General features: G+C 40.5%; 5 protein-coding genes across 5 annotated transcripts in view; 4 read left to right on the top strand and 1 right to left on the bottom strand.

Moving 5' to 3' along the window:
* tmem181 (transmembrane protein 181) overlaps positions 1–6,620 on the top strand; it is an 11,506-nt gene extending 4,886 nt beyond the window's left edge. The window contains exons 4-17 of the mRNA XM_084738191.1: positions 856–946; positions 1,092–1,210; positions 1,463–1,579; positions 1,718–1,798; positions 2,631–2,730; positions 2,934–3,064; positions 3,152–3,243; positions 3,329–3,386; positions 4,043–4,145; positions 4,243–4,294; positions 4,402–4,484; positions 4,869–4,958; positions 5,042–5,108; positions 5,450–6,620. Coding sequence (XP_084594317.1) covers positions 856–946; positions 1,092–1,210; positions 1,463–1,579; positions 1,718–1,798; positions 2,631–2,730; positions 2,934–3,064; positions 3,152–3,243; positions 3,329–3,386; positions 4,043–4,145; positions 4,243–4,294; positions 4,402–4,484; positions 4,869–4,958; positions 5,042–5,108; positions 5,450–5,534 — 1,269 coding nt within the window. The 3' untranslated portion in view covers positions 5,535–6,620. The remainder of the gene's footprint in view (positions 1–855; positions 947–1,091; positions 1,211–1,462; positions 1,580–1,717; positions 1,799–2,630; positions 2,731–2,933; positions 3,065–3,151; positions 3,244–3,328; positions 3,387–4,042; positions 4,146–4,242; positions 4,295–4,401; positions 4,485–4,868; positions 4,959–5,041; positions 5,109–5,449) is intronic.
* A 14,658-nt stretch (positions 6,621–21,278) lies between these two features.
* apobb.1 (apolipoprotein Bb, tandem duplicate 1) lies at positions 21,279–38,185 on the top strand. Its single transcript, XM_084736822.1, has 29 exons — positions 21,279–21,348; positions 22,362–22,388; positions 22,536–22,648; positions 22,736–22,881; positions 22,988–23,135; positions 23,239–23,391; positions 23,691–23,815; positions 23,933–24,018; positions 24,105–24,549; positions 24,672–24,786; positions 25,484–25,630; positions 25,717–25,928; positions 26,062–26,257; positions 26,350–26,529; positions 26,710–26,913; positions 27,006–27,173; positions 27,288–27,493; positions 27,803–27,985; positions 28,078–28,208; positions 28,318–28,528; positions 28,612–28,784; positions 29,179–29,339; positions 29,429–29,538; positions 29,631–30,004; positions 30,212–36,244; positions 36,334–36,445; positions 36,537–36,560; positions 36,656–36,839; positions 36,937–38,185. Exons 1-29 carry the CDS (start codon positions 21,294–21,296, stop codon positions 37,930–37,932), a joined length of 11,418 nt encoding a protein of 3,805 aa, XP_084592948.1. The 5' UTR covers positions 21,279–21,293; the 3' UTR covers positions 37,933–38,185.
* A 3,265-nt stretch (positions 38,186–41,450) lies between these two features.
* Positions 41,451–43,458, top strand: LOC146314462 (zinc-binding protein A33-like). The gene is made up of 2 exons (XM_084736821.1): positions 41,451–41,821; positions 41,909–43,458. The coding sequence occupies exon 2, from the start codon at positions 41,926–41,928 to the stop codon at positions 43,318–43,320; it is 1,395 nt and encodes a 464-aa protein (XP_084592947.1). The 5' UTR covers positions 41,451–41,821; positions 41,909–41,925; the 3' UTR covers positions 43,321–43,458.
* Positions 43,459–45,642: 2,184 nt separating this feature from the next.
* Positions 45,643–63,205, top strand: LOC146314461 (apolipoprotein B-100-like). Its single transcript, XM_084736823.1, has 28 exons — positions 45,643–45,712; positions 47,197–47,226; positions 47,509–47,621; positions 47,747–47,892; positions 47,992–48,139; positions 48,274–48,426; positions 48,812–48,936; positions 49,038–49,123; positions 49,235–49,679; positions 49,802–49,916; positions 49,999–50,145; positions 50,294–50,505; positions 50,631–50,826; positions 50,932–51,111; positions 51,226–51,429; positions 51,531–51,698; positions 51,812–52,017; positions 52,797–52,979; positions 53,072–53,202; positions 53,303–53,513; positions 53,602–53,774; positions 54,042–54,205; positions 54,304–54,413; positions 54,503–54,876; positions 55,002–61,031; positions 61,125–61,236; positions 61,437–61,623; positions 61,721–63,205. The coding sequence occupies exons 1-28, from the start codon at positions 45,658–45,660 to the stop codon at positions 62,702–62,704; spliced, it is 11,388 nt and encodes a 3,795-aa protein (XP_084592949.1). The 5' UTR covers positions 45,643–45,657; the 3' UTR covers positions 62,705–63,205.
* A 5,734-nt stretch (positions 63,206–68,939) lies between these two features.
* On the bottom strand, positions 68,940–69,950 carry LOC146314460 (uncharacterized). Its single transcript, XM_084738089.1, has one exon. It carries the CDS (start codon positions 69,585–69,587, stop codon positions 68,940–68,942), a length of 648 nt encoding a protein of 215 aa, XP_084594215.1. The 5' UTR covers positions 69,588–69,950.
* Between the last annotated feature and the right edge of the window lie 1,416 nt (positions 69,951–71,366).

Below are 71,366 nucleotides of genomic sequence, written 5' to 3'. Positions count from 1 at the left end.
TATTTTCTAGATGTAAGTAGCAAGAATTTGGTGATTATATGTATCACAATACAGCATTACAGTTCAGTTATTGTTATAGTCATGTCAAGACACTGCCATGTGCATCAAATCTGAGTACATAAAAGTTAGCTTTTTTATGAGATAAAATGAAACCGTGGTATCTGCATTTGTATTTATCCCTGTAACATTAAGCCTCATAGCACTACTTTTTGTGCAATCTGAGCAAAGGAAAGATATGTGCTTACTTCTTCCTGTCTGTTTGCATTTTTACGTTAGAGTGGAGTCAGATAGATTACAACACTGCTGCAAATTTTTGCCTGTAAGCTACTGTAATTAAAAATTTATAGTATTTTTCACAACACAATATTACAATACTCAAGAATATCAATATTTTTCTTGCACTCATGGATGTAAAGCAAAATACCTAAGTACAGACTCCAACAAATTTCATATAATCATTTTTGTCTAGTTAAAATGAAATGCAAAAATAACCATTCCCACTAAAAATCAGAATTTTTTATTTTTTTGCATATCATTCTAAATGTAGTGAACCAACGGTATACAATTAGAAAGAAGTTCTACTATTTAAAGGGGAAATTTTTCCAAAAAGTTGCAGATAGTGCAACACATATTGATGCATGTATAGGAGAGGGTCATCTTGCAATACATTGCAGACACACATTTTGTTTATATCACATTGTTCTTTACACTGTGATTCTCACCTGTCCTTTTCCACTCTTGATTTCATGTTTCGTCATGTTAAGACAATGTCTTGTGTGTTTCAGTAACTGTCTTTGATAAGTATCCCAGTTATTGAATAGCAAATTCATTATGTCATTCATTGTATGTTTTCAGACTGGGCCCTTCAATCTAGTTTCTCCTCCCCTCACCACCTACAACCAGCGGCTATGGCTCACCTGTGTGATGCAGGCTGAACACAGAAACAGTAAGATCCCAGAATGAGACACAAACAGCAACCATTACCATGACAGTTGAATGTTGAAGGCATCAGACAGCTTACTCCTTCATTATATTGTAAACATATTTGGCTTTGGTTAATAACAACTTGTTTTTACTGCTGTCTGTGTCAGTGGACGTCTTCCAGCAGCCTTTCGAGATCAATGTCGAGCTGAAGGGGGTGATGCAGGACGCCAGCGTGATGCACATAAACGAAGTGCAAACAAAGTCACGAATACTACACTGCGGGGCTGTAAGTGTCAGTCAGCAACACAGTATGCTTTCATCATCATTAATCATTTAGTCAGGCAGCAGCGTGAGTTTATGAAATGTCATTTATGATTTAAAAAAAAATGAGGTTACAGTGAAGCAGTGAGTGCAGGATTGAATTTGATCATCATGTTAGATAGATGGTGACGTCCTCGGAGCAGTTTATTTATTGTAGTACAGTTGGATTGTTGACAGAACCAGTCGTGAAATAAGTTTTTTTTGTCTTTCCTTGCAGAAATGTGATGAGATCATTGTACTTCATTTGGCCTATCTGAACTACACCCAGTACCAGGTGAAGGTCAGCTTCAAAGGCCTTGAAAATATTTCATCTGAACTCAAAGTCAAGTTTGTGGTAAGTACACAGGTGATATTTGTCTTTTTGTTGCTGCTTTATAATTCTTTTTCATTCTCAAATAGTTTGAGCTTGCAGACCCTTTAACTCTTTTTGTTTCCCTCCTTTTTTGTTTTTGTTTTTTTTATTCCTCCTCAGTGGAAAACGTACAACCCCACCTTCTCACAAGTGGAGATCTGGTTCCGTTTTGTCTTTGTGGTGTTGACCTTTATGGTAACGGTAAGAGCACAGCACATTCATTCTTAATCTCTTCCACTCCACCTCTCCCTATCATAGACCCATGTTTGTCATTTTTATGAGGTAGGCAGGTGATCTATAGAAGGAGATAACAGGTCAACAGGATATGTTGCATAGAAGAGATATACATCGTTTGAAAGTTGGGAAGAAGATAATTTGTGAAACAACCCAGCACTGTGTATCAAGTTTTCTAGTCATAAATATGGAATAAACATTGTTTTCTTCAGATGCCTATTCGTGTTTTAAACGTTAGAGTGTAGAAGGGCTTAGGACATCACGATTTAGGTATATGATGGTCATTCCCATGTCTTAAGTTGTTGCAGCAATTTTTGGGTTGATTTGATTTATTACACAGATTCGGTGGAAAAATTAACCATTTTGTAACACTCAAGAATTGATAAAAAATGGCTACAAAACCTCCAAAATACCACATTACAGCTCCAAGATCTTGAGGAACACCATATAAAAAATCATGCTGTGATTTGGTATCAAAAACTTTTAACATTTTGGAGATTTCTGTAAGAATTACATTTTTGACATTATTTAGCCTCATTCCCAAGAGACTTAGCATGACATGATTAGTAACAACGGATTCCTTTGGCCTTTTAATTTCATATCATAACCAGTATCTTCACTTTAGCTACAGCCTTTAACAAACAGTGATGTTGACCGAGGACGAGGGCGTCCAGGCAGAGATTAATCTCTATGAATTTCACATGACCAGTAATCCAGAGACAGAAGTGACAGTGAACAAAAGATAACTGGAGACTTTAACATGACTTTTACCCAATGCAAGTTTTTTTTTATGTTCCAGTGTATGTTTGCACACTCACTGAGGAAGTTTTCTATGAGGGATTGGGGCATAGAGCAGAAGTGGATGTCCATCCTGCTCCCTTTGCTGCTACTCTACAACGGTGAGCTTCAGTATTGAATTTTAACCCTAATTTACCCATCAGGTTATAGCCATTATGAACCATTACAGATGCACCTTTTATATTCAGAGCTGAAGGACTGTGGTTTCATGTGTCCACTGCAAATGTTAGGTGTTCTCTGATATTTTAAAGAACTTGTAGGTCTGGTTTGTTGCTCATTGTGTTTTGTTGCTTTTGCATTTCAGATCCGTTTTTCCCGCTGTCATTCCTGGTGAACAGCTGGTTTCCGGGGACATTAGACGCTTTCTTTCAGGCTCTGTTCCTGTGTGCTCTGCTGCTCTTCTGGCTCTGTGTTTATCATGGCATCAGAGTTCAGGTGGGTCCACTTCTGTACCTGCACTTTAATGCATCTCTCTCATGATTATAAATCTCATTTCATGGTTTTTTAATGTTGTTCCCACAGGGCGAGAGGAAATGTCTGACGTTCTATCTGCCAAAGCTGATCATCGTAGGTCTTCTGTGGCTCTCAGCGGTCACACTGGGCATATGGCAAACGTAAGTCTGACCTCACTGACTAGCAGCCATATTCAAACTGTGAATTACCACAGGGCTTAACTACTCTCTTTTTCTGAACTTTCAGGGTCAATGAGCTCCAAGACCCGACTTATCTGTATAAAGTGGACATAGCGAACTTTCAGGTGAGACCTTTAGTGGAACTTTAAACAATAGCTTTGAAGCATTGCATCAGAAATGGTTGAAAGAAATGCAAATATTTAGAAAAACTTCCTCAATTCTGCACAAAAGTTCTTACACCCGCTTGAGGTGGTTTTGGCCCTTTTAATGGGAGATGGAAATAATTCTTCCCGAATAAGTTCTGACGTAGTGAATATTAAGCTTGTGATTGGTCAACTGTTTCCACTCCGACAGTCTCCTTATTGCTCCCATGGCTCAATAATACATCCATGATCACTCCACATCTGATGCAACCTTATGCACAATAATACATGAAAGAAACAGAAACACCACTAAGTTTTCTACATTGTTTTTCACTGTTATTCAAACCGGTTCTTCGTGGGTCGCTAAAAGTCTAAAATCCGATCATTTGAATTTTAGGCCTTAAAATGTCTTTCATTTACTTACATTATTTAAAATTCATTTGCTTTGAAGTAATTCAATTTTCCTTCATATCATTCATACTTGTTTTCCATTATGGATGTGAAATATGTCTTGCTTGAATGCCTAAGATGCATTCATAATGGTCTTAAATATAACTTGCCAAAACCTGCACAAACCCTGGTTTATGTCTTCATTTGCTCAGCAGCAGTTTAATAAAGTCACATGTTTTTTTCTCCAGGGCATGAAGGTCTTCTTCCTGATTGTAGTCGTCCTCTACATCCTCTACCTGATCTTCCTGGTTGTCAGAGCTTGTTCTGAGCTCAAGAACATGCCTTACTCAGGTACCACAGCTTACTGCACCACACCTCTCTGGATTTGATCCAAGTTAATTAATTTTATTATGATAAAATTAACGAGCTGTGTGTTTTCTACCACTAGATCTCCGGCTCAGGTTTCTGACAGCGCTGACGTTTGTGGTCCTAGTTATAAGGTATGTTTTAAGGAGAATACAAAAACCTGAAATGACACTGTGATTTTTTTTAAAGCCCTCTATAGTTAATGTGGTTTAATCTGATCCTGTTGTTTTTTCTCCTCCAGCATGGTCATCCTCTACCTGAGGTTTGGTGCCAAGGCTCTCAAAGACAGTTTTGTTGCTGAACTGTCAACTCATTACCAAAACTATATCCTTTCAAATCATATTTTGCATAGACTATGATTTCATTTAAAGGGATTGTCCGAATTATTTGAAGTTGGGTTGTATGAGGTATTTATCCATAGTCAGTGTCTTACTTACAGGAGGTGGCAGTTTGGAGAAGCAGTTGGAGTGTTGGTGTCGGAGGCTAAGCAATGTCCTGTTGTAGACAGAGTCAGCAGCAAAATATTTAGTATAGCCACATGAAAAAGGTCCATTTTTAAAAATTAATTTAAGTTTAATGTAAGTGCATGCTGTACCTTGCCATCAGACAGCCATTTCCCATGGGAAAATGCCTGTATTGGTGAGGTAAAGGATATACCATGTGAGATGTCAGACTAAGAGAGAAATTATTCCTGAACTCCAGACTTACCAGCCGAATTTTTGTCATTCTATGGCCTACTCAACTTTTACTTGTACACATTAGCATTTGTGTATTCCCCCTCCAAGAATGCCCTTTATGGTAGGTAATACAACACAATCAATTCACTGCAGTAGATAATGAACTAGTGCATCAACCTAACTGGTTTTTGTTTAATTTCTCAGACTCCCAGTTGAAGGATAATCCTGCTTTCTCCATGCTTAATGACTCGGATGATGAAGTAATATATGGGTAAGCCTTTGTTAAATTAAATTAAAATGCTCACCATGGCATGACTCTGAACAACAAACTTCATCATCAGAAAACAATATATCTCACGGGCTGAGGGTTAATTTATTAGGGTAGAGGTCAGCAACCTGTGGCTGATCCCATACTATAAGTGAATGTACATTCAGAAAAAACAATAAGGTTTATAATTTTCAACATTAAATATCTTGTCATTTTACTGTATTCAATTAAATACAAATCAAATCATTGAATTCTATTTGTATTTATATTTTCTGCAACATCCCAACTTTTTGCAGTTGCAGTTCTACATGAACTAACTGATGCTTTCTTTGTCTTTTTTAAAGGAGTGATTATGAAGACATGCCTCTACAAAACGGACGCGCCATCAAAGCAACCGCCAAGTACCAGGATGAGAGTGACAGTGACTGAGTGGGATCTCTGTGGAAACTATGAGAATACAATCCAACTACCGTGTGTGTTTGTAAATAAGGAGTACCTGCATTGGGAAATTATATACTGTAAGTGTACATAACTATATTTTTAAAAAAAAAGATAAGTTCCATGTCGACTGAATGTACTGTACTTTTACTGGGAGTTGAGGCGTGGAGCCACTTTTTTTTCTTCATGTTTGCTTTCAGCCTCATTGAAAACAAAGGATGTAAAACTGATGTATAACAATTTTTAACAATTTGTAAACTTCCTCACAACCAGCATCTCTTCACCACCAGATAGTTAAGAATAATCGGGAAAAGTGCTAATATTAACTTTGGATACTTTTGTGTGTATAATCGGTGTATTTTTTTAATTCTTTGTTGAACCACTGTTGTCTCTCTTTACTTGCACTGTGTTGTTTTTGTCATTCCTTTACGCTCTCTGACAGTCTGGGATGAATGAGAACGCCTACAGTATATCTGGCCAAAGCTGAGTGACATAATACTGGTGGTGGAAAGTTACATATTTTTCCTTTTACCTGTGGTGCTGTTTATCCTTCTAGATTGTCGTAGAGTTTGAGAGATATTGGCTGTAGAGATGTCTGCCAAGAGCAGAGCTGGCAGAAGTACACACATTATTTACTCAAGTATAAGTACAGATACTTGTATTTAAAAAAAGACTGGCTAAAGTAGAATCACCGATTTAACTTTTTACTCAAGTAAAAGTGAAAAAAATGCAGGCTCTTAAGTATAAAAGTAAAAAGTAGCCCGCTGAACGACATTTCTACTGGCTGTTTTTGTGCAAAGCTAACTGAATATCCTGTCGTATTAATATAATTCGAAGACTTTTAAACCATTCTCATTTAAAATAAAAACAAAAAAACAATATATTGAAAATAATGCACATTAACTTTGCTCCAGCCTGCAAATCTGAAACATTATGATCAACACACAAACATACTTTAAGACTAATTAAGCCTCTTTTTGTTAGATATTCCCTCATCTCCGCAGAACTGTCAAAATCTTTTGCTCGGCATCAGCAGAAGGTGGTTTTCAAAGTTCTTTGAATCAAGGCATGCCCTTTGGGTCCAAAAATCAACCATGCGGTGCTAAAAAGCTTCTCGTAGGCAACTGATGCCTTTTCCCCCCGTGGTTTGAATCCTCCCCTTTGTTTGTTTCATCCAGTCTGTCGTGCGTGACATGCGCTGATGGAGACACCGAGGAATCGCCTTCTCTATGTCTTACTGTCCCATCAGTTTAGGTGGAAATCTGTCTTTATGTTGAGAACATGACATGATTCAAAATAAAAATGATGAATAATTCTCCTCAAATGCATTAAGACTAACGTTACAAGCCTGATAATTGTGTTCAAATGTAGCGCGTGAAAGTAAAGAGTCAGAAAAATACAAAAGTACAGAAACCTGAAAAATCTAGTGCACTAACTAAATATTTCTATTAAGTTACGTCCCACCTCTGGTAAAAAAGACATTGCTGTTGAGTTTTTCAAATGTAATTTTTCGGTGCTTTGAGCAACACAAACGGTTTGGCATCTATTTCAACTGTATTCTAGAGAAGGCAGACCTCTCTACAGCCGAGAGCACACCAAAAAAAAATCTTATGCATAAAAGCACTACAGGGAAGAGGAAGAACACATTTTTTTTAATTTGAGGTGAACTGTCCCTTTAAGCGCACTCTAACAGTACATTAATAGCACTGATGTGTTGGATGAACAGATAATTCAAGTGCCATAGCAGTGTTGGCTGTTGTCAAGTTCGCTTTGTCCTCAGACATGTTTAAAAAGCCAGAGAGAGAGAGAGAGAGAGAGAGAGAGAGAGAGAGCCTTAACTGGAGTCGGTACCACTGATCTCTTACACATTCTTCCCTCAAAAAGAAGCTTCATTCTGTAATTGCACTTCTTTAATAACTGTATTTATTTTGCCAAACAGTGATGACATTTGATTCTGTATTATCTGACTGTGTAGATGGATGGATTTTGATGAACTGCATGGATTTTTCACAACTCTGTGTAAATGGACTACTGATCATCTGTCATGTTAAACATTTCTTATCCCAGCACATACAGTATATCGCTGGCCAAATATATTTTTGCCTTACGTAGAACATATTTTAAGTGATCGTTTTTCCTCCTCTAACTTTCCTTACATTGCCTGCAATGAGACTTGCTGCCCTTTCCTTTGTTTTATAAAAGTGGAGCGTATGGACAAAACAAAACAGCCAAACAAATGTGTTTCTGTTCTTTACAAATATCTCAACATGTATTATAATCAAAGATGGTGCCTTGTCTTTACATCACTCTGTTTTCTTCTCAAAAGGCAGCGGTCTCAAATGTGTAAATGCTCCGTTTTTGATTCTTTCAGAGTGAATGTAGCTCATGATGGGTTAAGTTGGTGAAATGAGGTCGTTGTGGGTCCGGATATGTTGGAAGCTCTTGCAATTTTTTGTTGCTTTATGAGATAAAAGCTGTACATGTAGCACTCTGTCATGTCACATGTAAATAAAGCAAAGGATATACAGCATGCTACTGTTTTTGTCATTCACTGTTTTTATATATGAAATGTTTATTCAGATACAGCCAACACAGACATGCTGGTTTTAAAAAAAATACAGAAAATCCATATTTTTCAAACATTTCAGGTAAAACCCCCAATTCCAAAAAAGTTGGGGCATTTTGTTAAAACATAAAAACTTTGACCTATTTTTTTTTTTCTTTTAAAAAAAGGGAGGGTTGAAGACACCTGCCAAAATGGGTCAACCACACAGTGGGCTGTCACTTCCAGTGTCTCCCCCTAAACCAGTGTTTCCCAACCCTGGTCCTCAGGGCACACTGCTCCAACACACCTGATTCAAGTGATCAGCTCATCATCAAGCCTCTGCAGAAGCCTGATAACAGCCTGATCATTTGAATCAGGTGCGTTGGAACAGGGAAACAGCTAAAACATGCAGGGCTGCGTGCCTTGAGGACCAGGGTTGGGAAACACTGCCCTAAACTACCTGAAGACAAAGCAAACACAAAAACCAAATAACTAACGCTCCCAGTAACCCCCTGCCTAAACTAACACAACAAACTAAAACAGTATACATGGAGGTGGCAATCTGCTTGGGGAGAAAAGAAGAGGAAGAAAAAGATCTCCTCACCACATGTGCTGTTGTCCATGTGTCCCTCCTCCTCTCTCTACCTGAGTGCTGATTACACTCAGGTGTGCAACAGGCAGAGGAAGGAGGGAGACCAGACTGACAGCGAGAGAGACAGAGAGAGAGAGAGAGAGAGAGAGGACAGGGTACCACACGTAACACCATCAAAACTTCAACAGTTAGTTTCCTCAGTTTCCAAACGCTTACCGTTAAAAGAAAAAGTGATGTGTCACAGAAGTAAACACGCCCGTTTATCAGTTTGAACATTAACTTTACCTTAACGTTACCACTGGTGTGGTGTAATGTAGATATACTGTGTGGAGGAGGACAACTACTGAGTTATTCTGCAGGAACATAAAGATCCACTAGAGGAAGCTGACAGCCCTCCACTCAGCTGATATGGTGGCGCTACTGGTGTGTTTGTTTTTTTTGTGTTTTTTTACAGAGGTAGGTCTGTTTAAATGCCTGAACTCAGCTGATGGGTGGGCTTCATGTCATCAGACAGCTCTGTTTATTTGTGCTAGGGGTGTTCATGGGCACATCTCTATCCAGCCAATTACTAAAGAGTATTCTGTTGAGGGTGGTGGTGTCATATTGCGTCAGATGCCACAAAAACACAAATCACAGATATTAACAGATAAGGTAATCTCAAAATAAAAAAAATGATGCATGTTTCTTTGCAAAATGTTGGATGTGATTCATTGTAAACACAACATAAATGGGTTTGATACTGTTACTCAAATAAACAAAATGGCCTGTCCTTTTATTTTTAACTGTTTAAAAATCGTCTTGCCACCTTTCAACATTTAATTTTAATCCTCTGGTTTATGAGCCTGCGTCTCCTTTGTGCTTCCTCACTTGTTGACGTTTTATCTCTACCTTCTGTATTGCCAAGAGATCAGGCAAACACACCTGCAAAATATGTTGTTTTTCCTGCAAGAGGTTGTTTTCTGTTGAGATTGAATCAATGTATTTGTTGACACCCGAAAGCGTCCTGTGTCATTCGGTTTTCAGCCTAGACCTTGGAATGGCTAATAAAGCTCCGCCACAGGATCCCAGCCTGCGTCACGGCTCGTTGGAGGATAAAAGGTCAGAAATGTAGAGAGAGACCAGCTTATACCTGGCCTTAAAAGTAATTAAAACAATTTTAAAATCGATCCCAAGACAAACGGGCAACCGGTGCAAGGATGCTACTTGCTGTAGGCGATAGACTGAGACAGGTAAACAAGGAGTCACAGTTCAGATCTTCAGATGTGCCTGAGATAAAAGACTTGGCTGTATTTCTCAAATGATAAAAAATATGACCGAACAACTTGCTTTATATGGAGAGACACACGTCCTGATGAAAAACTACACTGAGATCTCTGGCTGAGGGCTCAGCAGAAGTTGCTAGTTTGCCAAGTTTTGCTATGACTTGACTGCTGTTTGCAGAGGGGACAAGTACTCTGATATCTGATTTTGTGAGGGTTATTTTGGGGAAAGTTATTTGACATCCAGCATGTTTGAAATAAACATCAAACCTGAAGAGCGCATTAATTAGAGGACAGATCTCAGCCATTGTAACCCCTTTGTAATCACCAACGTTTTCATAAATAAATTATTTAATTACAAAAATTTTCCCAGAAACTGTAACAGGTACCAATTACATTTATTTTGCAATTTAATTCATGTAACTACTCATTACCTAACACTGCTAGTAGGTAAGCCTTGTTTTTAACCAGGCAGTTGTTAATGACTCGCGGCCCCAACAGGTCACCTTTGACCTTTTGCTGTTATGAGAAGACTCTCCACCCATTAATTGATTTTGTGTCAGCACCTCAAAAAGAAGTAAAATGCGCCCCTTTTACTGATTATAGGAATTTAATATTTTACCAGTGATTTGAAATTTATGAAAAAACATTCAGATAATCATGAGACAACGAATGATCCTTTGTTTATTGTTATTATTGTACACACCGTCCTGATGTGAACAGATTAGGATTAGATTAATTTCTAAACTTAAGTCTTAACACGTTGCAAAATGTCTTCATAAAAACCTGCTGACCCTCTGTTCTTCCTTGATGGCACACATGTACATTTGATCTTGTGTACGATTAGTGACAAGGAGTCAGAGCGGCTGTGAAAGCAGCACACACTCCTCAGATATTGATCTGTCTGTCTTTACACTACACACAGTGAGGGGCAATGCTCCCCTCTATAGTCTTCTGTCAATATTTAGGGAACACATGGCACCGAAATCAAGGTTTAAATTGATTGAGCTACAACAACATGCCCCTTTGCATTATTTTGTGTTTATTCAATTAACTTTATTTTTCACAGGATACTTCAGCATCTATTTTACTTTCCACAGGGTCCAGAGTACGTAAACTCTAAACAGCATAAGACACAAACGATAAACCGTTTAAAAAACATGTCAGTAGAAAGCTGCAGTATGTACACATGCAGATTCTTCAGTCACGTGTGATGTTTTCCACTCTTGAGTTTATCACCTGGTTTGTTCACCTGTAGATGTGTTTAGTTGATCCCAGATAACACCGCAATGAGCAGCACTGCATTTATGGTGCTGTAATATATATAATATTTAAAATTATGTGTATTCTTGATCAATTAACTGACACATTTTGATGTATTTAGCATAAAAATAATGCTACTGATTTTTTTTTTTTTTTTTTTGATCAAATACCACTGCTTCTGATAAAGTTTTTTAAAACATTTAGAATTTATTTTGTTGTCAAGCAGGGAAATTAAAAAAGAAGGAAGGGACATCAACAGGGCTGGGTATCATTTAAAAAATTACGATATCAGTACCAATACCAATACCCTACTGTGATACTGATATCAGTGGAGTGCTTCAACACTTTTTTGAAGGATCCTCTTTAAGAAGAATGCTTGTAGTGATTGGCTGTGCCTGAATGCAGGTGTCGTTATACTGAACCATCTGAGAAATCGTCCTCATAAACTGTTTGGAAAAGGGCAAGCACTTTCAAAAGACACGTGGCAGGTGATTGGATGAACCATCTGTCTATCACGTCTAACACGGGCTAACTTCAACCAATCATGTGCCAAAGCCGTCCAGGTGAAGTGTGAAAGCATCTTTTCCATCGAGAAAAGCCTTCAGGTCTGTTCTCTGCTCTTCTGTCAATGAAGAAAAACTCTGATATGACTGATGCTATCACAGCATCTACACCAGCCTCTTCAGGAGTTGCCATTGTTTGCTCGAGACAAGTTGCTTCCATGGACGTTTCTCGCTGCTGTCACACCTAAAACCACGCCTGTAGCTGCCAGTAGTCGCTCCTAGGACGCCGATTGGCTGCACTGCTTTTGGTGTGGACACAAATGGAAAAAGCTGAAACCTGGCGAGATGGATTCTCATGTGATCTTGTGAATCCTGCTGCCTCGCTGCCTCTGTAATCTCTGTGTCTTTGATAACCACCAAGAGTGACATCTCACTGCCCAGTCAGTCTGAAATATCTCTGAAACCGAGCGCTATCCAGTTTAGTCTCCCAGTTGTGTCCTCGTCTGATTTGTTTCAGAGAAATAAGGCATTATTTTCTGATTTTTTTCACAGCGGTTATGTTCAAAGCACAAATAAAACCCCTAAGCCCCCACACAGTCATTCAACCCTATGCTAATCACTGCACCATCTGATTTGATCTGAATACAGTCTAACTGTATCTAGTTTTGTGTAAACTCAAGTGGTCATTTTCTTTAGACTATGGCTCACCAAGTAAATCAGGTCTCCTAACGTTAGTCAAAGCATGAGATGTTTACACATTGAATTAACATCATATAAAAGAAAACATTTAACATGCTGCTATTAAATTATATATATATCTGATGCAGGGATTTTCTACCCAGAAGTTATTGTAAATAAACATTGTGATTCGTTATATAAGTTTACATACCTAATCTGACAGATGTGTGAGTACTATATTGAATGTATACTAATCATACTGAAATTATTGAAGTGGGCCGATTAAAATATAATTCATGTATTTCGTGTCACATTCGGGGGCCGCACAAAGTGTCTCTGAGGGGTCGCACTTTGAGAACCCCTAGTCCTGTGTTAAGACCCATGAACACGTGTGTTTTTAGTTGTGTCTAACAGCCTGGCAGAAATTGCTTAAATGTAGCTTTGATGTGACCCCTGATTATTGTGCATCATTAACAGGATGCGATTTCCGTCTCTGCTTTAACCTTCCACTTCAAATTTTGACCCTGTCAGCTCTGTTTCCTGAGAAATTGTGTATTTTTTCCGTTTTGTGGCCTGAGAAAATCCAGCAGATTTCACACAGATTCGATCCATTCTGTGCTTTGCAGGCATTTCAGTTGGAAAGCAGGTAAATAAGTATCAGTCATAATCTTGTTTGTTTAGGACAATTACAGCAGCAACTCAAAATCATGTGCTTTTTTTTTTTTGGGATGTGCTGCAATCGAAAGGACATGATTAGGCTGCAGACGGCATGTGGACATGCTGATACGCTGATAAGCTGCATGTGTTGTAAAATCTACAGCTCGCTTATCATATTTGCACTACTTCACTATTTATTGTGCGGTGCTGATAGCGGCACTGCTGAACAGACTTTCCTAGAAGTTTCTAGATGTTGATTGTATATGAATTACTGTTTGACTTGAATGCACTGATACTGTAATGAGATGTTTTGCATGTGTATTTAGTATAAGTATTTATTTATTCATATGTGATTAACATTTAATAAAATGATTACTGACACTTAAATGCAATGCAGGTTTTGTTTTATGGGCTGGTCAGAAAATGACTCTTGTTGTCTCAGTGAAATTGTCTTTGCAACTTTTAAACCTTCATTATTTTAGCCATCACGTGCAAAATGATCACATCTATCATTAAAACTCTCAGACATTCATGTATATCCCATACATGTATGACATTTGGCAGCATATATGTTTACATTTTATGACTACAGTCTTTCTCATTTTGGTTCATTTTTCGAAACAGTCTTAACTCAACTCTAAGTGTAAATGTCCCAACTGTTTCCTGGGACATCACAACTCTGTTGCAATGTCTGCAGATGGAAATGACTCACTTAAAACATTGTGCAACTATGTATTGTTTTACTGTGTATATTGTAGACAACTGTACCTACTCTACTGGACATCTGTCAAAACACATGGAATTTGCTTGAATAAATGAAAATTTCAAATCTGTTGTGAAAAACAAACTATGTGGTCAGAGATTCTAACTTATTGTTTTGAAAAACTAAAAAAAAACTGTAATGCTAATTGGTTAGTGTTAGTAAAAAATTATAAACATGGTAAACATTACACCTGCCAAAGATCAGCATGTTAGCATTGTCATTGTCAGCCTCTTTGCATGCTAATGTTAGCATTTCACTCAGGACCCAGATGCACTGTGCCATGAGAGATGATTTTCTTTTTTAAAAACAAAATAATATTGAAATTTCCACCCACCCATGAGACTATGATAATGAATTGACTGTAAGATGATCTGGTTAAACTGTGACCAGAGTGGTGCTGTGAGACTTGTGAAGTGTCATATGTGTTGTGATGTGTGCACACTGTACATCATAGTATATTGTTCTTTAATTCAAAATGTATTTTAAAATTGTAATCCTGCTAATAATCCCAGTTTTTACTACGCGAATGTATCTATAATCCGATCCCATCTTTTTTTTTTTTTTATCTGTAACTGTAATGGAATACAGTTATCTTCTTTTGTATCCATATTATGTAATCCTATTACATGTAATCCATTACTCCCCAAGTCTGACTGTGAATCAACTCATTAGTCACTCATGTATCAACAACCTACACAGTTACTGTGGCAGCATAGAGTCAGTCAGGTCCTCAGAAGTAGAGCAAAGGTTGAATCTAACACAGTTTTGCCAAAGTCCAGTCACAATGTGTGTGTGTGTGTGTGTGTATAAAAGCATATGTGTGTGTATGTCCACTGGGAGGAGCCCAAATGTACAGCGTATATGATGTACTGTACAGATACAGTACACTGTATGTTCTGTACAGATTACAGTGTGTGTGTCCTGCAGTCAACGTGCAAGGACTTAATAGAGGTGATAGGAAAGGGACTTTCAACTAGGAAGGTGGTCACAAAAATGTGTGTGTGTGTGTGTGTGTGCGTACATGTGCGTGCGTGTGCATGTGTGTGTGTGCGTAGATGTGTGTGCGTGCGCATATATGCATGTGTGTGTGTGTGTGTGTTGTCCGTGTGTGTGCTTGAGTGCCTGTAGGCACACGGGTGTTGTACGGATGTTCTATGATTTCAAGCAGCTTTTCTACACTTCTGAACTGTATAATTCTCTATAAAGACTCTATAAATAATTTATTCACTGAACTCCCTTCATGAAAATGTTATGTTTATGTTTGTTTCTATAAACAATTCAATCAGTAATGGTACTGATGCAACACACCCCTGAGAAGATAACAACTCATCCATCATCTTTTATCATCTTTTTATGATAATGTCTCATGTTCAATATTTTAGTTTATTTTTGTTTTTATTTTTTTTGGGATGCATAAGTACAGGTACATATGAGAAAAAAATAATAAAATAACACAACATAATAACAAAACTTTACAATGGAATGCTATATAATGTTATATATATACATACTATAATAAAGTTTTTCCAATGCAATGTTCCTGTCACAATTTATGGTTGTGAATTTTTAATGTACTGACCTTTCAGTAATTTGGACTTAATGCTGACCTTAATTATCTCAGTCAAGGAGGCTTAATAAATGTGTCTGTATGTGATCAACTGAAAAACTAATGGGCGGATTAGAATTAACTTTACTACAAATAATCATACATTTACAATAAAGATACTGTCGCTATGAAGTTTTGTGACTGTATAGGCTTTTTTCTTGGTAGATAATGACTCCTAACCTATGATTCATATACAGGTCTCTGTTGTCATATTTTCTGCGTCATAATGCACACACATGTAAAATGTGCAGAATGTGTCTTGGCTGGAAAAGATGTTGTCTGGATGGCATCATATGTTGCTCCAAAACATGCATGTACCTTTCAGCATTAATGGGGCCTTCACTGATGTGACAGTTACCCATAATGCTATGGGCACTAACCGACCCCTATATCGTCACAGATGCTGGCTTTTGTTAGCGCTGGTAACAATCTGGGCCCCGTTTCCCAGAGCCTTCGTAACTCTGGGAAACAGTGTGTAACCTTAAGAGAGACCTTAAAATACAACTTTCGACGCACGTAGCGCTACGAAGGCTCTGGGAAACGGGCTCCAGGATGGTCCTTTTCCTCTTTAGCCTGGAAGAAACAACATCCATGATTTCCAAAAGTAATTTAAAGTGTGGACTCATCAGACCACAGGACACTTTTCCACTTTCAGTCAATCTCAGATGAGCCTGTGGCCTGGAGAAGTCTCTCTCACTTTAGTCTTAAATTACATTTGTAGATTCAGCGATTAACTGTGTTTAAAAACAACAGTTTTCTGAAGTGTTCCCCAGAAAATATGACCATAACCTTTATACACTCATGTCAGTTTTTTTCCTTAAATTGTCTTTGTATTGTTTCCAACTGAATAGTGGTTGGAAAAAAAAATGCACATCATTGCATTTTTTAACACAGTGTCCCAACCTTTTTGGAACTGAAGTTGTACCTGAGCAACTTGAAATACTTAAGTTCTCTAACTCTTCAAATAATGCTACCCTTGAATAAAAAAAAATAAAAATTAAAACAAAGTAATACAGAAATGTGAGGATTCCTGCACAATCTTTTATCCTACATGCATATATTCTCTTTGCTGTGCGTTACATGATAAACCTAATCAGTTTTCACAGAACTTCTCTATCAGTGAGGTTTTTATCAGGTTTGGTCTAAGGTGCTATCTGTCAGCTCCAGATTAGGCTCCAGAACAATATAGCTGTGAGCGACCATGTTGGTTTATGACACAGCGATACTCTGTGCATTACTTCATTGTGTCTGGACTTTCAGCCAGTGTTTGCTCAATCAGACTGACTGACCGGTCAGTAAACTGTAGGAGACTGTACTGCAAACTGTATCATCTAGGTAATAGTGCTGCCGATTAATGGATTTTTTGGACTAAAAAGAAGCATTTTAACCAATGCATGTGCAGTATACACCAATACAAATACTAATAGAAAATTTTGAAGATAATGAAGAAAAATCATTTTGGTTTTTGGAAAAATCTGTAGCATTTTGTTCTTTTTACAGTGTGCCAGGATCATATGGCTGGATGCACATGGCAGACCTAAAGGCAGGGAGGGGCTAGAATGAATACATAAGCTCACAAATTATATGTTAATATGAGCTGTGGCCAATCACATCAGCTCCTCTCGTCCCTTTTGAAACCAAAGGCCTGCCCACCACAACAAGCTAAAAATTAGCAGCTAAATGTACAGAAATCCAAATAAGATCCTAAGATCCAACAATAATTCCACCTAAAGCAAATTTTTCTATCAAAGTTGAAGTGCTTTCTCTGCACAAACAGAAAGGCTGGTCTTCATGTGTTCTAAGTTTTATTTAATGGAAACTGATTTCTGACTGACTTCTTGAAGACGTTTTGTCTCCAAGTGTCCATCCAAGAAGCTTCTTCAGTTCTGACTGACTGGTTTGGGAGTTCAGGTATTAAACCTAGGCTTAAATTAATTAAACCTAGGTTTAATACCTAAACAAACCTTGCTACGAATTAGAAAAATTAGTTAAAAAATATTTTTTAGGGGGGCTTTTATGCCTTTAGTCTTCGGACTAAATAGGACGTCTGAAGATACAACAGTAAAGAGTGAGAGAGTGCAGCAAATGGACTGCGGGGGGGGGGGGGAGTTGAACCCAGAGTCACTGCAGAGGATCCACAGTCTCAGTACATGGAACGAACACTCCACTGACTCAACCACCAGGCCACCGGCATTGATTTCATTTTACGTTTTCAATTCACAGCTGCAGCAATTGGCAAGAAAAAATTAGTTGATTCCATTAAATTCCTGTATGGTGTGTGATTTGTTTGTGGTTTGCAGTGATAAAACTGTTTCATGCACTTTTCATGCGTGATCCTTGTCTGATTGAATCATTCTGACAAACCTAAAATGGCAGAATTTGAACCTTACAAGTTGGCAAAGCAAATTTTTGCAGATTTGGTGAACAACTCAGCTCAACAATCCATACTGAGGGATTGGGAAACGTGATTAAGGAGTCTGCAGATAACCACTGATTACACAGAGCAAAGCCTACAGTCGATAACATCTGCACTGCTGTACCCCTTTCAAACTGTCAGGTGGTAACGTTATCGTGCAGCTTGATCATGCACCGTCAGGAAGTTATATGCTCTGTACATTTAACACAATGCAGTTTAACAATGGGAAATAAATAAATGATAAAGGTGAACAGTACTTACAGTACAAAATAGAATCAGTGTTCTCAGTGGATCAAACAGTTGACCTTTAAGCTCAGTAATTGATTAGGCAAGAGTACCTACAGCTGCCCTGCTGGGGGACTTGCACATGTCTGTCTCCTGTCAGGTGGGTCACCGAGTTCATAATCACTCTGATGGGCCTCATCAGGTGGGCGACGGCAGCAGGATGTGCCATTCTTTCATTTCTTTTGACTAAAAACTGCCAGATGCAACCAGCGGAGATATGCAAGGTTCTGCGATTAACATGAACATGACACCCACATACGTTGTTCTGAGCTGAAACAAGATTTCAAGATGAAACTGTTGTTGATCACTTGCGTCCATAACGGCCAGTTAAGAAGAGTGTGGACAAAATATGTTTTGCGAGGTCACAGTGACCTTGATCTTTGAACTTTGACCACCAAAAGCTAATCAGCTCATCCTTGAGTCCAAGTGAACATTTGTGTCAAGCTTGAAAAAATCCCCTCAAGGCGTTCTTGAGATATTGTGTCACACGAATGGAATGACCTGAAAACATGCCGCCAGTGGAAACAGCTGTCTCCAGCATTGAGCTGTTAAAAAAAAAAAATCAAGATTTTTCTAAAATTCTGAGTCACAGAGGTCCTTCAGCATACAATCATGAATGTGCACAAAAAAAATTAGGCTGATTGATCCAGTAGTATGTGAGATTAGCTGCGGACAAGCTGTAGGACTGTACACATGCAGGCGATCGCCTGGAGGGTATAAGTATCATAACATTTAAAAATTAAATTTACAAAGTAGCATAAGACAAAGAAGCCATACCAGCTTGTCTGCATTAAGCACAAATATGTGTTAGCTTTCCCATCATCTTTCATTTATCTGCTTCCTCTCCGCATCAACTTTATTTTTCTTGGACATTTTGTGAGGCTGCTACCATTAACGCTACCTGCTGCAACAGCTCAGCATGAGTCCCACTGCTGGAAACGGCTGATACTGAGACACTGTCCAGCATACTTCTGACATCTAGCAGCAAGATGTCTTCATTGTGCAGATTGTGTTCACAGTACCTCCCGTAACCAAGCATAGAACTGTGTTTAGCAGTGCAAGCTCTCACAGGCCACATAAAATGAGGTGCTGGGCCAGTTTCGGCCTGCAGGCCTTGAGTTTGACACATGTGCATCAGATTTTTGGGGATCAATGAGAGCTTGCAGATGCATTGCTCAACTGCAACGAGGGCTGGTGAATGACCCTCAAGCTGCACTGTATATCTTTACAATTGTCATTCAGCAAAGACTGCTGCTTTTAAAATAAAATGATCTAAATGAATCTAAGTATATGAAAATTAGACATGAGGGATTCAAGCGTCAGCTAAATGTCTCACAAAGTGTCCAGAGGCTTGGGCTCCCTTTGGACTCTATCTGTGTACATGTCTGTCAGTGCAAACACTGTCAGTATCTGACAAACTTTTAAAAGGTGCTGATGGGGATATATTGCAACAGGCCATTACACAATGTTCAAATGTAGTTATGTGATCAATGTAGAAAAGAACAAAATATATATATTTTTAAGCACTGCTTGTTCTTTCAAACTCTGCATAGGAGCTTAAACTCCTATGGAACTTAAAATACTACCAATAAAATCTAATGAAAGAGAAGAGTTCAGTCTAGCTAAGGTTATCACTGTTTATTTATTTATTGCATATGCCGTACCTAGCAGAGACTGGACCGCAGTCCCAAATTAAACAGCAAATCAAACTCTGCATGAACCTTTGAATCTTTACAGATCAAAGTTCGTCATCTAACTCATATTGAAGTTTGTAATGTTTTTCTGCTGTTTTCATTTGGGCTTGTGGCAGTGGAAGCAGAACAACAAGCATCTAAGTATTTTACTAATCCTGTAAGTACTGTAACTACAATTATTTTAACTGTAAAGACTAACCACATACCCATTTAAAACACTGAGGATAGACCTGATACATGTAGTATTGTGGTTTTTTTTTAAACTGTACTTAAATGTATTGTTAAATTAATGTAAAGCTGACCACACCTGTAACCAACAATTGTGTAACAGATGAAATGCTGCTTAAAGGTGTTGGTTTCTTTTTGGTCAGTGTCATTACCGGACAAAGCAGCTGATATGTTTATCATCTTTTCATCTTGGGGACTTTGTGTTTTTGAGCACGCCTTGATCACTCAGTGTTCACTAATGACTGTCTATCAGTGACCTAATTCACACTGGAGCTGTTAGCTTGTAAAACCTTGTTGATTGAGTTTGCATTTTTACAGCAGTTCAAGAATATTAACTTCTGCCTGATTACAGTATGGACCTTTAAAACCTTGGGATCTGAATTTAGTCCATATATTATCCATTAAGCCATAAGTCAAGACAGACTCCTTTAATTTAACCTTTAGTCATATGAATCATCACAAAAACACATAAAAACAATAATTATTGGATAAATAAATGAATTATTTAAAGTAACTACAAGGATCTTTCATATTGTGTTGATTTTGAACAAAAGCGGTAGTGTTTCCTAACCGGCTAACATGAGACTCACTTTAATTTTGGCTGGGAAAAATTAAAACTGAGGCTCACTTCATCTGATTTTGCAAAGAACCGGTGGCAGACATTAAAAATAACTGTACAGAAACATTCAATCTCACAGTGGATGGTCTTGTTTGCTGTCATATAAAAGCATCAGTATTAAATTAAAACTGTTTCAGTTAAAAAATCGTTGTAGTAGCTTTAACCAGCTGCAAGTGTTTGCTGTTTTATTGACAAATAGACAACATCAAGAAGTGGGCCTCAAGACTGATTGACCACACAACTGCTCTTCATGGATATCTCAGTTATATTACAAGCAGTGAAGTATTATAAAACCACCAGTATCTGATAAGGCGATGAGCTAATGAGCCTTAATTGAAAAGTCTTACGTGCATTTAATAATTCATCATCAGTGCATCTTTAGTGCGGCTAAAAGAACACATTTTGAAGATTTATTAGAATTGATCAGTTTTGTAAGCTTGTGGGCCATGAGTATCCCTTTAAACCTTTTGCCTTTGTCCCTCCACACAGGAGGCTGGAGTGGACTTTGAGCGTTCGAAGCACTGTCTGTGCCTCCCGGTCCTCCCCCCGGCTGAGGGTATAAAAGCCCCGAGCTGAGGCTGAGAAATCAGTCTCGTCTGAGTACTCGCCAACTACAAGGGAGAGAGCTTCAACGAACCCATCATGGGGGACTCAAAGCTCTGCCTTCTGCTGCTCCTCAGCACATCTGCCTTGGCTTGTGAGTAGTTCTTAGAAGATATTCTTTGTGTAACAGTATTGTTTTGTTTTTTTGTTTTTTTTTTAGTTATTTTTCCAATTTGGCTGTAAAATTATCTGATCAAATATATCCTAAATCCTTGAAAAGTATCTTACAATGTGCTTTAAAAATGACATGCAAGAATTCCTCCTAAAAGTGAAATGAGTCCCATCTATGTGTGGAGACATGCTATAAAAATAATAATAATTTTGTCCTAGGACCAGTGTTATATTATATATAAATATTCAGATTCTTTCCTGAAGTAAAAATACAAATACCACACTGTGAAAAAAATACACTCAAGTAAAAGTCCTGCAATTTAAACCTTACTCAACTAAAAGTACACAATTATTCCTCTCAGCAAAATGTACTTTAAGTATGAAAAGTTGAAGTAGTCACAGGGCAGTAATATCACTATTTACCACTATATATGATGTCTTGGATTAATATGAATGCTGCATTATTGTGCATTATGTTGCATTTTTACTGCTGTAGATGTTATTTTAACTTCTACTGATGGGTAATTTATTCTACAGCACTGCATCATATTCTGTAAGATCCTCATATGTATTTGAACCATGTATCTCGACAAAGTCAAATTCTCATGGTGTCAGAAAAACAGTTCTCAGCTTTGTGATGATGCTTTTCCAGAGTTTATTTAGCTTACGAAGTAGGGAAATTTTCTCAACCCATCTGGAAATATGTGGCTTTCACTGGACAGTAATCTGAAAAGTAACTAAAACTGTCAAATGTAGCGTTGTAAACAGTACAACATTTGCGTCTGTGATGTAGTGGACATGAAGCATAAAGTTGCATAAAATGGCAGTATTCACATTAAATAAAAGTACCTCAAATCAGTAGTACAGTACTTCAGTAAATGTACTTAGTACTATGGATTAGTGTAGTTATGCCATCTTTTATTTAACGGTCAGTCTAATTCTTTTCAGTTGAATTCGCACAACTAAAACGAATTCCCTTCCTTTTTGTCTCAACAGTTGCCCAAGAAGACCCAACCTGCCTGCGTGAGTTACTACTTTCTGTGATCATCACATTTAATTTTTGTGTTGATATCCAGTTTACACATTTACAATAATTTTATACAATTTAAAAGAGTAAATAAATTGCTTTTTTGTGCAAACTCTCTTATTAACATTGATTTTCTCTTGTAGTGGCCCAAAGATACAAGACCCTGCACAAGTACCAATACAGATATGAAGCTGAATCTCTGAACGGCTTGAACGGAGCCTCACAGCTCCAGAATGGACCCAAGGCTTCTTGCATGGTAAGAGAAAGCTCTTTTCAGTCACCTGAATTCTCTCTTTCCATCATTTTCAGAGAGTGAGATATATGTGTTTACCTTCTCTCACAGGTTGAAATTGAAGTGCCGCAGACTTGTAGTTTCATCGTCCGCACCACTGGCTGTAGCCTGAGTGAGGTGACCGACATGGACGCAGATGGAAACCCTGTGTTCACTCCTTCACCCAGCTCTGACGCCTTTGCTGCTGAAATGGAGAGGTACGTTGCTCAGTGAAAATCACTGATGTCTGTATGAAATGTTCATATATTTCGGATATTTTGAGAGACTTTGCGCTGATTTAATTTAAATATCATTTTCTTTCAGACATCCTCTGAAGGTTGTGGTTGAGGGTGTGTATGACGTGAAACTGTACCCTGAGGAAGGTGAGACAACGACCATCCTGAATGTGAAGAGGGGTATCATCTCCGCCCTGGCTGTGCCTCTGCTGGAGGAAGACAAGAACAAGAACATGGTACACTGATTCAAGAAAATCAGTATATTTCATTGTCACTTTCAAAGCAAATGTTGACAATTACAGCCTGTAGTAATACATATCCTCTAATTACCCATTTCAGCCCACCATCCATGGCAAGTGCAAGACCACTTACTCTGTCAACGCTAGAGAGGACATTGCAACTGACATCAACCTCAGCAGGGATCTGTCCAGATGTGACAAATTTGTCCCCATGAGAGATCACACCAGCCCTCTGGCACTCATCTCTGGCATGGTAAGAGATCCAAACTTTACTGTCCACAGTAGCAACATAATCTTTTCAGACAAACAAGGAACAACCAGGAAAGAAACAGTGTTGGTCATTTTTATTGATTATTATTTAAAGTGATCTTAATTTGATTACTGAACAAAATATGAAAGTTCCTTGTAATAGCTTTAAAACTGAAAAAAATGCTTGGAGGGGGTTTGTGAAGACACAATGCTCTCAAACTGGGATCTGTGATCTAATTATGCTGTATGAACAAGTTTGGGAACCCCTGCACTGCATTAATATGATTGTCTGTCTGTCTTCAGCACTACCCACTGGCCCAGCTTATCAGAAGCTCACAGACCTGCAACTACAAGTTTGACAATGAGAAGAAACACATGACCTCTGGCTCCTGCACTGAGAAACACATCCTCATCCCCTTCTCTCATAAGTAAGTCAAACCTTATACTACACTCTATAAAATGCTCCATTATATCTGCGTACATACTGATACGTCTCGTGCAAGAGATCTTTCTTTTATTTTGAATCATGTGTTATCTTCCCACAGGGGAGAATATGGAGTCACCAATGTTGGAAAGCAAGAACTCACTCTGGTTGAGGTTCTTCCTCACAATGAAAGAGTCTTTGACCACAGTAAGTACTTTGGTTAATTTGCATTGTTTGGATTTATAGATTGGCACTGAAGGTGACATTAAAACAATGTTGCTTGTGCTTCATAGGTGACATTGTCAAGGGTCTTCACATGGAGGCTGTCGAGGACAGGAGTGTGGTCCAGGATAAAGATGCAGCTCTGAACCTGCTGAGAGAACTGGCCGCTCTGCCCGAGACCGAGGGTGAGAGGAGGGCCCACCTCTTCCACAAGCTTGTCACCATGGTCCGTGGAATGAAGACTGAGACCCTGAGTCCCGCCATTCCCGAGGCTCTTGAGGTGTCCCGTGTCCTGACCTACCAGGTTCTGGCCCAGTGCGGAACCCCTGAGTGCAGCAGCGCCATCATGCAGATCCTCAGGACCTTCGACAGCTCTGCCCTCGAGGTTGATGCCGGTGTTTTTGCTATGGGACTCGTGTCCAATCCCTCTGCCCTCCTGATCAATGACATGCTCGAGATGGCCAAATACAAGCAGAGCAAGCCTATCATGTATGCCCTGAGCAATGTTGTCAAGAGGTGAGTGAAGATAACCGTACTTTATTCCAGGTTAAACATCTGAATAACATTTCAGCAGAAGTTTTTCCTCTTTGTGTAAAATATGATACTGATTCTAAATATCTTTCTTTTTTTTTCAACAGGTTCTACAAAGCTGAGGAAAAACTGATCCCTGAGATTTTCGCTGTTGCTCAGTTCATGGCTGGCCAGCTGGGTGACTGCTCTGGTGACAAGGACACCACTTTCATGACACTGAGGGTAGGTATCTCACCCAATAGCTCAAAATGGAAATGAGTGACAGGAATTAAATAGATTCATAAGCAGCAAAAGCACAAACACCTACCTTACATATCTATAAAGTATACAATTAAAATTACAGTATTCTTGTTTCCATAATATACAATTTATTTGTTAATTCCATATTCATGTGTATGGCTGTTATGTTTAGTGATGGATATTTTAATCCCTTGGACACTGTTAATGCTCAGTACGAAAGCAAACTGTCCTTGGATTTATCAGCAAAGCCAAATTGAAAAAAAGATCAAAAGTTAAAAATTCATGCTCCTTAATACAAGATTGCAGTAATTGGGATCATTTATTCCAAATTCAAATAGATTAATGAGCATTTATATATTTTTTGTTCATTATTTTGGGGTTTCACTGTGCCAAAAGGCAATACAAAAAGGCACTATTTGATACAAACCCTCCACTAAAGTAAGGGCAGAAACAATTATATAGAAATGTATGCTCAATGGAAAATACCATGTATTATAGTAAAATGCAGGGAATGAATTTGACAATTTAAGGAAGTAGGTTGTAACTGCCATTTAAAAAAAACCAAAACATCGGTAGGCCTATCTGACGTCCATTGGATGACCTCCAAAAGCATGTCTGAATTTAGATTCTGTCCAAATGAAGGAAATTAAATGAACGATTATTTTTGTTTTCATTCTAGGTTGTTGGAAACATGGCTCCAGCTGTGATACCTGCTGGTCCTGCACTCAGAGCCGCCGTGATCGGGTGCGTGAACCAACCTGCAGCTTCCCCGGCTGTGCAGCAGGCCGCCATTCAAGTGTTCAGGCTGACCACCGTCCCTGAGGAGGCAAGTCAAATTATTTAAAAGTTTTGACACATTATTGGAATATATCTACTGTATATGCTAATTTTATTGATCTCTTTTGGTCACAGGGTAGAGAGATTCTCATGCAGGTGCTTTTGGACAGTGCCAGCCCCATGCAGAAGCGTATTGCTGCCTACCTGGTACTTATGAAGGATCCCCAGCCCACTGAACTGGCCCAGCTGGTTAATGCCTTGCCCAACGAGCAGGACAAACAAGTCAAGAGCTTTGTGATCTCCCACATTACCAACATCCTGTCCTCAACTGAGCCAGAGACCCAGGAGTAAGTGATAAGCAGTTACATCTATGCATTTATACTTTTTCTTTAAAAAAATATTGTCTATGATGATTGTGAATGATTATTGCAGTCCTGATTTGATCCCTATAAAAACTGTAACACTTTCTTCTTTCCACAGACTGAGACAGAAGATTCGTGACGCTCTGCAGGGTAATGAGATCGGACAAATTATGGACCCCACCAAGTTTTCCCGCAACTACAAGATGGGATCCCTGGAAGGCAACATGATCTTTGAGGGTACCAGCTACCTGCCCAAGGAGGTCATGCTTGAAATGACTCTGAAGGCATTTGGCTATGACATCGATATGATGGAGGTAAACATTTTCAGCTTTTAATGGAATTCAAGCTTTGAAATTATTTTTCAGTAAGTTAAGTTGTGACTGTGAAAAATTTGTCATTTTTATAGATTGGTATGGAGGGCAAAGGATTTGAGCCAACCGTTGAGGCCCTGTTTGGAAAGAACGGATTCTTCCCCGACACTGCCCTGAAGACAATGTACTTTGTCTCTGAAAACATGCCACTCAGAGTCAATGAGATCCTGCAGAACATGCTGCCAGCTCTGAGGAGAGACAGGATGAGGAGACAGGTACTCAGACCAATCAATTCGTTCATTCATTGTTCATAACTGCTTGTCATTGAAGGGTTGCAGGGGGACTAGGGGATAGGCTCCAGCCCCCCTGCATGTTTTGTACAAATGACTAAAAAGACTAAAAACCACTGTGATCAATGAATGATCTTGTAATACATTGTGCAAATTTATTTTTAGGCCTCCCAGAACTTGATGAGGGACATTGGACGCAACATCAACAAACTGGTGAGGGAACTGAAGACAGCTCAGTCTCCTGAGGCAATGGTTTACCTGAGGCTTTTGGGAAATGAGCTGGGATATATGAGGACCAACGAAATGGAGGAGATGGCCTACTCTGCTGCCATGATGATTGACAGCATGTTCAAGATGTTCCCTACTGATGTAAGACAATTGATAGTTATCTTTTAAAGAGAAAATGCATTAATTAAGATGTTCATGATTTAACTGTCCTATGTGTATTTTATTTGCCACAGATAATGAAGGCACTGATGACCAAGGCTGACAACACAATCTTTGCCCACTACATCTTCATGGACAATGAATTCTTCCTGCCTACTGTCACTGGTGTGCCCCTCAGGGTTGCACTCTCTGGTACTTTCACCCCTGGCATCAAGGGTGGACTTCACATTACCCGTGACATGGTAATTATCTTGAAAATTCTTTCCAAAAATGGGTTTTACAGCCAACTAACTGCATGGTTTTCCATTGCATATAATTAACACAATAAGTCACCTATATTTCCTGCGTTTCCACAGAGCGAAGTTACCTTCATGCCCTCTGCTGGCATTGAGTTTGTAACTCAGGTTGGCTCCCACATGCCTGAATTCGTCAACTCTGGATTAGAGATGCACACCAACATTTTCCACGAAAGTGGGGTCACTGCCAAGATCTCCATGGAACGTGACGGTGTCAAGCTGACCCTCCCTGCTCCACAGAGTCCTACAAAGCTCATCAAAATGACGTAAGTCTGAACAGACTTTTCAGATATTATGTTGTTTTCTCCAGCCTAAATACAAGAACACAGGTAACACTATCATTAGTAATGGGAAACGAAACAGGCAGAACATAACAGGGACAATGTTATTCAACAAGGGAAATTTGAAAATAGATGTGTTTGACCTTAATTGCAACATTTATTCTCTGTGTAATTATGGCCTCATGAATATAATTAAGTGGATCTTATATCTGTGATAGCAACAATTTGAACTATTCTACATTTAAATTTAAACAACAAAAGTTAAATTTTATCTTTGCTATGTTTAAAATTTAGAAACAAACTGGTGGCAGTGACTGGATCAGAGGTGAAGACCATTCCCCCAATGGTGATGGACAAGGTTGATGTCAGTGAATGCACCCCCTTCTTCGCTGGAATGAAATACTGCACTGCCCTTCAGTACACTGATGCTTTCTCTCAGGAGACAGCCCCTTACTTCCCCTTCACTGGAGACAGCAAGTGAGTAAAACTTTCTAAACCACCAGCAAGTAGTTCTAATTTTAAATACATTACCTGTGAATATTAACTGATCAACTGAACTTTCTAAATAGATTTGAAGTGGAACTCCACCCCACTGGTGAAGTCACTGAGTACACAGCCACTCTTGCCTACGAGCTCCTCAGGGAGGGAGATGAGGGCCGGCAGAAGGTTGATGCTGTGAAGTTTATTCTGAGGGCTGAAGGTAAAATACAATATTAGATAATGTTTCTTATTCATCATTAACTCAATTTGGAAAAGCTCCAAAGTTTATTGGAGTTACAAATATTAATCAGTTGGTTGGCAAACAACAGGTGCAGACCCCACTGAGGCCAGAGTAGTCATGAAATACAACAGAAGGAGGAATGTCATCACCGCCGACATCGAGATCCCCGACTACGATGTGGAGGCTGGACTCAGGCTGGGTGTTGTGGATGGAAACACCAAGGGCAAAGGAACTCACTCCATCTCTCTTGACTTTATAAACAAGAACATCCCTCAGCTCTCCCTGGTCGGCCGTGCCAAGTAAGAAATCCAAAATAAATCCTCATGGTATAACATTAACATCATAATTCAGAGTGCATTAACTCACTGTTAACATTTTTCAGTCTAAAGGAGATGAAGGAAGGTATGCTGCAGGTCCAACTTCTTGTTCCCTCTATCAATGCCGATGCCACTTTCACTGCCAACATGAAACGTGATGAAGAATTGGATTTGGAGCTCAAGAGTGACATCAAGGTCATGGCCGCCACATCTGAGCAGAAAATTGAGATGAAATATGGTAATGTAATTTTTCAGCTAGATCTTTTTCTGAATATTAAATAAGAATTAATCAGATAGTTGTTTATATCTTAGATATGTGCATTTAAACCTGGGATGCATCTTAAATATTGCTACATCTGGCATTGTTAAAATTTATGTTAAAATTTATTGTCCAAAGCCAATCACATGACATTGTCTGGTATTTAAAAGCGACTGACAGAATGAAAATTTGACCATCCTCCACATACTGCAGTCATCAAACCAAAATGATTTTATAATCTGCCATTTTGTCTGAGAGGAAATGCAAAATTTGATTTTGCTCAAAGTTTACTCCCAGCTCAACTATAACCTGGGGTTTTGCGAAATGCTTCCTTATGTCTCAGGATTCATTTTATTGCACTCTATTATTGCAGATGGCAGCAAAATTGAGGTTGAGTTCAAGTCTGATGTGAATACTGAGACCTCCAGCTTGCCATACACTGATATGGTTGAGAAGTACGGCAACCAACTTCTTGACATGCAGGTGGGACAGACTGACATGAAGGTCCGTCACATCTTCCAGAAGTTTGCAGAGGTATGAATCTTGGATTTAACAATCAATCAGATATTTTTTGGTAAAAATGTGAAGCATGCATAAAACACTGAATTGTCTTTCATTCTTAGGCTACAAACAACTACATGGAAATGCATGGTGATGATATCCCCTACATTAAGAACTTCAGAGTACCTGATATGCCTGAGATTTCCCTGCCAGAGATACTGTTCCTGATTACGTAAGTGTGCACAACTCTGCAAAAAAAAAAAATTAAATTATGTGAATGTTTTTCCAAAACATTTATGCATTGAACTTGTGTCTTTTTAACAGTGACGCAAAGGCTGTGTACCACTTCAACAATGAGCTCTTCACCATCGCTATCCCTCTCCCACTTGGAGGAAAGTCAACAGAAGACCTTCACTTCCCACCAGCTTTGAGCACACCTAGCTTGTCTCTACCCCAGTTTGGACTGGAGATTGTCTCCATGGAAATTCCCATCCCAGAGCTTGTTGTACCTGAGAGCATCACACTGTCTATTCCTCTTTTCGGCAAAGCTGAACTATCAGCTCTTGTGAAGAGTAACCTGTACGACATGGAGGCCTCAATGGTTGCTGGCAAAGATGTTGTGGAGGCACCAAGCTACTCAGCTAAATTTGATGTGAAAGGAACCTCCCCACTTGACATCCTCTCCATCAAGATGGAAGGTACTTCATAGTAAACATCATACAGGAATTCAGAATGTATATTGTTATCCCTAACTCACAGATAAAATGATATGTTCGTCACTCTTAGTAGCATCAGCTTTTGGCTAACAATTTTCAACCTCCACTAACGTGAAACAATGTGCTGAACAGTAATCATACTCTGAAATTATCAGTTATCAATCTTCTTTTTTTTCCTGTCTTATTTAGGCTCTGGGATGTTTGCCTCTACTGATTCCATCAAGGCCCATTTGAAGAGCTCTTTGGCCCATAAATTCATCGAAGCCAGTATCAGTATTGTTGAGGAAGCAACAATCACAGACAAAATCAACTTGAAATCAACCAGCAAGATCGAAGCCACAAGCCCATTCGGTCTTAACATTGACCTAGAGCACACTGGTATGGCTGGAGTCAACACTGAAGAAATCTCTGCTGACAGCAACTTTAACGGAATGTTCAAGGCTGGACCCATGTATGGCAAGACCATTTCAACCCAGTCATTCGCCATCTTCCCATTCAGGCCAGAGGCAAAGATCGATTCTTCTGTTCAGATCGACTCCACCATTGTTCAGGCCAAGAACACAATTGCAGCATCCTTTTCCAATGGTGAATTCTCAGTTGTGTCTAACACCAATGCCTTTGAAGACATCTTGACCAATGATGCTGAGCTGTCCTTCAAAGACAACAAGCTGTCACTGAAGTGTGATACCAATGCCCTCGCTCTTGGTATGAAGATCCGCAACCAGGCTGAAGCCTCTGCTGGTGCCAGTGAATTTGTCATGAGAATGGAGACAAATACAGACTACTCTGAAAACCGTATTTACTCTCTGCTGACTGCCTCTCTCGATGTCAATGGTCTGGCTGTAAACAGTGATGCCACCGTGAAGCTCCTTGAGAATGAAGCTATTCACAAGGTCACTCTGAAAATGAACAAGGATGGTTTGACCACAAGTGGAACAACCACCCTGCAGAGCCCACTGTCCCTGGAGAACACCTTTAATGCTGAGCTTGATGCTTCAAGGGCTACCCTATCCATCATTAACAAGGCTGCAGTGCGTGACACCAAAGTTGATAATTCCAACACTCTGACCATTACCCTCTCTAGCCTTGACTTCAACTCAAAGGCTGAAGCCACCGCAAGTGAGTATGCCACTTACACTCATGATATCACCATCGACCTGAAACCCTACACTGCTTCTGCAAATGTCAATAACAACCTGAAACTTCTGGAGGCCAACTTCATTAATGAGGCTCAGCTGAAGGCAGAGCTGTACAAGATGGACCTGACAGGAAGCCTGCAAGCCGTGTATGGTGAGGAAGAGATCAAGCACACCTATCAGGTAAATTACGCTGATATGACTGCTAATGCAAAGTGCAGCACCACTGGAAAAATCTTTGGATCTCACATGAGCCAAAACGCCGAGCTTGAAGTTGTTGGTCTCGCTGCAAGAATCACCAATGATGCCCGCTTCAACTCACAGCCAATGCGCTTTGACCACACCATCCGCTGCAGTATTGTTCCTTTTGATTTCAACCTTGATGCCATTTTCAATGCTGATGGTGACATGACCATGTATGGAAAGCACAGTGCCCAGCTCTATGGCAAGCTTCTCCTCAAAGCACAGCCCCTGGCTTTTGCTAGCTCACATGAATGCAGAGCATCACTAACCCAGCAGCTAGATAGTGGTTTTACCCTTGAGACCACATTTGACAACAAGATGGATAATGTGCTGTCACTCCAAGAGCAGAAGACCAGTTTTAGAATGAAAACTAAAGTGAATGAGCATGCCCTGAACCAGGACATGAGTGTTTACAACACTGATGAGAAAACTGGAATTGAGATTTCCAATACCATCCTCACAAACATGTTCAACACAGAATCCACAGAGAACCAGGAATTCACCATCTCTGGCTTCCTTAAGTATGACAAGAACACAGACAGCCATATGATTCAGTTCCCTCTCATTGAAAATGTGCCTGTCTTCTTGGAAAGCATCAAGGGCTTTGTTGTGCAGATTGCAGAGGCGCTGCAGAACTACATCAACAATGAGGAGATCAGAGCTAAACTTGAGGCTCTTCCCCAGCATGTAAGTGACTTCATTTCTCAACTGAATGTAGAGGGCAAGCTTATTCAGCTGAAGCAGTATTTCAATGATTTTACCCAAGAATATGTCATCTCCATGGATGATGTGGAAGCCTTTTTTGGAAACCTGAAGGTTACTGTTGAGAAGCTGCTGGCTGATCTCACTGTTTACATCCAAAACTTTGCTGATATGATGAAGGAGATTATTGTTAGTGGCACCCTGCCTGAAACTCTCATTCAGAAGGTCCAGGAACAGCTGAATGCCTTTAATGAGGAGTATGACATCAAGGCTATGGTTGTGTATGTGATTGATACCATGAGGGAGATGATCCAGCAGATTGATCTGGAAAAACTGAAGGACACCAGCATCGCATTCCTGCGTGATGTTGATGCCAAGTATGAAATCATGGCTAATGTAGAGGCAATGATGAGTGACACGAAACGAATGATTGAGGACTTTGACATGCAAAGATTTGTTGCCGATCTGAAAAGATTCATTTCTTCCTTCAACTTCAACCGTTCAATTAGGATCCTAGTGAGTCGGATTCCCACACGGTATCTCAGTGATATAACAGATAATATTAAGGAACTGATCCGGGACCTTGACATCGTAGGTAAGATCAACACATTCCTTGACAAGATGAGAGAGTTGACTGCAAAGTTTGAGGCTGATAAAAAGGTTCAAGCTATCTTGGACAATGCTGTGGAGCTCATCAAGCAGTTCAGAATTGAGGAAACCATCAGGGCTGTAGCCAATATGGTGAAGGATGCTGACATTCCTACCAAATTCATGCAAGTCTTCCAGGATGCTATAAACTACTTGAAAACAACAGAAGTTAAGGATATGATTCAAGGGCTGAATATGTATATTGATACTATTGTGAATAAGCTGAAGTCATTGGAGTATAATGACTTTGTGGATTATACCAATCAGTATATTGCTGAGTACACAGCTTACGTGAATGAGCTGATCAGGACCCTTGAAATCCCCCAGAAGCTTGAGGCAACAAGAGACTTTGTCAACACTGTCTTAACCTCTGTTAAAGGTTTTGTGGAATACCTGAGAGAAATCAAAGTTGCAGAAGTTATGAAATCTGTAAAGGATATAGCTGACCAGCTTGTATTTGAGAACCTTAGAGGATTTGCTGACTATATAAAACAAAGAATTACAAACTTTGATGTCAAAGCTGAGATGACCTCTTATCTGAGGTCCCTGAGCAATTGCTACAGAATGGTCGTAGGGATCACCACTGAAATCCTCTCCGAAGTTGTTACGATGATCAAAGATCTGCTACCCGATCAAAAAATCATCAGCGAGATTGAGCAAATCATTGATGGGCTTGTCGCTGAACTCAAGAAACTTGAGTTGAACACGCCATCCTTCATGATTCCTTTCACTGATCTTACTTTGCCTTCAATGAAGTTCAGCATGAATAAGCTTCAAGAGTTTGAAATCCCAACACAGCTGGACATCCCTGAGTTCACCATCCTGGGCTCCCACACTGTGCAAGCCACCACAATTTCCTTTGATGACATCAAGCAGAGAATCATTGACCTTATTGACTTCATTGTAAACTTTGAGATCAAAATGCCTGATATGGATGTTTTCTTTGGAGACCTGACTTTGAGCTACATCCCTCCCATTCCTGAGATAACCCTCCCAGAAATGACTCTTTCTGACATCTCATTCCCTACCATCCCACAAGTTCCTGTAGAAAAGCTTGTCAAGTCTCTTCAGGTTCCTGAGATCAAGCTGCCAACCATTCCAAGTGGAATCATGGTCCCATGCTTTGGTAAACTCTATGGTGAGATCAAATTCCATACTCCCATCTACACTGTCAAGACATCAGCTGAGTTCCAAAACTCCACTGAGAGTGAAATGACACCAACATTCACTGGTTTCCTGACTTCCCAGGCCACATCAACTTTTGAAATTCTTAATTACAAACTTGACTCCACTGCTCGTATTGCAATCCCAAAAATGAGTCGTGTTATCTTCGCAGAGACTGTGAAGTTGACCCATAATGCTCTTGGAGTTGAACACCAGGCATCTGTAACTCTCTATGGCCTATCAGCCCAGGCCCAAGTCAAAACTACCATCAAGGTTACCACTTCACCTTACACTGCTGAGTTTATGAACACCGGCTTTATTGCAATGGAAGAAGGAATGTCTGCCTCTCTCGATACAACTTACACTCATTTAGTGGACCTCCCAGTTTTCAATGTCAGAACTGAGGCCACTGTAACCCAGAAAGCAATTGCTCGTCAGGATGGCTTAACCCTCACTCTAACAGTTGACAATTCAGGCAATGGCAAGTTTAATGCCGAAGATGGCACCCACAAGAGCAACCTGCAAATGTCACTCACTCCCAGCATTGTCACTCTAACTTTCTCTGGTGATACAGACTCTACAGTCTTGAAGATGAAACAGCAAATTACAGCTGAAGTTGGCACCTTTACCTACTTCAAGTTTAATGTCCGCAATGAGGCAGAGGCACCCATAATTAAGAACAGTCTTGTCGTGGCAACTGGACATGCCAACCTTTATGATATGAAGGTTGAGCTGAGGGCAAACCATGACACAGAACTATTTGGTGCAGTCAGTGGAGTCCTGTCTAATGGAATCATCTTTTTAGTCCGGCCTGTTGAGTTTAACTTTGAATTCCAAAACAAAGGAAATGCCAAGGTCAACATTTTTGAAACTCTGACTGCTAAGATAGATCTGCAGAATGACTACTCAGCCATCTTCAAGCCCGACAGCCAACACATGAACACCGTAGCTCTGGCTCGTCTTAATCAGTACAAAATGTTCTACAACTTCACTGTTGACAATAATGAAAATGAGGCTGGCTTCTTTGTTGCCATGGACGGTGAAGCCAATCTTGACTTCCTGACATCTCCCATCAGCATTCCTGAGATTGATCTGCCATTTATTGACTTCCGTACTCCAGCTATCAGCGATCTAAACTTATATGAGCAGACTGGATTGAAAAACATTTTGACTACCACTGAGCAGACTGTGGATATGGATGCCAAAGTTGTTTACCACAAAAGCAAGGTTGCCCCCCTTGTTGATATGATGGGTCTGATCCAGATTCCATCTATGGATAACCTGATGTCAGAGCTGTCCTTCAAGTCTGCCATCATCAATCTGAATGTCAATGCTGGACTGTATGCTGAGGATGATCTTGTATTCCGCATGGGAGCTACCACAGCCTCTGTGTTTGAGGGTCTCAAAGCCAAACTTGATGGCACCACTAGTCTGACCACTAAGAGAGGAATCAAGCTGGCCAATTCCCTGTCCCTTGAAAATCCTCACATTGAAGGCACTCATGATAGCACCATCAGCATGAGCACTGAGACTTTTGAAACTGCCGTCTCTGTGGCTACTGTTGCAAAGATTGCCCTGCCTATACTCAATCTGGAGGCAAACCAAAATCTGGTTGCAGACACCAAAACCAAACCAAATGTTGTCTCCACCTTTAGGATGAAGGGTGATTTCAATATCCCTGTGATCAGGGCTGTTGGAAAGGCTGAGGCAGACCACAGTATGAAGCTGGAGGGAACCTTTGAGGTCTTTGAGATTTCCATGGAGACATCCACTAGGGCAAACATGGATGGCACAGTGCTTGAAGATTATCTAATGTTGGGAGTTCTGGATAATGAGGCTAATCTGTATCTGAATAATGATGGCCTTCGCTCCACCTCCAAGATTATTGCTGATGCCAAGCTTAACTCTGGCACCACCAAAGTCATGGGCATGGATGTAAATGAGAACCTTGCTGTTGAAGCCTCCCTGAGCCGCGTGTATGCAGTGTTTAAGTATACTGGAAACAACGAGGCAAACATGTTTAATTTCAATACCAATGGCAAACATGTTGCCCAGGCTACAATTGATCTTGTACCAACCTCTTCCTTGACCGCCGATATTGAGATAGATATTTCTCAGCCAACCAACATGGGTGACCTTACCATCTTTGAGAAGACTGTTGCTGAAGTGACAGCCACCACACAGAAGATGTCTACCAATTTCAAGTTTGCCAGCCCACTGTACACCACAAACCTGGTAACTGAAGTAGAGGGAATCATTCCTGTCTTCAAGGTCACCTTTAAGTCCTCTGCCACCTCTGTCTTTGTGCTCTTGGACTATGACATGGACGGTGAGTTTATGAAATTCTCTGAATATATTCATCAATTTTATTGTGCAAGCATTGTTGAACACTAAATCTTGCAAAATTTCTTTCAATAGCTTCTACTACTGCAAATTTTGAGAATGAAGCTCTGAACATGATTAACAAGCTTGCCCTGACACACGCAGACCTGACCATGGATGTCAACCATGTCATTAACCAAGCCTTGAGGTAACATACTGGGTTTACACAACATATGTTGAACAATTACTTCTGATATTCAAGATTTATCGTAATTAACTCCTTTTTCTCAACATTTTAGCGGACAGCCCCAGGCTGACGACAGGTAAATATTTACCCTTAATTAGATTCCTTTCTATTAAATATCACTCAAAGAATTAATTGTGATTTTTAATTTTAAATTCTTTCTTTCTCTTCCAGTGTCTCTCGCCATACCCTGAATGTGGACATCACCAGTGCTACTTTCACAGATATGAACCTTCGTTATGCTGCTCGCAGAGATGGTATCAGTGCCTCTGTGTCTATACCCTCCTCTGGCTTCCTGGGCTTTCAGTTCAATGGAAGAGTCCCTCAGATGAGCGCAAGAGTCTATGGTCGTTATCCTGTGAGTATAATTACCATGACCGTTTTGACACAACTGAAAATTAAGCATTAAAACCAAAATATAACTAAAATAATATTTAATTTCTTCTTTTTAACAGTCTGTCCCAGATGTTGATGTTGACATGCTGGTCATCAGATCATCTCCTAAGGATGCTGACAAGATGAGCCTGCAGATTGCCTACGACATGGAGGTACCCAAAGTAGCGCTGACTGAGCTCAAGACAAGACTGCCTTCCATCATCTCTACCTTCACCATGTTTGCTGACAAGTACCACATCTCAAGCAACATGGAGGAGTTGAAAAACACTGTTGTTACCCGCATCACCGAGGCTTACGATGCTGCAGTCAACTATGACGCTCAAATGAGCCAGCTGTCAATCTTCTACAGAAACATCATTGTCCAGTACCAGCAGACCGTCCAGGTCGTCCTGGATGCTATCGTCAAGGTCTTGAGGGAGACCCAGTTCAGACTGCCTGGGTCTGATGAGATGACCACTCTCCCTGAGGTCCTGAAGAAGCTGACCAGCAGCATTGCTGCTATGCTAGATATGACCATCCAGAGAATCTATGAAAACATGGAGACCTACTACAACTCCTTTGTTGAGATGATCAGCAGTGTGAAGTTACGCATGCCAGTTGGTGATGCCATCACTGGAGGCCAGATCTTCGATCAGTTCAAAACAGCTTTCAAGAATATCTTTGATGAAGTTGTGGACTTTGTGAAAAATATGGAGAGTCTTGACACAATGCTAGAGAAGATTGGTGAGACCCTGAAAGCTATTGTTGAGAAATCACAGGAGTTTGTTGACTCTATCAAGTCTGACTATTTAGATGCAGTGTTCATCAACATCAATGTCCTCTACCGTAACTTTATCACAGTCATGAAGAAAGTTGTTGACCAGATCTCTGCCTTAAATATGGAGCAGGTCAATCATGCATTTGAGTACATTATGGACATGTTCATTTATGTAGTGGACCAGTTCAATAACACTGTTAATGGTTTCCTGCAGCAAGCTTCAGTGGAGGCTCAAGCCCACATGAAAATTAGTGACGGAAAGCTTGAGATTGACCTTCCATTTCCCTTCCATCAGTGAGGAACCCTCACAGACTGAGGCCTAAGTCCATGTGAAACACTGCCATCTGTTCAAAACACATGCTTGGAAGGAGTATGGACAATTAGCTCTATAACCATATTTATAACAATGAGTTTAACAAAAACACCTGTTGTATCATTTTAATTTGGATGGCTTACTGTGTACAAACACTGACAATGTAAAGTTTCAATGAAACCCATCTTCCTGCAAAGAGTCAAAAGCATCAATAAACTACATTAATGAAATCTGTAAATGTCTGTTTTCCTATTTTGTGATGTTTTTTTGGCACTGAGAGCAAAAATGCATTTATTTAGATTCATTTGAGAAAGTATTGGTAATTTTTTGATAACTGAGGATCTGCAAAATTGAGTAATTAACTAATTCAATCAGATGGTACAGTCACTAATTATTGGTGATGTTAAAAGCAGTCTAAATTCATGTAGACTGTATTCTTTTATGTTTATGCTAATTTTCTCAACCAAATGTGTATATACTGCATATGCACATGCACCGTAAAGGTTTAAGTAATTCCAACACACACACACACACACACACACACACACAAACAAACAAACAACAAAAAGCTGAAAAAATGTGTTTGACGTTTATAGTATAATATTAATCAGGCATGACATTCATGTATTTATAGACACTACTATACTATGGTTTTGTTTGATATTTGTGTGTTTGATATGCCTAATATACTTGTTTTGGCATATATTTGGAAACTGATGAAAATAACATGATTGGATGGGTTATAACATTCTAGGCTATAAAACAAATACATGATCTTTTATGCAATTATCCTTATGACTGTATTATCTGACCTGCTCTGTGGCCTGGATTATAACCAGTCCAGTCCTTGCCATTTTGGTTCCCTGAGTGAGAACATCCATATTGTTATACCACTGCATATGAAGTAGCACCGTACAAATGCTTTATTTAATTAACTTCATTTTATTAGTAACAAAGGGTAAATACTACTACTACTAATAATAATAATGATAATAATAATAATGATAACATAGCAGTTACTATCAGTTATACAGAGATCATAGATGATTGGCAGAACTAACATACTTCACAGAGAGGTGTGGATGGAAGATCAGATCTGGGATCTTCTCCAGCAGCTGGGGGCTTCTACATATTTCCTAAGTGCATCTACACAGTTACAGAGTAATTATTAGCCATATTAGCCTATTATAAGCAAAAACGTGTAGCTGATATATTAATATATCCTGTACCTCAAATATTCCAGAACTCAACTCATTTTCTTTGATAAATGAACGAACAACATTCTGAATATTTTAAAAAGTCTGTATTGAGAATAATGCCGTGTTCAGTTCTCAAATCAATATATGATTTCACCTCTGTGGTTGTCAGGCTTTATGCCTTTATTAGACAGTGACAGCTGAAGAGAGACAGGACTGCGGGGAGAGCAAGAGGGAATGTCCTGGGCTGAATTCGAACCCAGGCCGCTGTAATAAGGACTCAATACATCTTATCTAACAATGACATAACAGGTAAGTTAGTTAAACTTAAAATGTGTTTGTAATGCTATTATAAACAATAATAAACTCATTATTAACATTATTAAGCAATCTATGAACTGTTAACAAGTTTCTTATAAGTGATTTTAAATATCTTATTATTAACAATATAGGTGTTTATGATGCTAGCACTTCTACAGTCTTATTAATACATTAATGTTTATTAGCATCTTATGCTTGTTACAGGCATTATTATACATAACCCTATAAAACCAGCGTTCACCTGTATTTGACTGTAGGCCCACTCCAATATGACAGTGCTGACTTATGATCCAGAAGAAAAGGAGGCCACCATGTTTTTATTTGAATGTACTGCCCTTCCAGAGCAAACAGACAGATCACTGTTTTCATTGCCATCTACTGGTGTAAATGTAGAGTGTCAACCCAGGCGACATTATATATGGTCTCATGCCTGTTGGTGACAGTTATAGGTCTGTGTGTTTGAACACAGATTGTGCTGTAAATTTTTAACATATTATTTATTAAGGGCTTAACATTCAAAAAGTGAGCCAATCTGCTTCATCAGTACTGTTTGGATGTGTTTGATCAAATCTGTCTGACAGTAAACAACCCAACAAATGACAGCACATTGAGAAGCTCAGTGTTGCTGGATATTGATCGGTGCACAGAACTACATAACATCAAACTTCCAGAGAACAAAGGGGATTGGAGCACACTGATTAATTCACAGCCGACGTCATCACAACTGATTCACGTTTTCTTCAAGTTACAGACTTTATATACTTTATAATTTAACTGTTTATCACCAGTGTTTTTTTATATATATAATTATAAGACAGTATGCACTTATTTGTTTCCAAATCCTTGTGTAAATACAGCATGTAGAGTTCTTTATACTCTTTATCAAGGTAACAAGTTCATTTATTGTCATTACACAACACAGGGTTTATCTTTACTTGTTAAGCATTGTTGTCCTTGTTCTTAGCTGTTTATCCTGAAGTAATGAAAAAACAGTCAGATTCCTTTTATGTGAACAGTCAGAATTTGTGTTTATAATTTAATATTACTAACTATATGCAATGTTTCATATTTTAATTGTACATTTTTAAATACTGATGCTAAACACTGCAATATTACACTATTTACAATAATAATAACACAACTGTTTTGTCTCTTTATTTCAATTCTTTCAAATATAATCATAATATATATAATCATAGGCGTTTAAAGAGAATGTATAGAAGAAAATAAAGAATGCTTCACAAAAAGATAAAGCATTTTGAAGGTCGGTTCAGTGTCACTGTTGTTTGAATCTTGATGTGGAGCTGCAAATCTTCTTTATCAGGCTTTAGAACTGGAGTGATGTGAACCCTGACTTCTGCTCTGTCTTCTTTCTCTCACCTTTCTTTGGGCAACGATGGAGGAATAGCCTTCTTGTCTTCCTCTTGTCTTTTAGTTTACCGTCATATTCTACTTTAGCAGCGCAATGATTGCTGAATCATTTTCTGCAGAATCTGTTGATCTAATCCATCCACTGATGAGATCCACTGACATGCAGGCCTCTCGGTCGACACAGAGGAGATGAATGTGACCTGTCTAACTTTACTGAGCATCAAACTGCAGTTCATGTCTGTTACAGTGAACATGAACGTGACAGCAGCTCTGACAGAGGCAGCAGGAATTAATTCAACCTGTAGTATCAGCAGCCAGTCTGTTAACAGAATATTTAGTTTCTGTATGATGACCACTGACATGTTCTTGGCCTAATATAACCCTCTTGTGGAACATTTCAAGTTCTCTTGGAGGCCCCCTGGTGGACACATTCTGCCCTCCTGTCTGTCTGTCTATGACTTCAGTTAAAAATTAACTATCTGATAATTGTTTTAGACCTTTTGTGTGACATCACCATCAGTTCAAAGTGAAAAATAACAGGTTTCATCACATTTTGCAATGTGAACCAACAGCATTCAACAGAGGAGGTCTGACAAAACTTTACCCTTCACCTGCGACAAACCAGGAAACAGTTTCTTTTTCTCAATTTCAAGAAAAACGCAGTCTGTCCCCCTCCCTCTCTCTCGCCTCTTCCTCCCTCTCCCTCCTCCCTCTGAATCAGAGGAACAAATTAATTAGTGCCTTGGAGTGAAACACACCCTTGTGTGCAGCAGCATTCAACCGACAGAAAAGCTCCACCCTTCACCGACTCACCTGTGACAAACCAGGAAACAGTTTGTTTTTCTTCAATTCAAGAGAGACGCACAGACTGAAAAATAAATGATCAAATTCACCTTGAGACCAAACCAACAACTTCCTCTGAGTGAGTTCAGCTGCAGAAGAGAAAAGAGGAAAACTACAACCTGCTGACACTCCACACACTGAAGGTGAGTTTGACTAAAAACTAAATTTCAGTGAAGTCAGTCGAGGAGGGAGTCATTTCTGACTGTACTGTCTGCCTGCTGTGTTTTCAGCTTCACTCAGAGACAAAATGGCTTCCAGATCAGAGGAGGATCTTTGCTGTCCGGTCTGTCAAGACGTCTTCAAAGATCCTGTTGTTCTGTCATGTAGCCACAGCTTCTGTAAAGACTGTCTGCGGAGCTGGTGGAAAGAGAAACAAACACATGAGTGTCCAGTTTGTAAGAGAAGATCTTCAAAGGAAGATCCACCTTGTAACCTGGTGTTAAAGAACCTGTGTGAGACCTTCTTACAGCAGACAGATCAGAGATCTTCAGAGTCTCTCTGCAGTCTGCACTCTGAGAAACTCAAACTCTTCTGTCTGGACCATCAGCAGCCAGTGTGTCTCGTCTGCAGAGATTCAGAAAAACACACCAACCACAGATTCAAACCCATCGATGAAGCTGCACGACAACACAAGAAGGAACTTCAGGAAACTCTGGAGCCCTTAAAGGAGAAGTTAAAGGGTTTTAAAGAAGTTAAAGATCAGTTTGATCAAACGGCAGAACACATGAAGGCCCAGGCCCGACACACAGAGAGGCAGATTAAGGAGCAGTTTAAGAAGCTTCACCAGTTTCTAGAAGAGGAAGAGGAGGCCAGGCTGGCTGCACTGAGGGAGGAAGAGGAGCAGAAGAGTCGGATAATGAAGGAGAAGATGGAGGCTCTGAGCAGAGAGATAGCAGCTGTTTCACACACAGTCAGAGACACAGAGGACCAGCTGAGAGCTGAAGACATCTCATTCTTGCACAACTACAAGGCTGCAGTGGAAAGAGTCCAGCAGCGCCCCATGCTGGACGCTTCACAGATGCTCTCAGGAGCTCTGATAGACCGGGCCAAACACCTGGGCAACCTGACCTTCAACATCTGGAACAAGATGAAGAACATGGTCTCCTACACTCCTGTCATTCTGGACACAAACACTGCTGATCCAGTCCTCATCCTGTCTGAAGATCTGACCAGTGTGAGACGAGGAGAGAAACAGCAGCTTCCTGATAATCCAGAGAGGTTTGATGGATACTGGTGTGTTCTCGGCTCTGAGGGCTTTAACTCAGGGACTCACAGCTGGGACGTCGAGGTTGGAGACAGTACATACTGGATTCTGGGTGTGTGTGCAGAGTCTGTCCAGAGGAAGGGATTCATACAGTCTGGATTATGGAGAATAGGGTTCTATGAAGGTAAATACTCAGCACAGTCTCTATCAGGTCCATCCACTGATCTCAGAGTGCAGAAGAAGCTCCAGAGGATCAGAGTGAATCTGGACTTGAACAGAGGAAAGCTGTCGTTCTCTGATCCTGATACTAACACACACATACACACCTTCACACACACTTTCACTGACAGGATGTTTCCATACATTAACGCTTTGGATGAACTCCCACTGAAGATATTACCACTGAAGGTCTGTGTGACAGTGGAACAGAGCAATTAGAGATAAAGAGTGTAAAAAGATTTTGTTTTGTTTTTGATCTTTATGTTTATTTTTTTCATCATCAGTGTCTTTCTGTCATTGTAGGTTCTCATCACACTGATGTTTATTCAAGTGTTCATTTTTTTTAGCATTTAGCATAAAGTGTTCACACTTTATGCTAATTCCATGTATCTTCTTTTTGCATGTACTACATATGTTGTCACTTGTTGTAATTAAATTCAGTTACTGTAGGTGATCTTAGGGCTGTACTACGAAGCAAGCTCAACACAGTCAGGCTTTCTCTGTATGATCTGGATCGACAAAACCTAAAACCTCAGTCAGAGATAACGGGTATCACAATGGTGGTTATCAACTTGCTTTTGTCTTCAGTGTTTGGGAGGCAGGAGGCAGCAGTAAGTGACAGCAGATGGTTTGATGCCTGGGCTGGAATGAGCGTGGTTCATCGTTGGGGTCCTTGCAGGACCCTCTTGCCAAAGGACCCCATTACCATGATTACAGAGCATTTGGACCTGAATAAACAGTTAACACTGATTTGTGTTCGCATTTTTTTTTAGCAATGGAACACTGTTTTTATTCATTTATTCACTAATTTATTTATGTATGCATCTATCCATCCATCCATCAGGCGCGGCGTTATGGGTGGGCCTAATGGGCCTGGGCCCACCCACTTATACAACTGGCCCACCTTAAATGATATCTTATTTAGTTTCTAGAAAAAATCACAAAGAGCAGGGCTTAGCAGGAAAATGGCCTCTACTCATTTTCTATGTGTCTGATCAGCATAAAACTTGATGGACTCGATGTTCGGGTCTGCTAAACCATTTTGAGCCCAACCCATAGGGGGCACCACAAATACCAAAAACATGCACCTCCAAATCTAGTGGACAGAATTTTACCACTTTAGTTGTGTATGATTTAGGGAGTGCCAAAGTGATTTGTGTAAGTGGCCTATCACATATTTGCTAATAACTCAAGATGCCTTTGAGTAATCCTTATTAAACTCATTCTGCACTATCTCCTGAACATACACGCTGAGTTTTGTTTAAATCTGATGAAGGAGGCGACAAATGATGCAACTTTGAGTGTGTTATTACTGAAAAACTGTCAACTTTATGATGATGATAAAAGTGTGTGATAGGTCTCACTCCTTCATTACACAGAATTAAACTAGCTGAAGTGACTTTGTTCACCAAGCCTGAAACCTGCTCTTTGCTGCCTGCGGCTTTAAATTTTGGCCAGCTGTTAAGCGAAAAAGGTCTTGAAATTGCAGATTGGGGTTTACAGCTACATTCTGACATCTCATTTACTTTTTTTTTTTTTTTTTTTTTTTTTTTTTTTGCAAAAAGCTATGCCATAAAATTATTTCATGATGCCCTCTTGGGTATGGCTTTAGGTAACTTATGACAAGGGTGTTTCTGCTACAAAGAGATAACCAGTTCGGAGAATGTACGTAACCTAAAGTTACGTGCTACTGTACATCATGTCTCCACAGCAGACAGAGACTGTAGTCCAATGCTCCTTTGACAAGAGCTTGATAACAAACTGTTCAAGTTCAGTGTTACAACTTCTTATCAAATGGAAAGGGAACACAACTCAACAGTTTCTGGGTTGTGCTTTTAAATGAGCACACACTATATGATTATGTAATGTATGGCTCTCAACTTTACACACCAGGTAATACTGACGAACATGAAAGGCGGGGAATATTCTTGAATACTGATGATTAACTATTAAGATTAGGGTATGTTTAACATGAACATGGTTTATCGAAGCCATTATATTATGAGACTGAAAAGTATTTCATGCAAAAAAAAAAAATGAACTAGTCAACTGAAAAGTGCTGCTGTATGTGCATTTTTTGCATAAACTACACAAAGGAATTTCTTTAGCGTTCATCCTCTTGAAAAACATGGAAGTATTAAGAAACTCACAACAATAAATGTATGTGTGACCTAAAAAAAACAAGAACAGGATATTATCGGTGTTATATTGTCATATTGTTAATACAATATTGTATTATCATATTATTATATTTCTAAAGTTAAATTATCTTCTGCAAAATGCTACTTGAATGCGTCCACACATTTCTGTGCAAAAGTACAGATTCTGAAACTTGCCGATTGATTTCAAGGAAAGCTTTATGAAACTAGTTGCCTTTGTCCCTCCACACGTACGTATAGAGTGAACTTTGGAGCTGAGACAGAACTGTGTGTTACTCCCACCTTCCCTCCATATGGAACACCTTTGGTATAAAAGGACCATGAGGAGGTTGAGACCTCAGTCTCGCCTGAGTACTCACCAAAGGAGCACAGAGGAGAGAGCTGCACAGAACCCACGATGGGGGACTCAAAGCTCTGTCTTTCCCTGGTCCTGATCGCACTGACCTCGACATGTAAGTATTTTTAAATTTACATAATGCTGCTTTTGACTTCTGTATAATTATTACATGGATATAAAAGAACAAAACCATCAGCGTTGCCATTTACTACAATTCAGTGAATATTAAAAATACAGAACAGCTGTCAATGATTTTTAAATTACTGTCCAAGTACTGTGTACAGTAATGCACTATATATTAAATATAGTACTGTAGCTTTTTAATATATATCATTATTATTAATATTTGTTTATCAACTGGTCCCTGACCTCCTGTCACTTTTCAGAAGTGGCCGCCAGGCAAAGTATTATTAGTTTATTAGGATCACCATTATCTGACGGCATGACGTCAGCTTCCTAGGGTCCAACACAGATATCTCCAGTTTATAGAAAAAAACATACATTATATAGCCCACATTCAGCAACAATACATTACTTACAAAAGTTCATTTGCAAATTATTAGACACTACAAACAACATAAAACGTCTAGTGCTTGTTCATGCAGTTAATTGTCTTAAAACTACTACAAGGAACCTTCATATATTGTTGATTTTGGAGGCCCCGTGGACAAAAGCAGCAGTATTTCCCTCAACCACAAAATATGACATCAGAATTTAAAAAAATCAAAATCTTTAATTGGTTAATATACTGCTCACTGTGACCTTTGCTGGAAAAATGTAAATGCAGGCGTGTTTCAAGCAGAATCCGGTCTTCTCATACATGGTCTCTTTGCACAAGTCTTATTGAGGCATAAGTATTAAATTGAGACTGTTTCATAATTAATCAAAAACTCGTTATTGTAGCTTTACATATTTTGACAATTATATCTTGTAATGGTTCTGTAAATTACAGTTGATTTCTGCCAGATATCTGCTTCTGATGCAGACCACATGGTCAGAAAAGTACAGCGGTTTCTTATTATTCCTGAAGAAGATCGTATAATTGCATTGTAATCTTTTCTCTACAGTAAGCCATGAGAGATTTCTGTGCATTTGATTAACTCAGTACGCTCTGAACAATGGACAGCTAATCTGGTGGTTTTGTTTTGACCAAGTTTGAATTTTTTTTTTTAGATCTTTCTTAGCTGCAAATGACCAAATGACTGAACAGTAGTCAAGGTGTGACAAAAAACTAAAGCCTGAATCACTTGGTTCATACACACTTAGAATATTTCCTGATTGTTACAATGTTCTTTTAGTTATGATATTATCAGTGTGTTACGTTCATTTAAGTCTACCATCCAAGATAATGTCTTTTTACTACTACTGTTTTTTCACCAAGTGATAAGCTTAGCTGAGGATTACTGTCCCGCATATGAGCAAAGTAAAAAGCAAAAGAAAAGACTCGAAATGTTTAAACAGTATTTTCAAAAGTCTAAATCTGTCCAAATGTTTTTGAGCACTATTGTTTAAGCAGTTTACACTGTTGATTAAGATAATTGTTTTCTTGCAGGAAGAAACAAAGTGTTACACCTAATTTTCTTATGATTGCCCTTACAGATGCCCAAGAGGAGGGTGCAACCTGCCTACGTGAGTTCCAGTATTTACATATGTTAATTACAAAACATGAACATGATGTTAATGTTAATTGCAATGCAACTATTTGAGTAATTTACAATTAACACTGTTTTGTAAGCTGAACTTTGATGCTTGGACATGCATATAATATTTTTTTCTTACACTTCCGTACTGAAACTCCATGACTTATTCATACAATACTTTTTAAAATATGGCCAAATTGCTGAGACAAATGTTTGCACTTTTTCACAATACTTGCAACATTTAATGTAAAATTATTATCTTCTCTACCAGTAAACCAGAGGTACAAAGCCTACCACAAGTATGAATACCTGTACGAAGCTGAGTCCCTGAATGCTATCAGCGGTGCTTCACATCTCAGGAATGGACCTAAGGCCACTTGCAAGGTGCATGTCATTGTGTTTTAGCAGCTAAATTTCATCATTCTGCATTCTGTTATATGTGTTTGATGCACATCCTTTTCTTTTACATGACATCTTGCAGGAAAAGCTAAAATTATCTTTTAAAACAGGTTGAAATTGAAGTACCTCAGACTTGTAGTTTCATCATCCGCACCACTGGCTGTAGCCTGAGTGAGGTTGTCGACATGGACCAAGAGGGCAACCCTGTGTTCGGTCCTGCGCCCAGCTCTGATGCCTTTGCAGCCGAAATGGAGAAGTACGTTACATGAAGCATACAGCATGAACACACACAATGCCACGAAACACATATATGACGGGACTTAATGGTAACAATCTTTTCTTTCATTTTCTGTAGGTATCCTCTGAAGGTTGTGGTTGAGGGTGTGTACAATGTGAAGTTGTACCCTGAGGACCGTGAGACAGCAACCATCCTGAACATCAAGAGGGGTATCATCTCTGCCCTGGCTGTGCCTCTGCTGGAAGAAGACAAGAATAAGAACATGGTTAGTCTCCTACTTATTACTGTATTCAAAAACACTTCTCAGTCCCTTGTATGAGACCAGTTTCCTCAAACAAAATAAAAAGCGTGCAACCACAATGAAACTGCATCTGTATTTATGCTGACACTCTTTTCCAGCCCACCATCCATGGCATGTGCAAGACCCAGTACTCCATCAACGCTAGAGAGGATATTGCAACTGACATCAGCCTCAACAGGGATCTCTCCAGATGTGACAAATTTGTCCCCATCAGAGATCACACCAGCCCCTTGGCACTTATCTCTGGCATGGTAAGAGATCTGAGCAACACAAGGGTGGGTCTAGTTTGGAAGTTTAATGAGAACACCAGCGTCACTGTTTTGATCCAATGTCACTGACTCAACAGATTGTACTTGACTACAACTTGCAATGGATTCTTTCTGTTGCAGTTTAATGACAACTTGCTACAAAATATTATAAATTCCTTAACTATATTGTCCCCACATCTCCATTTACACAATATAATCATATTCTCTACACATATGCTACAATTTTATTAATCTTTTATCCTCAACAAAAAAGACACTTGGCTGCAGGGAAACCCTGGTACAAGCCAAGCACAACAATATCCTTTCACAGTGCCATATTAATCCTATGACAAGAATCTTGCAGCTGAATTTTTTTGTCTATCCTCAGCACTACCCACTGGCCCAGCTTATCAGAAGCTCACAGTCCTGCAACTACAAGTTTGACAATGAGAAGAAACACATGACCTCTGGCTCCTGCACTGAGAAACACATCGTCATCCCCTTCTCTCATAAGTAAGTCAAACCTTATACTACACTCTATATAGTGCTCTATTATGTAAGTGTATGTCCAAAGCTTCTGCTGTACTTTTCAACCTTGTTTTGCCTCTCCACAGGGGAGAATATGGAGTCACTAATGTTGGAAAGCAAGAACTGACTCTGGTTCAGGTTTCTCCCCACAATGAAAGAGTCTTTTACCGCAGTAAGTTCCTCTTCTTATCTCTGTTCTTTTTATTTGGAGCTAATTATTAAAAATGGAATTTAGGGTATAAAAAAACAATTCTGATTCTGATTCTGATGATGTGTGTTCTAGGTGGAACTGTCAAGGGTCTTCACATGGAGGCTGTCGAGGACAGGAGTGTGGTCCAGGATAAAGATGCAGCTCTGAACCTGCTGAGAGAACTGGCCACTCTGCCCGAGACCGAGGGTGAGAGGAGGGCCCACCTCTTCCACAAGCTTGTCACCATGGTCCGTGGAATGAAGACTGAGACCCTGAGTCCCGCCATTCCCGAGGCTCTTGAGGTGTCCCGTGTCCTGACCTACCAGGTTCTGGCCCAGTGCGGAACCCCTGAGTGCAGCAGCGCCATCATGCAGATCCTCAGGACCTTCGACAGCTCTGCCCTCGAGGTTGATGCCGGTGTTTTTGCTATGGGACTCGTGTCCAATCCCTCTGCCCTCCTGATCAATGACATGCTCGAGATGGCAAAATACAAGCAGAGCAAGCCTATCATGTATGCCCTGAGCAATGTTGTCAAGAGGTGAGTGAAGATAACCGTACTTTATTCCAGGTTAAACATCTGAATATCATTTCAGCAGAAGTTTTTCCTCTTTGTGTAAAATAAGATACACTGGCCTCTAAATATACGTTTTTCCTCTACAGGTTTTACAAAGCTGAGGAAAAACTGATCCCTGAGATTTACTCTGTTGCTGAGTTCATGGCTACCCAGTTGGGTGACTGCTCTGGTGACAAGGACAACACTTTCATGACATTGAGAGTGAGTATCCTTCTCTATAGATCAAAATTTAAATAACTGCCAGCACCAGTAAGCAGAATATAAAAGTGTGCTTTGATTCTAGGTTGTTGGAAACATGGCTCCAGCTGTGGTATCTGCTAGTCCTGCACTCAGTGCTGCTGTGATCCAGTGTGTGAACCAACCTGCAGCTTCCCCGGCTGTGCAGCAGGCTGCCATTCAAGTATACAGACTGACTCCTGTCCCTGAGGAGGCAAGTCAAATTATTAAGTTTTACTTCTAGGAGCTGGAGATAGCATGACATGAATGAATGAGAATTTTCATAGCAATATTAAGTTTTGACACATTATTGGAATATATCCACTGTACATGTTAATTTTATTGATCTCTTTTGGTCACAGGGTAGAGAGATTCTCATGCAGGTGCTTTTGGACAGTGCCAGCCCCATGCAGAAGCGTATTGCCGCCTACCTGGTACTTATGAAGGACCCCCAAACCACTGAACTGGCCCAGCTGGCTAATGCCTTGCCCAACGAGCAGGACAAACAAGTCAAGAGCTTTGTGATCTCCCACATTACCAACATCCTGTCCTCAACTGAGCCAGAGACCCAGGAGTAAGTGCAGCTGCAACTTTATGTTAATATTTTTCTAATTTGTTGTTTCACTGCATGGTCAGATGATGATGATGTCCTGATCTGGTCGCCATCAGTTGTTTAACTGCGTATTTTTCTTTCCACAGACTGAGACAGAAGATTCGTGATGCTCTGCAGGATAATGAGATCGGACCCATTATGGACCCCACCAAGTTTTCCCGCAACTACAAGATGGGATCCCTGGAAGGCAACATGATCTTTGAGGGTACCAGCTACCTGCCCAAGGAGGTCATGCTTGAAATGACTCTGAAGGCATTTGGCTATGACATTGATATGATGGAGGTAAACAGTTTTAGCTATTTTTAATGCAAACTTAATTATGAGACACAATTAAAACAACAGTGTACCGGATCCTGTTAGTAAGTGATAACTTTGTCACCATTACAGATTGGTATGGAGGGCAAAGGATTTGAGCCAACAGTTGATGCTCTTTTTGGTGACAATGGATTCTTCCCCAACACTGCCCTGAAGACAATGTACTTTGTCTCTGACAACATGCCACTCAGAGTCAATGAGATCCTGCAGAACATGCTGCCTGCTATGAAGAGGGACAGGATGAAGAGACAGGTACTCAGACCAGTCTGTTTTAAACATAATAAATGTGTGATTGGTAATCCTGTGTTTAGATGTTTTGAAACTGCCGTAAATCTACTAATAGAGTATGGTTATTTAAATGTTTAGGCCTCCCAGAACTTCATGAGGGAGATCGGGCGCAACCTCAACAAGCTGGTGAGGGAACTGAAGACAGCTCAGTCTCCCGAGGCAATGGTTTACCTGAGGCTTTTGGGAAATGAGCTGGGATATCTGAGGACCAACGAAATGGAGGAGATGGCCTACTCTGCTGCCATGATGATTGACAACATGTTCAAGATGTTCCCTACTGATGTAAATAACCTTATTTTCACTTATTTGACAGAAATGATTATTTATCATTGTTGATAATTTGAATAATATTTGTGTTTTTATGTTTTTTTTTTATGCTACAGCTAATGAAGGCACTGATGACCAAGGTTGACAACACAATCTTTGCCCACTACATCTTCATGGACAATGAATTCTTCCTGCCTACTGTCACTGGTGTGCCCCTCAGGGTTGCACTCTCTGGTACTTTCACCCCTGGCATCAAGGGTGGACTCCATATTACCCGTGACATGGTAATTATCTTCATAATTCTTTCCAAAATGAGTTTTACAGCCAACTAACTGCATGGTTTTCTATTATACATAATTAACACAATAAGTCACCTATGTTTTCTGTGTTTTCACAGAGTGAAGTTACCTTCATGCCCTCCGCTGGCATCGAGTTTGTAACTCAGGTTGGCTCTCACATGCCTGAATTCGTCAACTCTGGATTAGAGATGCACACCAACATTTTCCACGAAAGTGGGGTCACTGCCAAGATCTCCATGGGACGTGACAATGTCAAGCTGACCATCCCTGCTCCACAGAATCCTACAAAGCTCATCAAAATGACGTAAGTAGAGTTCTTGTCCATTGTCTATGCTTGTCTTTACTTTCCTATATTGAAGGGAGGGAGGGAGATGCCTGTGCACTTCCCTAAAATCTGAGATTCAAACATACCCCAGGCAATCTAGATTTGATACGTAACAAATTCAAAAGCCAGTCGCAGTAATGCAAGCAAGGAAACCTGAAACCTCCAGTACAGAGCACACTTGTCAGCATAGAGATGAGAGTTAGCATTAGCTGTGTCAGCCACTGGCAGTTGCAAGCTAACAAGAAAACAAACAAAATAAATAAAAGGTGCTAACTACACTTGCATCTGCTCGTTGCTTATTTTGGTGCACAACAAACTCTGAGTCTGTGTCTCACTGAGGTTCAACCAGGTAGGGCTAAATCTCTCTGAGGTTTCCTCTAGTGCTTGTCATTTTATGCACATTGGTCTTTCAGTGGTTAAGCTAGCACAAGCAGTGGTGGTGGGCGGGCGTGACGCCAAATCCAGAATTTCTCAATGAGTCTTTATGGGTTTTTTGTTGTTGTCACTGATGTTGTTGTTTTTTAACTGTTGTTGTGTTGTGGGGAAACCATGTAAAATGAAATATAAATCATAACAGAGAATTTTTTACATGCTTTAAAATGTGTCTGGAGAGGAACTTAAACTGTATGTACTAATAAACTAAAAAAGATCCAAGTGGTTCCAGGTGCAGCTACATATACTTTGGCCTTGTACAAAAAGTTTTACAAAACTTTCAATCATTATCCTATAACAGTATTATTGTAATTTTCCCCACATAGAAACAAACTGGTGGCAGTGACTGGATCAGAGGTGAAGACCATTCCCCCAATGGTGATGGACAAGGTTGATGTCAGTGAATGCACCTCCTTCTTCGCTGGAATGAAATACTGCACTGCCCTTCAGTACACTGATGCTTTCTCTCAGGAGACAGCCCCTTACTTCCCCTTCACTGGAGACAGCAAGTGAGTAAAACTTTCTAAACCACCAGCAAGTAGTTCTAATTTTAAATACATTACCTGTGAATATTAACTGATCAACTGAACTTTCTAAATAGATTTGAAGTGGAACTTCACCCCACTGGTGAAGTCACTGAGTACACAGCCACTCTTGCCTACGAGCTCCTCAGGGAGGGAGATGAGGGCCGGCAGAAGGTTGATGCTGTGAAGTTTATTCTGAGGGCTGAAGGTAAGGTGTAATATGGACAATATGGTAAAAAAAAAAAATCCCATCTGGCTCAAGTGGCCCAAAAAGTTTAGTGGAGCTATATTCTGTTGGCCAACAACAGGTGCAGACCCCACTGAGGCCAGAGTAGTCATGAAATACAACAGAAGGAGGAATGTCATCACCGCCGACATCCAGATCCCCGACTACGATGTGGAGGCTGGACTCAGGCTGGGTGTTGTTGATGGAAACACCAAGGGCAAAGGAACTCACTCCATCTCTCTTGACTTTATAAACAAGAACATCCCTCAGCTCTCCCTGGTCGGCCATGCCAAGTAAGAAATCCACCATAAACCCTCATAAAATAAGTTTAATATCACCCACATTACTGAGAGTACACTAACTCACTGTTACATTTTTCAGTCTGAAGGCCATGAAGGAAGGAATGCTGCAAGTCCAACTTCTTGTTCCTTCAATCCATGCTGATGCCACTTTCACAGCTAATCTGAAGCATGATGAAGAATTGGAATTGGAGCTCAAGAGTGACATCAAATTCTTGGAAACCATCTCTGAGCAGAAAATCGCAATGAAATATGGTATTAAAAGTTTCCAGTTACTGTATATTTCCTGACTTGTTCGATATTGGCATATTTATACTTTGGCCTGTGTCAGAATTGGTTGGTTCAGATCATTTATCATATGTGACAATTATCTTTATCCTAGTTTCATTTGTGAACAGATTTCCTAACAAGATGGAAAGAATTTAGTGAAAAATCAGAACTGTTTTTAAACTTAAACCTAGCCTGAGCATTAGAGAAATGTTTTCTAATCCTTAATGTTTTTCCTCAACTTTTTATTTACAGATACCAGCAAGATTGAGATTGAATTAAAGTCAGATGTGAACTCAGAGATCTTGGAAAAACTTCCATATGCTGAGGAGATTAAAAAGTATGGCAATGATGTTCTTGACATGCACGTAGGAGGAACTGACATGACAGTCTGTCAAATCTTCAAAGCATTTGTGGAGGTACAAATCTTTGATTTTACAATTATTTTGATTGATGGATCTTCTTTGATTCTCTGTCTAGTGAAGAAAGCCTAAGACATGCTTTGCTTATTCTTTAGGCAACAAACAACCACATGGAAATGTATGCTGCTGACATCCCTTACATACAGAGCTTCAGAGTGCCTGATATTCCTGAGATTTCACTGCCAGAGACACTTTTCTTGAATGCGTAAGTCTGAAATAACTCAATAATTAATATCTTAATTTTCAGAAGATGTTATTCTTGATATTGATTTGTATCTTTTTTGTTTATAACAGTGAAGCAAAGGCTGTCTACCACTTCAACAATGAGCGCTTCACCATTGCTATCCCTCTCCCACTTGGAGGAAAGTCAACAGAAGAGCTTCACTTCCCACCAGCTTTGACAACACCTCATGTGACTCTACCTCAGTTTGGAGTGGAGATTGTCTCCATGGAAATTCCTATCCCAGAGCTTGTTGTACCTGAGAGCATCATTCTGTCTATTCCTTTCTTTGGCAAAGCTGAAGTTTCAACTCTGATGAGGAGTAACCTGTATGACATGGAGGCTTCAATGGCTGTCGGCAAGGATGTTGTGGAGGCACCAAGCTACTCAGCTAAGTTTGATGTGAAAGGAACCTCCCCACTTGACATCCTCTCCATCAAGATGGAAGGTACTTCATAATATATATCATTCATGAATTTACTCCATTGTTATTTCTTAACTCAGTTAAAATAATGTGGTTTCCAATTACACTTTTTAGACTTCAATCAGTCATCTTTGTTGTGTCTTATTTAGGCTCTGGGATGTTTGCCACTACTGATTCCATCAAGGCCCATCTGAAGAGCTCTTTGGCCCATAAATTCATTGAAGCCAGTATCAGTATTGTTGAGGATGCAATAATCACAGACAAAATCAACTTGAAATCAACCAGCAAGATCGAAGCCACAAGCCCATTCGGTCTTAACATTGACCTAGAGCACACTGGTATGGCTGGAGTCAACACTGAAGAAATCTCTGCTGACAGCAACTTTGACGGAATGTTCAAGGCTGGACCCATGTATGGCAAGACCATTTCAACCCAGTCACTCACCATCTTCCCATTCAGGCCAGAGGCAAAGATCGATTCTTCTGTTCAGATCGACTCCACCATTGTTCAGGCCAAGAACACAATTGCAGCATCTCTTGCCAATGGTGAATTCTCAGTTGTGTCTAACACCAATGCCTTTGAAGACATCTTGACCAATGATGCTGAGCTTTCCTTCAAAGACAACAAGCTGTCACTGAAGTGTGATACCAATGCCCTCGCTCTTGGTATGAAGATCCGCAACCAGGCTGAAGCCTCTGCTGGTGCCAGCGAATTTGTCATGAGAATGGAGACAAATACAGACTACTCTGAAAACCGTATTTACTCTCTGCTGACTGCCTCTCTTGATGTCAATGGTCTGGCTGTAAGCAGTGATGCCACCATGAAGCTCCTTGAAAATGAGGCTACTCACAAGGCCACTCTGAAAATGAACAAGGATGGTTTGACCACAAGTGGAACAACCACCCTGCAGAGCCCACTGTCCCTGGAGAACACCTTCAATGCTGAGCTTGATGCTTCAAGGGCTACCCTATCCATCATTAACAAGGCTGCAGTGCGTGACACCAAAGTTGATAATTCCAACACTCTGACCATTACCCTCTCTAGCCTTGACTTCAACTCAAAGGCTGAAGCCACCGCAAGTGAATATGCCACTTACACTCATGATATCACCATCGACCTGAAACCCTACACTGCTTCTGCAAATGTCAATAACAACCTGAAACTTCTGAAGGCCAACTTCATTAATGAGGCTCAGCTGAAGGCAGAGCTGTACAAGATGGACCTGACAGGAAGCCTGCAAGCCGTGTATGGTGAGGAAGAGATCAAGCACACCTATCAGGTAAATTACGCTGATATGACTGCTAATGCAAAGTGCAGCACCACTGGAAAAATCTTTGGATCTCACATGAGCCACAACACCGAGCTTGAAGTTGTTGGTCTCGCTGCAAGAATCAGCAATGATGCCCGCTTCAACTCACAGCCAATGCGCTTCGACCACACCATCCGTTGCAGTATTGTTCCTTTTGATTTCAACCTTGATGCTGTCTTCAATGCTGATGGTGACCTGACAATGTATGGAAAGCACAGTGCCCAGCTCTATGGCAAGCTCCTCCTCAAAGCACAGCCCCTGGCTTTTGGTAGCTCTCATGAATACAGAACATCAGTAACTCAGCAGCTAGATAATGGGTTTACCCTTGAGACGATTATTGACAACAACATGGATACTGTTCTGTCACCCGTAGAGCAGAAGATCAGTTTCAGAATGAAGTCTAAACTGAATGACAACATCTTCAGTCAGGACACAAGTGTTTACAACACTCCTGAGAGAACTGGAATTGAGATTTCCAATACCATCCTCACAGACATCCTCAACACAGAATCCACAGAGAACCAGGAATTCAGTATTTCTGGCTTTCTCAAGTATGACAAGAGCACAAACAGTCACATAATTAAGTTCACTACGATCGAAAGTCTTTCTACTGTCTTGGAAAGCATTAAGGGCTTTGTTGTGCAGATTGCAGAGGCGCTGCAGAACTACATCAACAATGAGGAGATCAGAGCTAAACTTGAGGCTGTTCCCCAGTATGTAAGTGACTTCATTTCTCAACTGAATATAGAGGGCAACCTAATTCAGCTGAAGCAGTATTTCAATGATTTTACCCAAGAATATGTCATCTCCATGGAAGATGTTGAAGCTTCTTTGACAAACCTTAAGGTTACCGTTGAGAAGCTGCTGGCTGATCTCACTGTTTACATCCAAAACTTTGCTGGTATGATGAAGGAGATTATTGTTAGTGGCACCTTTCCTGAAACTCTCATTCAGAAGGTCCAGGAACAGTTGACTGCCTTTAATGAGGAGTATGACATCAAGGCTATGGTTGTGTATGTGATTGATACCATGAGGGAGATGATCCAGCAGATTGATCTGGAAAAACTGAAGGACACCAGCATCGCATTCGTGCGTGATGTTGATGCCAAGTATGAAATCATGGCTAATCTAGAGGCAATGATGAGTGACATTAAACAAATGATTGAGAACTTTGACATGCAAAGATTTGTTGCCGAGGTGAAGAGCTTCGTTTCATCCTTCGACTTCAAAGCTCACGTTGAGGAACTAGTGAGTCAGATTCCCACAGAGATTTTCAGGGGTATAGATTATATTAGGGAAATTATTCAGGACCTTGACATCGTAGGTAAGATCAACACAGTCTATGCCAAGATGAGAGAGTTGTTTGTAAGGTTTGAGGCTGACAAAAAGGTTCAAGCTGCCTTGGAAAATGTTTTGGAGCTCATCAAGCGGTTCAGAATTGAAGAAACCATCAAGTCTGTAGTCAAGATGGTGGTGGACGCAGACATCCCTACCAAATTTATGGAATTCTTCCAGAGTGCCATCAATTACTTGAAAACAACTGAGGTTAAGGATATAATTTCACAGTTCAATGAATACGTGGAAATTATCGAGCAGAAATTACAGTCATTTGATTATAACGACTTTGTGGATCAAGCCAACCCAATGATAGCTAGGTATACTGCTTATGTGAATGACCTGATCACATATCTTGAAATCCCCCAGAAATTTGAGGCAACAAGAGATTTTGCCAACTCTGTCTTGTCATCTGTAAGGGCTTCTGTGGAGCAAATTAGAGAAATCAAAATTGCAGAATATATGAACAACATGAAGGATATCTTTGACCAGGTTGTTTTAAGCAATGTGAAGGCATTTGCTGAAAATATAAAGCAGGAAATTGCAAAACTGGATGTCAGTGCTGTACTCAACTATTATCTGCAGTTGGCAGGAAAGTGCTATGCTGAGTTCATAACTATTGCCACTGATATGTTCACCAATATGGTTGAGATGATTAAGAAAGTGGCACCTGAGCAAAAACTTGTCAGTGAGCTATCGCAGATCATTGAGGGGCTCATTACTGGACTTAAACAATCTGAGCTAAACATGCCATCCTTTACCATTCCTCTCACTGATCTCGTTGTGCCTTCCATGAAGTTCAGCATAGATAAGCTTCGCCAGTTTGAAATCCCACCACAGTTGGAAATCCCTGAGTTCACTATCTTGGGCTTCCACACTGTACAAGCCACCACCATCTCGACTGATGACATTAAACAGAGGATCATTGATTTGATTGATTTTATTCTCAACTTCGAGATGAAGGTGTTTGATGTGGCTGCTTTGTATGGAGACCTGACTATGGCCTACCTTCCTGCCCTGCCTGAGTTTTCACTTCCAGACATTACTGTACCCGAGTTCTCCTTTCCCACTCTTCCTCAGCTTCCATCTGAGAAACTTGTCAAGACTCTCCAGCTCCCAACATTTAAGCTGCCAGTCATTCCCAGCGAGATTGTGATTCCAGCATTTGGTAAACTTAGTTATGAGATAAAAGTCAACTCCCCCATCTACACTATTAGGAATGCAGCTGAAGTCCAGAGTTCTCTTGATGTAGATGAGAATCCTCAGCTGACAGCTTTTCTGACTTCCCAAGGGACATCTCTCAGCTTTGAAGTCCTTAACTTCAACCTGGATTCCACTGCTCGTATTGCTGTTCCCAAGTGGGATCGTATGACTGCTTCTGAGACCATTGCATTAACTCACAATTTTCTTGCTTTGGACCATCATGCATCTGTGACATTTAATGACTTTTCAGCCCAGGCCTCAGCCAAGACTGTGGTAAAGACCACTACAGCACCATACAATGCTGAGCTTTTAAATGAAGCTTTCTTAACTACCACAGGTGGTTTATCTGCCACTCTTGACACTTCCTATAAACATGTGCTCAGTCTTCCCATCGTGGGCCTCACTGGTGAGACATCTGTAACTCAAAAAGCTGTAGCCCGCCAGGAAGGTACTTCTCTTACTGTAACTGTTGAAAATCAGGGTACTGCCACCTACAACTCTCATGACAGCACCCACAAGAGTGACCTGCAAGTCACAGTCAGTCCAAGTACAGTCAAATTGACCTTTGCCAGTGACACAGACACAGTCCCTTTAAAGATGAAACAGACCGTGAGTGCTGACTTTGTCATCTTCAGCTATTTCAAGATGGATATTCGTTCTGAAGCAGAAGGCTCCGCAATCAAACACAGCCTTTTAGTGGGATCAGTAAATGCCAATCTGCATGACATGAAGCTTGGGCTGACGGCAACCCATAGCACAGACTTAATTGGCATTGTTAGTGGACCCCTACACAATGTGTTTGATGTCACTCTCTCTCCCAGAGAAGTTGTGTTTAGCTTTCAGAATAAGGGAAACACCAAGGTCAGTTTCACTGATGTTCTAACTGCTAAAATTGATCTGCAGAATGACTACTCTGCAACCTTCAGGCCTAACACACACCATATGAACACTCTCGCTCTGGCACGTTTTAATCAGTACAAACTTTTCTGGAACCTTACTGTAGAGAACAATGAGAGGGAGGCTGCCATCCTTGCTGCTGTAGAAGGGGAAGCAAACCTTGATTTCCTGACTCGGCCCATCAGCATTCCTGAGATGTCTATTCCTTTTGTTAACATACATACCCCAGCTATTAGTGATCTTGACTTGTATGATCAAACTGGGTTGAAAAACATTTTGACTACCACTGAGCAGACTGTTGATGTGGACGCCAAGATTGTTTACCAGAAAAGCCAAGCTGTCCCATTTGTTGATATAGGTCTGATCCAGATTCCCTCTGTGGGTAACCTGATCACAGAAATGGCCTTCAAGTCTGCCATCTTTAATTTAAACATCAATGCTGGGATGTATGCTGAGGATGATCTTGTATTCCGCATGGGAGCTACCACAGCCTCTGTGTTTGAGGGTCTCAAAGCCAAACTTGATGGCACAACCAGTCTGACCACCAAGAGAGGAATCAAGTTGGCCAATTCCCTGTCCCTTGAAAATCCTCACATTGAAGGCACTCATGACAGCACCATCAGCATGAGCACTGAGACTTTTGAAACTGCCGTCTCTGTGGCTACTGTTGCAAAGATTTCCCTGCCTATACTCAGTCTGGAGGCAAACCAGAATCTGGTTGCAGACACCAAAACCAAACCAAATGCCGTCTCCACCTTTAGGATGAAGGGTGATTTCAACATCCCTGTGATCAAGGCTGTTGGAAAGGCTGAGGCAGACCACAGTATGAAGCTGGAGGGAACCTTTGAGGTCTTTGAGATTTCCATGGAGACATCCACTAGGGCAAACATGGATGGCACAGTGCTTGAAGACTTTCTACTTTTAGGAGTTCTGGATAATGAGGCTAATCTTTACCTGAATAATAACGGCCTACGCTCCACCTCCAAGGTTATTGCCGATGCCAAGCTTAACTATGGCACCACCAAAGTCATTGGCATGGATGTAAATGAGAATCTTGCTGTTGAAGCCTCCCTGAGCCGCGTGTATGCAGTGTTGAAGTACACTGGAAACAATGAGGCTAACTTGTTCAGTTTCAACACCAACGGGAAGCATATTGCCCAGGCTACAATTGACTTTGCACCATCATCTTCCTTGACTGCTGATATGGAGTTAGATATTTCTCAGCCAAGCAGCCTGGGTGACCTCACCATCTTTGAGAAGACTGTTGCTGAAGTGACCGCTGCCAAGCAGAAGATCTCTACCAATGTCAAGTTTGCCAGCCCACTGTACACCACAAACCTGGCAACTGAAGTAGATGGCAATGCTCCCGTCTTCAAAGTCACCTTTAGGTCCTCTGCCACCTCTGCCATTGTCTTCTTGGAATATGACCTGGACTGTAAGCATTTTTTGCTTATCGTATAATACACTTTTACATCTTAAGTAAAAAGCATAATTTTAAGGTTTAACTAATGTCAATTTCCTTCAACAGCTTCCGTTACCACAACCTTTGAAAATGCTGGCATAAGCCTGACTGGGAAGATGGTTTTCACCCATAGCGACCTGACCATGGATATTCAACACATTCTTTCCCATACACTGAGGTAACACTTAAAAAAACTTAAAATGTGCTATTTTGTGGATTCTACAGTCATGAGCGGACTAGTTATGTTTTAACTCATCTTAAGAGAAAACACCATATGATAACATATAGTCATATAGTCCTGTAAATAGTTATGCTTCTCAGGTAAAGTTGCCTTCTTTACTACAGAAAATATTTACACCTTCCTGCCTGTGTCTACAGTGACTCCCGTCTCACCATGAATGTGGACATAACCAGCCCTGCCTTCACTGACATGAACTTGCGTTATGCTGTGCGTAAAGATGGAATCAGTGCCACCATTTCTGTCCCATCCACTGGCTTCCTGGGTCTTCAGCTCCATGGCAAGATCCCATCTCAGATGAACACCAGGCTTTATGGCCGTTACGCTGTAAGGATTTCATAATGCTATTATTGCACATTCTTTGCACAATTACAACAATCAAGTGATTTACTTATCATTTTATGTTTTGTTCTTCTCTTAACAGTCTGATCCTGGAAAGGATGTTGATATCTTCACCATGAGAGCTTCTGCCAAGGATGTTGATAAAATGAATCTTAAGATGGTCTTCAACATGGATTCTGCTAGGATCATGTTCAGTGGACTACAGGAAAGAGTTCCTGCTATCACCTCTTGTTTGTCCAGCTATGCTGAGAAATACCAACTGTTCAGATATGCTGCTCTGATGAAGGATAATATTGTTGAATATGTTGACGAGGCCTACAACACTGCAAAGAACCACGCCCCAAATCTGAGCCAGGTGTCCATCCTCTTTAGGAACACTGTTGTTCAGTATCAGAAGACTGTTCAGGTCTTCTTGGATGCTGCCATCAAGTTCCTGAGGGAGACCCACGTCAGACTGCCTGGTTCTGATGAGATGACCCCTCTCATTGAGGTGCTCAATAAGATGACCACCAGAATTAATACTATGGTAGAACAGACAATCCAACTGGTGGCTGTTAATGCAGAATATGCTTACAATGCCGTGATCAACATGTTCAGTAAAACTCAGGTCACAATGCCCATTGGTGATGTCATGGCTGGAGCCAAAATAATTGATGAGATTAAGGACAGGGTAAAGACCATGTCTAATCTTATTGTAGAGCTTTTGAAAGAGCTGGAGAGTCCAGACGTGCTCCTTGAGAAACTAGGCGACACCTTAAAATTCTTTGTTGACAAAACTCAGGAATTCGTTGACAACGCCCTAAAGTCTGACGTCTTTGATGCCATCGCTGTCTACATTAATGCTTTCTATGACAAATACATAAACTTAATGAAAACAGTGACCGAGTACGCAAACACAGTTATGGACATTGAGCAGATAAATGGTGTCATTGTTTACATTTTGGATGTTTTCAGCTCTACAGTGTATCAATTTAACAATACCGTTACTGACTATCTGCAGCAGGCTCCCGCTCAGTACAGAGCCTATGTAAAGGTTACAGATAGTAAACTCGAGATTAATTTTTGATTCCACCTTCACCAGCAAGCTAACATATTTAAATGCTACTATACGACTTGCTATAGTGTTATCTAGAGCTGCAACGATTAGTTGATTAATTGATTAGTCGATCAAAAGAAAATTAATTCCCAACTATTTTGATATTGATTAATCATTTCTGACATTTTTCATGAAAAATGTCAAACATTTGCTGGTTCCAGCTTTTCTTTCTTTAGACTAAACAATTAATTGATTAATTGTGAAGATAATCCACAAATTAATCCGTAATGAAAATAATCTTTAGTTGCAGCACTAGTGTTATTCAAACATAAAGATAAAATAGATGAAAAAATTCTAGATGAACATAAACTATCATTTTCAGTTTTGTTTTGGATGTGCATAATAATAATAACAGCATTACATGTCACAACAGTGCATATATTCACTTGTATACTGTATGTCTTGCAATTCTAATGTGTATATCTTTCTGTTTGACAGTCATGTAAAATAAAATCTGTTTACTGAATAGAACTGTGCAGCAATTCTTTTTTTCCCCAATGGGTACTACTTGCCTCTGCATGGACACGGACAACTAATTATTAATGATTTATGTCTTTAAACCACAATGTATGAATGTATGAAATGTTTTTTCAAGTCAAGCATTTTTAGAAGGTTACATGACTCTAGCCATTTTTGTACCACAGGTGCCCAAGGCTTCCAGAGTATGACCTGTTGCGCTCTGCTCCTGAGAATGTTTCATTTTATGCTTGTAGAGTGAATTGAATTGGGTGCAGAACTGTGCTTTAAGATAAAGCTGTACTGTTATCTTGTCTACGTATTTAAATGCAAAATGTCTCCAAACTGAGTGAAATAAACATATCAATGCATATGTCAAGTCTAAAAACAAGGTTTATAATTTAAAATTAAAAATCTACCTGACCATTTTTTAAATCTGTGACAACTTCTCCTGCTGTCACAGTTATTTTGATGAGCAAACAAAAGCTCTGCATCCAGTTGAGCAGACTTTATCAGGTGAGATGCACATTGCACTGACACCTCATCACAGACTAGTTTCTATCAGTGAGGTCAAATACCAGTGACTGCAAAGCAGAGGTTCTGAAATAGGAGTCCAGGGATCTGTTGGGGGTCTGCAGCACTCTGCCAGGAGGATTATGAAAAGTCAAATTATCATGACATAAAAAATATTATTTATTCATTTATTTTTTACAAAAGTCTTCATTATAGCCTGCATTTATTTAGTACACTTTTAGCAACAAGTATTTACACAAACCTTTATTTAAAGCTATAATATGTAACATTGCTGCATTAAAATCTCTAAAAATGCAAGTCCTTTGTTTTATTTTGTTAAGTTAGTTACTTACATTTTACCAAATATTTCCAACAATGTTCAAACTGAGAGAATCCTGGAATTAATTCAAGATAACAGTGTGTTTCCCGCTAGCTGCTAGGCGCTATAACTAAAACACTGGACACAACGGTTCCATCAGATTGTGAGGAGGGACCTCAGCACATTGGTACTAAAGAGAACTTGAATAAAACTTAACATATTACCTTGTCCATGAACATAATTTCTGCCTGAGTCAGATCAGATTTTCATCCGCAATGGTGGTTGTTTAAAAATGAAGAAAAGAAACTCCCTACTTCTCCCTGCTACTTCAGGTGTCCTGAATCTTAGTTTTAATGTGAGAGAGCCCAATAGTGGCAGAACTTACATATTGTGTATTTAAAATAATAAGAATCCACATATTTTATTTATGCAGTAAGGATGAAACACTCTCTTGATGTCTGTGTCTGTTATGGGTATTCTGTGTTGACATTGTGCAAATATTTTTAATACTTCTAATAGTAGTAACATGTCTAAGATCTTTCTGATAATAATTGTTTTAACTTTTTTTTTAAAGAAAAAAAAAAAGTCCAAATTCTTTGATTTCAGCTTTTCAAATGTAAATATTTGGTGAGTTCTTCAGTCCTCTGTGTTAGTAAACGAAATATCTTTGGGTTGTGTTTTATTCTTCTTATTCCAATATATTTATACTGATATCCATTGTCGTATATGTTTGTATTTACACTAACATTATGTGATGTCACCTTTTATGCTTTAATTTCTATTTATTTATTTTGACATGTGTTTCTTGTGTCATTGTTTTATCTTTTATTGTTCTGTGTTACTTCTACAATGTTTTTGTGTCCCATGTTTTGTGTTTTAATATAATTTCAGTTTTAGCATAACTTTGTCTTGCTTTTGTTTGGCCTCACTGTTTTGGCTCTTTGTTGTTAATTGCCTCCTGGGTATCGTGCTCTTGCTTTGTCTGTCAAAGTACTTTGTAAACTGTATTTGTAACAGTGCTACATGAATAAGGTTATTGTTAATTTTTTCATTGCACTTTCAATAAAAAGCACATTTTAATGCTAATATTGTAATTATATGAACTCCAGTGAAAACAGGGAAGCAAAGAATGATAAGATGTTCTAAAACTCTGTGGTCTTTGCTGTCTGCACGTTGGATATCAGATTCATGAACAAGCTTACAGATGCTCAAATGTACTGTCTATTAGCAGCCACAGGAGGTCACTGGTTCTTTATGAACTATATATTACTGCCTCTCAGGTTGGGGTTGATAACTATGCCACGATCGTCAATGTGGCTGCCTGTCTAATGGTCCTGTAGTTTTATGGGTATTGCCTAATTTTTATTACTCATTTGCTTGGTTGTATGTAATTCTGTAACGCCCTGAATAGAAGAAATGCTGTACTGCACATTGATTATGAGCAGATTTGGTCTCTGCATGTGACTTAGCTTGCCTAAAGTCTAACAGCTACTTTCCAGCTATCCATGAAGAAGCTGCATTTGAAAGTTATCAGCAGGGCGAGTGTACAAATTAAGTGAAGGGAAAGGAAATGGGTAACCTAAAAAATGTGAGTTTGATGTTAGCATTAGGCCCTAACTGGACATCAAGTACACCCAGCAGATGTCCTTGTGGATTTGTGCTATTTAATTTCCTTAGCTTCTCTTAGATGAAACACATTGAAAAAATGCTCTTACTGGGATTGATAGGTCGCTCTTAAGTGAGCAAGCATTTGGATTCCAGCTGACCTTACCTAAAATACAGTATATTGCACCATGTCTTTAGTTCATTCAGTTTAAATTAAACTACTTTATATAAAATAACTCAAAACAAGCTGAGGCAAACCTAGTTCAGCTGAATGTTTTGAGGAACATTGTCAGAAACTGAAACCTTTGATCCATAGCTGTCTGTCCTTCAGAGTACTGGAACATGTTATCAAGTACTTCCTGATACTAGAGGATATCAGTCAGTGAGATGTAGGGCACTGTTTTCAGAGTGCTGTCCTCTGCCCTAAAACAGGTGAACTGTAATAAAATGTGCACTTAAATAAAGTTTCAGCTCACAGTACATTCAAACAACTCAGTGGTTGGTACAGCATCAGTTTGTAGAAGCAGCAGGAGTTCCAGTGTAGGAAGCAAAGCAACAACAAAATGTACTTTAACTGTAATTTATTTTACCAGGGAGCTGCTGGTCTGCCGCTGATTTAAACAGTTAGTTTGTTTGTGTTATTGTGTAACTTTGGTGTTTTAACACAAACAAACAGATTGAGGCAGTGGTAGACCAACAACTCCTCTGTTCTGTGTGGTAAAATAAGTGTTTTTGTCAAAGGAGTCTGGTGGAGAGACCTATGTTTTGCTTGTGAAACATCTGATGGCTGATGAAACTCTCCCAAATATAGCATACACTTAAAGCTAGGTTATGCAACATTGTTTTGGTGTCATTGAGAAATAATTTCATAATAACTTCTCAGCATATTATAAATCAAGTGGTCTGAGACAGAAATAGACTTCTGCACCTCCTCTTGGCTCTGTTTTCAGCTCCGAGAAAATCTGGCCATGACGGTAGACTTAAACCAATCACAGATCATCTCAGACTGGGAGCTCCTAGTGGTTGTTCTACTTGTGCAGATGCGCATGCACGTTCCTTCAGTGAGACCCTGAATCAATGCCGGAAAACTCCTGCAGGAAAAGAAAGGAAATGGAGCGGGGACAAAGCAAGCCTGACTCGCCTCCGGGCTGCGGTCATGTCGCGTCAGTCACGCCAAACCATGACGAGCTTCCTTTTCTCCCTGAACAAGCAAGTGTTGTGATTCTGAGCTTGTGTGCAGAGGAGAGCAGAGAGAAAGATGTTTTTAAAAGTCTCTTTATGTTCAGCTCTCAGTACTTCTGTATCTTCAAACTGAATCTTAATGTTTGGAAATGTAGTTTCTCTCATCTGTCGCTGTTTTGTACTGTCAGGTGTCTGTTTTATTACACACAGCTGGTATCTGTTGGCCTCTGTAACTGTCTGCATGCATGAAGCGCATGCTGCTCGTCTGGTAGGAAGGGTTCAGGATGGTGAAAACGAAACCTAACTCAGATAAGACTCAATAATCAACTGCTTTTAGGTTTTCTACCTATTGCAGCTTTAAACTGAAATTGATTTTCTTAGGCTTCGGTGGTTTAATATGTTTTGACACTGACCTTGTCCACAGCTGTACATTACACAGCTTCTGTGCTTGTACTCCTCTCTGCCTCTTCAAATGGGAGACATGCTGATTGCCATTCACTATAGATCTAGGAGTCCTGACCCCCAGTAGGGGCCGCCAAATCTTCCCGGGGGGCTGCGAAGCCTTCTTGATTTTAAGGGTTGTGAGAACGCTTTTCAAAAAATACAGTGAGCCCATATCTCAGCATTTCATTCATTTCTGGGAAGAAAACTAGATACAATGTTAATTTTTAACATTTAGAATATTATTTAAGATAAAATTGAAATACATCTCACAGGATCAGGATCTGAACACAATATGATGCAATCTGATGCAGTATTCACAGGAAATAATCTGCTCAAAATTCATCCATTTTGCACAAACTTCCTGCAGTTATAGTGCTCATTATTTGGGTTAATTTCAGTTTATCCAATGAAATAAACAGATCCCTTAAGAAGTAAGGTTGGAAACTGCCGTAAGTACTACTGACTATGGATAAGAACCTCACATAACTGCATTACAAATAATCCAAACTATCCCTTTAAGTTACACACCTACTGCATGCCAACTCTACTTATGTAATATTATGCAATAAAAAAACATAAACCTGCCCCAACAGGTACATTGGCATCTGGAAGCTCGACACTGAGGCCAACTAATGTTGGTTTGTTATCAATTATGCAATTTAGAAATTCTACTGTTTCCCAACTGACAGACACAGACACACACACACACACACACACACACACACACACACACACACACAGCAGATATGTACAGTCATTTTGTAATTTACAGGAGCAATGCATAACTCAACAACACGACTACCTGGCTCTACTTTGCTCAAGCTGTTGCACGCTCCGGTTTGATGTTGGAGGAGCCACCCTGAGTATGACCACATGCTCTTCAAGTCCTGCCTCTGAAAACTAGAGTATATGGAGCCAACACACATGATGACTTGTTTTCTGTGGCTGTAAAAGCTTTATTACAACAGAGTTATTCTAACTCCTAGATTCTCAAACTCTGGAATGAGCACCACTAGTGGTACGCAAGCTCCTTCAGGTGGTATGTGGATGGATGTTGAAAACATTTTTGAAAAATGAAATAAATTAGAAGAACAGAACAGACAGAAAATACATTTAGAAACACATATACTATCAAAATTGTTAGGTTCAGAGTTTGGCCAGGACCCCAGACGCAGAGAGCGAGATAAAAGCAGTTCTCAAAGAGTTTATTGTTTCACAAAAAGCAAAAAAACAACGGAAGGCGAGGGCAGGTGCTGGACGCGGTCGGCTGGCTGGCGCAGCGGGGTCGGCAGGAGGGGAACCGTGCTGGCGTAGGATCAGGAGCATGAGAGCTGCACCCACGGTCGGAAGAGGAACTGAAGGCTGCACAAAAACACTGTTGATTAGAGTCACGAAGGAAAAAACACCAAAGATCCACTAGAAAGCTTGCTGCGCTACATTACCGACAACGACTGAATAGTCCGGCACAGGAGTGGAGACTAGGCCAAGCTCATATACCCGGGGAAGTGCACTGATGAGAGCCAGGTGCGTCTCATTATGCTGAGCCAGCCAATGACCGCCGCCGCTGCCACACACACTGCCCTGGAAGGAAAGGGGAGGGGGGAAAAAGGGAAACAAGGAAAACCGAAACACCAAGAACACCAAAACAAATCCAAAAAACTCAACAACCATGACATTACCCCCCCCTCAACGGACGCCACCCGGCGGCCTGCCAGGCTTGCCAGGAAAGTCCCTGTAAAAGTCATTAATAAGGTCCGGATCCAGAATAAAAGAACGGGACACCCATGACCGTTCTTCTGGACCATACCCCTCCCAGTCCACCAAAAACTGGTATCCCCGGCCCCGTCTGCGGACGTCCAGCAACCGCCGGACAGTGTAGGCAGGGTGGTCATCAATGAGCCGGGGGGGTGGAGGGGGTTCGGCCGGAGGGCACAGAGCACTGGTGGACACAGGCTTCAACAGGGAAACGTGAAAGGCCGGGTGAACATTAAGGGCTGCGGGCAATTTGAGTCTCATCACACAGGGATTGATTACCTTTTCTATTTCAAAAGGGCCGATGTACCTGGGGGCTAGCTTCCTGCTCTCCGTCTGCAGAGGGAGGTCGCGTGAGGAAAGCCACACCTTTTGACCCGGCTGATAGTGGGGGGCAGGAGCGCGACGTCTGTCCGCCAATCGTTGATTGCGAGCCGCAGTCCGCGTGAGAGCCGCCCTTGCCTCCCGCCAGACCCGCCGTGCCCGCCGGAGGTGCTCCTGAACGGACGGAACTGCCACTTCGGTCTCCTGGATGGGGAAGAGGGGAGGTTGGAAACCCACAGAGGCCATAAAGGGAGACATACCTGTGGCTGAGCTGACCAGAGAGTTATGGGCGTATTCCACCCAGGGAAGATGGGTGGACCAGGAGGCGGGATGTCTAGCGGTGACGCACCGGAGAGCTGACTCGAGGTCCTGGTTGGCCCGCTCCGTCTGGCCGTTGGTTTGGGGGTGGTATCCAGACGAGAGGCTGGCTGAAGCTCCCAGAGCCTGGCAGAAGGCCCTCCAGACCTGGGAGGAGAACTGGGGACCCCGGTCCGAAACTATGTCCTGAGGTATACCATGAAGTCTGAACACATGTTGGACGAGGAGGTTGGCCGTCTCTAGGGCTGAGGGGAGTTTGGGCAGAGGAACAAAATGCACAGCTTTGGAAAAACGATCAATAATGGTAAGGACTACTGTGTTACCCTCTGACGGTGGGAGTCCAGTGACGAAGTCCACTGCAACATGAGACCAAGGGCGATGGGGGATGGGCAGTGGACGTAGGAGGCCAGCAGGAGTCTGGTGGGAGGATTTGTTGCGGGCACAGACGGAGCAGGCGGAAACATACTCCTTGGTGTCAGACGTTATGGAGGGCCACCAGAAACTGCGTCGGAGCAAGGAGAGGGTGCGATGAAACCCAGGATGACAGGCGACTTTGGAAGCATGTCCCCACTGGAGCACAGGAGTTCTGGCGGCGGGTGGAACAAACATCCGGTTGGGAGGGCAGCTCTCGGGAATGGGTTGATCTTGTTGAGCCTCCTGCACGACTTGCTCAATCTCCCACCTGGCCGCCCCCACCACGCAGGAGGAAGGGAGGATGGTCTCCACAGGTGTGTCTTCCACCGGTGGAGTAAACTGTCTGGATAAGGCGTCGGGCTTAACATTCCTGGAACCAGGGCGGTAGGTGAGGGAGAACCGGAACCGACCCAAGAACAGGGCCCACCGAGCCTGCCGGGAGTTTAGTCGACGTGCAGACCGTAGATAGGAGAGGTTCTTGTGGTCAGTCCATACCGTAAAAGGGTGCGTGGAACCTTCCAACCAATGCCTCCACTCCTGGAGAGCCAAGACCACAGCGAGGAGCTCCCTGTTGCCCACGTCGTAATTTTTCTCTGCTGGGGTGAGCCGACGAGAGAAGAAGGCACAGGGGTGCATTTTGTGGTCAACTGGGGAGCGTTGAGAGAGGACGGCCCCTACCCCAGAGTCAGAGGCGTCGACTTCGACCACGAACGGTAATGCAGGATCTGGATGGGAAAGCACAGGTGCAGAGGTAAACAGGCACTTTAATCGGTCGAAGGCAGCATCGGCTGCCTGCGACCACACAAAGGGGAGCTTGGAGGAGGTCAATTGAGTGAGTGGGGCCGCTACTTGGCTGTAATTGCGAATGAACCTCCTGTAAAAATTTGCAAACCCCAAAAACCTCTGGAGGTGTTTTCTGGTGGCGGGGACAGGCCACTCGGCCACCGCTTGAACTTTGGCCGGATCCGCCTTCAGCTGTCCCCTTTCCACCACGAACCCCAAAAAACTGACAGATGTGACATGGAATTCGCATTTCTCTGCTTTCACAAAGAGTCTATTCTCTAATAGTCGCCTTAAAACCAGCTTTACATGCTGGACATGTTCATCAAGGTCTCTGGAAAAAATCAAGATGTCGTCTAAATAAACAAACACGAACCTATTAAGCATGTCCCTTAAAACGTCATTGATCAAAGCCTGGAAAACAGCTGGTGCATTGGTCAGACCAAAGGGCATAACCAGGTACTCGAAATGTCCCAGGGGGGTGTTGAACGCCGTTTTCCACTCATCTCCTTCCTTAATCCTGAT

Source organism: Lutjanus erythropterus, chromosome 15 (assembly GCF_056507025.1).
Source record: "Lutjanus erythropterus isolate fLutEry1 chromosome 15, fLutEry1.hap2, whole genome shotgun sequence".
NCBI classification, from domain to species: Eukaryota; Metazoa; Chordata; class Actinopteri; order Lutjaniformes; family Lutjanidae; genus Lutjanus; species Lutjanus erythropterus.
The sequence above is the reverse complement of the archived record's forward strand: the minus strand, read 5'-3'. Positions and strand labels throughout refer to the sequence as shown.

What these genes read in the sequence shown, in the direction of transcription:
- apobb.1 (XM_084736822.1), top strand. Translation starts at nt 21,294, where the DNA reads ATGGGGGACTCAAAGCTCTGCCTTCTGCTGCTCCTCAGCACATCTGCC. An exon ending in GACCCAAGGCTTCTTGCATG is followed by an intron (nt 22,649 to 22,735) that starts GTAAGAGAAAGC and finishes CTTCTCTCACAG; the next exon opens with GTTGAAATTGAAGTGCCGCA. An exon ending in TGGCACTCATCTCTGGCATG is followed by an intron (nt 23,392 to 23,690) that starts GTAAGAGATCCA and finishes GTCTGTCTTCAG; the next exon opens with CACTACCCACTGGCCCAGCT.
- LOC146314461 (XM_084736823.1), top strand. Translation starts at nt 45,658, where the DNA reads ATGGGGGACTCAAAGCTCTGTCTTTCCCTGGTCCTGATCGCACTGACC. An exon ending in TTTGCAGCCGAAATGGAGAA is followed by an intron (nt 47,893 to 47,991) that starts GTACGTTACATG and finishes CATTTTCTGTAG; the next exon opens with GTATCCTCTGAAGGTTGTGG. An exon ending in TGGCACTTATCTCTGGCATG is followed by an intron (nt 48,427 to 48,811) that starts GTAAGAGATCTG and finishes GTCTATCCTCAG; the next exon opens with CACTACCCACTGGCCCAGCT.
- LOC146314460 (XM_084738089.1), bottom strand. Translation starts at nt 69,587, where the DNA reads ATGTCTCCCTTTATGGCCTCTGTGGGTTTCCAACCTCCCCTCTTCCCC.
- LOC146314462 (XM_084736821.1), top strand. Translation starts at nt 41,926, where the DNA reads ATGGCTTCCAGATCAGAGGAGGATCTTTGCTGTCCGGTCTGTCAAGAC.